The 72089-nt window shown below is 39.7% G+C and overlaps 1 protein-coding gene across 1 annotated transcript; it reads left to right on the top strand.

The window, feature by feature from the left end:
- The first annotated feature begins 2517 nt into the window (after window positions 1–2517).
- PDK1 (pyruvate dehydrogenase kinase 1) lies at window positions 2518–34425 on the top strand. Its single transcript, XM_024561514.4, has 11 exons — window positions 2518–3303; window positions 5146–5287; window positions 8812–8883; window positions 10916–11100; window positions 11405–11500; window positions 12496–12573; window positions 14043–14119; window positions 15919–16017; window positions 25585–25695; window positions 29347–29460; window positions 31446–34425. Exons 1-11 carry the CDS (start codon window positions 3090–3092, stop codon window positions 31584–31586), a joined length of 1329 nt encoding a protein of 442 aa, XP_024417282.2. The 5' UTR covers window positions 2518–3089; the 3' UTR covers window positions 31587–34425.
- The last annotated feature ends 37664 nt before the right edge of the window (window positions 34426–72089 follow it).

The following is a 72089-nucleotide window of genomic DNA, read 5'->3' on the forward strand; positions in this document are numbered from 1 at the left end:
TTATTCTCTGTATATTGGGTGGAAGCTTGTGAATATACTTTGGAGAAAAGGAAATACATGTTATAAAACAGCCGGACTGGTTTCTAGGGGAATAACCTTGCTAAAATAAATCTCAAGGTTTCTGCTGGGCCTTTGTTCTTCCACGCAAGTTAATGGTTAGCTGAGCACCTGGACACGCTCAGGTGGAAAGCAGACAGAGTTGCTCAGAGTTGTGAACAGAGGTTGAGGGAGCTGAATAATACTGAGCGTCCTGGTGTGAGAAGAATTTGGCTCTCAGGGAGAGGTCTGGAAGGAAGAAGAGGAGAGAGGAGAAAGGCGACATAAAGGAAGGCTGGAACAGAGCTGTGGAAATGGTTGAGGGACAAATTTAAGGAGATCTACTATTCAATTTCAAATTGTTTCCTCCCAGTCCTTTGGTAAAGTTGGCTTCTGGCCAAACATGTGTGAGTGGTTCTGATAAAATCCTAATAAGGAAATAATTTTTAAAAACAGCAATAATGATAAATAGGTGGTATTTATTGAGTAGCTCTAGTATGTCCTGGGCATTGTGCTAACACAGACAGCTATACCATCTATAGGTCACGTATGAGACAGATACTATCCTCCCCTTTTAGGTAAGGAGACCGAGGCTCAGAGAGGTTAAGTAACTCACTCAAGGCCGCATAGCCAGTGCATCACAGAACCAGGATTTGAAATTAGAGCCCAGGCACTTTTGATTACACTACACTGCTTCCCCACAATCCTCTCTACACTGTCCTTATAAAGCAGTTGTCTAGACTCTGACGGTAATGGACAAGAACCCCTACCTCCTCTAAGGCTGCCTATTTCACAGTACAATGGCTGTAACCAGTGAAAGTTTTTCCACGTGAGAGTCAGGTCTAGCCCTCTACTTTCCACCCACAAGCCCTTCATCTGCTGCCTGAGCCAGTAAGAACAAACCTAATTATTCTTTCACAGAGCAGGCTCTTAATATTCAAAGATATGGTATAAAATTCTACCATGTTGGACCCTACAATATATTCTTTGTAAGAGCAGGCATATCTGAAAGGGATCCTATGTGAACTGCATGTGGCTTTATTCCCAATCATGTAGAACATTACTAGTCACTAGCACATTAGTAGGCATTCAACAAACATTCATAGAATGGATGAAGGCTGGCCAGGTTGAGAAGGTACAGAGTATGGTTTGTGGGGTAGCAAACATATAAAAGAGATAGTGCTCCCCCTTCGATTACTTTGTCTGCATATCATGATCTTGTGTTCCTACTGCTTCCTCTAAAGTATTTTTATCAAAGTCTTAACCACCATATTAACAGATGCGTGAAAAAATGATTAGAGGCACCAGTTTCAGAGAATGTGTTAGTTCTGTTTCCACCCCATCCCCCCCAACCACCTACCCTTGTTTCTAGGTGGTCAATGTTCTTCAAGCTAAACCTGTGGGACTAATACACCCTAAAAAGAGACTCTCATCTCATTCTATTTATATAGAGCTCAAGATCTGACCACTATGGAGAAGTGAATTGTCATTGTATATCACAAATATATACTATGTATTTATGTCACGGCAGCCATTCCAGAGCAACCGCATTGTTCATCTTACTCCTTGAACTTTTGGAATGTTTGAACTGGGCAAAATAACCAACCTTCCTTCCTTCCTTCCGTTTATACTATTAACAGTCGCCCCAGTTTTTCCCCCTTTGCCCCCTCCCCCCCCACAATAACCTTTAAATTGGGCCAGAGCAGCACTGTTCTCCAAACAACTGTTTGTAAAGCTAACAGGAGAGCAGGCTTCCCGAGTACAAGGACTGATAATGAAAGACATTCTTTAGAATCAGTAAAAAGCCATATACAGCTGAAAAATAGCTTAGTAGTACCAGTAGAAATTCCTTCTATTCGTGTACTTCCTCTTCTTCTCAGAAAAACCCTTGCCTTCACCCCATAATCAGAATGCTATCTGGGTTTCTGCCCGAATCAGTGCTTCCAGAATATTTATTTTTTGTGATCTCAAATAAATGCTTGTTGCCTCTTACTTTGGCTTTTTATTTTCAGGTTAAAAATTATATATATATATATATATATAAACTTCACACCCATTGAAAAGTAATTTTCTTGCATCTAAGATACACTATAAAGCACTGGGGGGTGGAATACATGGGGAAGTAGCAGTGGAGAGAAGGGACAGCAGTGTTTTTCACTATAGACTATATTCTTTGTAGCTCTGTCTATGCAATTAAACCAGTATTAGAAATTGTCTAGTCTTATATTCACGATTTAGAAATCTGGAGAGGATGGAGGAGCCGAACTGTGATCCTAGAATGACAGTTACAGAGATGGGCGGTCGGAGTGCAGGGATCCTTTAAATACATTGCTGACTATGCCAAGAATGTCTGCAGATATGCTTCAGGTTGCCTGCCAAAGATCTCATGGGACTGTTGTCACTGATACTATTTAGGGCCACGCTCCCCAGTGTTCGCCATTCGTTTTCATGTAGCACTGCTTCGCAAGGGTCGTCACCTGAAACACCCTGGGTCTCGGTTTCTTCACCTGTAAATGCGGGGCTTGCATTACAGAGGAGTTTCTGGAACGCACAAGCAGCAGGACCCGCGGCGTTTGGAAGCGGAGCGCAGGCCAGTCGCTGAGCCTTCTGGCTCAGGCAGAGGAAGCAGGAAAGTGGGATTTGTCCCAAAAGGGCTTGGCGGGAGGTGCCCCTCACCGCCAGTGCGACTTAGCGGCCCCGGCCGTCGCAGGCTTTTCGGCGGCGGGCTGGAACCGGCCCCGATCGGGGGAGGAAACCCCGCGGCCTGGCCTCCGCACGCGCCCAGCGGCTTCCAGCCGCTCGACCGGCGTTAAACCCGCGGAAATTCGGCTTCGCGACGCCCCGCGCGCACCCGCCTCCCCGCGTCCCGCCCTGGAGCCCGCCCAACCGCGCCGGGGGGCGGGTTCCCGCGAGGGGGGCGGCAGCCGGGCGCTGACTGTCGCTGACAGATTCCCCGCCCCCCGGCTCGCCACGTCCCTCACGTACCGCTCGGGCGCGGAGCGCGGCGGCCACCTGGCGCGGGGCTCGGGCTGCTCCCGCGGGGCTCGCTCGGCATGAGGCTGGCGCGGCTGCTGCGCCGTGCCGCCTGGGCCGGCCCGGGCCGCGGGCAGCGCTCCGCCCGGCGCGACGCCAGCCGCAGCCTCGCCTCCGGCTCGGGCTCGGGCTCGGGCTCCGGCCCGGCTTCGGAGGGCGGCGTTCCGGGCCAAGTGGACTTCTACGCGCGCTTCTCGCCGTCGCCGCTCTCCATGAAGCAGTTCCTGGACTTCGGTGAGTGCGGCCCGGGCCTAGGGCCTTTGTGCGCGGCTCTGTCGCCTCGGCGCCCAGCTCCTCCTCAAAGTCCGCCTTCCACTCCCACCCCCCGCCCCACAGGGCTTTCGGTGTTTCCTTCCTCCCTCGAGGGCACAGCCTGATGCTCAGGTGCGTAACTGGGGGCGTGTGCCTTTTTACTGTGTGCGGTTGAAAAAGCTGAAGGGCCGCGGGGGGAGCGACCGTGCGTCTGGCAGCGCACGTGCCCAGGGCCACGCTGGTGGCCAGGCCCCTCCCCAAGACCCCGGCTCCCGGAGAGGTAGTGTGAGGACACCTCCCGGAGTCGGGTGCCGTTTCTGCAGACTGATGATAAACGCCCAGTTTTGTGTGATGATTGCAACAACGGGGCATGACGATAAGGGGAGGCAGGTTATAACTGGCCAAGTGTTCATAGAATGTTTTTCTTGGTACTGGCTTGACTGTTTCCACCAACAGCACGTTCAATTCATCAGCAGCAAAGTCAGCCTTGAGCACGTGTAAAGTGCCTGAGTACAGGACGCTGGGGTTTACCACATTTCACAGCCTACCCCATTTCACACCCGTGGACGCGTAGAGGCGACTATCCACTTTTCTCTTTCTCTGATGGGTGCTAACATTCTAGAAGGGATGTAACAAATTACAGAAGAATTTCAAAGTTAGGCTTTTAACTTTGACTTCTCATGTGGGGGCCTTGAGGGGAAAAGGGGAGACTCTAATACACTCTAATGAAGTCATAAAATGTAAGTAGAAAAAGCTGTCTGATGCATTGTGAGTGCTGTTAGGTCACTAACATCACCAGAGGGTTTGAGACCTATCGGCATGGCTGGCAACTTTATCCTAAAATTGTGGTTTACAGTGGCGGGTGTTTTTTTGTTTGTTTGTTTGGTTTTTTTTTTTTTTTTTTTTTTGCTCAAGCCCTCGGTTTTTGTTTTTACTTTAAAATGACTCTAGTGTGCATAAGGGGTGAATGTGGCCTTGTTCACAAGTATGCCACTCACTTTCAAATGTTTTCCTTTAATCCTGTAATTCCTGCTGTTGCAATCTAATTTTTGCTAACGTTGTCTCTTGCTGAAACAGTAAGATTAAATTGGTGAGTTTTAAATGCATTGCTGCAATAATCTAATTTTTTTATGGAAAATTAACTTTAAATGGAACTGCTTGCCAGAGGATGTTCTACAACTGTTCTGCTTAGCATCCTGATACAGGAGTGGAGGAATGAGCAGGCTGCTTTCCAGGAATTAGACAATTGAATGGGACTTGCTGGGGGAGACACTGGAAGAAGGTTGCTGACAGGCTTTGGTATTTTTTACTTTTTGTTTCCTGAAGGCCCTTCTGTATATTTGCTCTTTGGTTATGGGAATTAGTATAGTGTACTCGTGCACATGACAACATTTCTGTTTTGTAGACAAGCATTCACTTCTTATAAACCTGGACTTAGGAAACGTGTTCTAAATGATGGCAGCAAGTTTATATCAGGTAGGCTTTGCAGGTGCTGTTGATCAGACTCCTCACTTTGCCCAGACTTGCTCAGGTTGCCTTAGTTCTAATACAGGAGATCACAGTGAGGATGCAAGTAGTGGAGACAGGAAAGTGTCTTCATTGTTCCACAAAGTGCTTGTAATGTCAGGAATTGGAAGGTTATTCAGGGTGCCCTAGAGACTGGGTTGTCATCTCACCTTCTCTTCTTTACTTACCCTGTAATTATGGTGATGCTACCGCTCTGAGGTTTCTGGCCAGATAACTCCCCTGTGTTTCTCCCTGCTTCTTGGCTTCTGCTGCTTTATGGCTTCCACTTACTGCTGTTCCCACCGTGTCTGGTTTCAGGATCTGTGAATGCTTGTGAAAAGACCTCATTTATGTTTCTGCGGCAAGAGTTGCCTGTTAGATTGGCAAATATAATGAAAGAAATAAGTCTTCTTCCAGATAATCTTCTCAGGACGCCATCAGTTCAATTGGTACAAAGCTGGTAAGATTCCCGCGTTTGCAGTTTTAATGGAGCTGGAGACTAAACTCAAGACTAAAGCAAATCCTTTTTGACTCTTTAGTGGAATCTTAAGATAGTAGCAGCATTCCAGTCCTCCTTTTTCGGGGTGCGTCTGGGCTGATCCCCTGAATCCTGGATTCTTCCACTCCTTGGTTTTGAGAAAAGAAATCAGCTGCACAGAAATGCAGACACTAAGTTTAAGATTTGTGTTATAAAGTCTGCAGGGATGTTATAGTGATAATAGCTACCATTGTTGAAGTGAGGGGTTTACGTACAGTACCTTTAATCCTTTCCACAACCCTGCTCAGTAGACATTGTTATCTTCATTTTACAGATGAGGAAAGTGACTCCAGCAGGTTAAGTTTTTTGCATGAGTCAGTACCACTCAGATCAGAGCTGGGATTCAAACCCAGAGTTTTTGTTTCTGCTGTGCCATGCTTCAGTCAGAAAGGTGAAATGTATTAAAGGGTGCATATTTTTTATAAACTAAATTTATTTTATGGAAGTATACCTTTATAAGTCACAAAAGGTAAAATCTTTATCATTTTAAAACAATTAGAAGTTATTGGAATAGTGTAGAAACTGTGATCTCTCTTCTAAAAAATGATAGTAGAGTTATAAAGGGGTGTACACCATATGTGACCACTTACATACAGGCGTTCTTGTTAATGTTATTAATTTAATAGTTTTATTCTCTTAATCATTATACATTTCAAACAAAATAGTTGTGCCAGAGTTGTCTTTTTTTATTGATTGATTGCCTGATTTTATTTACTTATCTTAAATAATTTTTTTCTTTTTAGAGAGAGGGGAAGGGAAGGAGACAGAGAGGGAGAGAAACATCAATCTGTTGCTTCTTACACACCCCCAACTGGGGACTTGGCCCAAAACCAGGTCATGTGCTCTGACTGGGAATTAAACCAGCAACCTTTTGGTTTGCAGGCCAGCTTACAGTCCACTGAGCCATACCAGCTAGGGCTGATTACTTGATTTTAGAGAGAGAGGAAGGGGTGGGAGGAGAGATAGAGGTGGAGACAGAGAGAAAGAAGGAGGGACAGAGAGGGGGAGAGGAAAGACAGATAGACAGAGACAGACATCAATCTGTTGTTCTACTTATTTATGCATTCATTGGTTGATTCTTAATGTGCCCTGACCAGGGATCAAACCCACAACTTTGGCATATTGGGATGTATCAGGATGACAGAGTTCAGTGTTAATGGAAAAAATTTAGCTGCAAGACATTTCCCAATTATGATTCATAGAGATCCTTGCTTTCCTTTTGTAGGCATTATAGTTTGTGCAAGAAGCTGATCTAACATCAATTTTTAAAAAGATTTTATTTATTTATTTTTAGAGAGAGGGGAAGGGAAGGAGAAAGAGAGGGAGAGAAACATTAATGTGTGGTTGCCTTTCGAGTGCCCCAAACTGGGGACCTGGCCTGCAACCCAGACTTGTGCTCTGACTGGGAATCAAACCAGCGACCCTTTGGTTCGCAGGCCCATGCTCAATCCACTGAGCCACACCAGCCAGGGCCTAACATCAATTTTAAATAATAAGTGAAAGAAGTATGACTGCTATATACTGTTGACCCTTGAACAACATGGGTTGGAACTGTGTGGGTCCACTTGCATGTAGATTTTTTTCAATAAATACAGTAAATGTATTTTCCTTATGCTTTTCTTGAAAACATTTTCTTTTCTCTAGCTTACTTTACTGTAAGAGTGCAGTATATAATACATGTAACCTACAAAATATGTGTTTATTGACTATGTTATTGGTAAGGCTTCTGGTCAACCGTAGGTTATTAGTAGTTAACTTTTTGGACAGTCAAAAGTTACATGTCGCTTTGTGGCTGGGGTGCAAGGGTCCCCGGATGTCTAGATGTGGCCTAATTCCCTAGCTGTTCAAGGGCCAACTGTATATGATGATAGATGCCATGTAGTCCAAATGTGGAGCAACTACAGACATTTAAGGAAGAGACATTTGTTTAGGAACTATGATGGAATACAAAGGAGAACAGAATTTTCTCTGGAAGCTTATTCCTTTTTTTTTAAATTCATTAAAAATAGCATATGCTGCATTTAAAAAACTGATCTGTGTGTAACATGTTCTAAGTATTCAAATCCCTCTTGAATAAAGAGCACAGTTTTTCTTGCCAGTGAAGAGAAAGTTAATGGTTAAAGCAAAACAGTAGATATCAGAATCACTTGACTTTGGAATGTAGAGAGGCAAATTGCTTGTCAGCACCAGCTTTCCAAACCAACATATGGATTTACAGATTTTTTAAAAGCACTTTCATTGCCCCAGACTTCTGCTGACCTTTTACTCTTTTTTTTTTTTATCCTCACCCAAGGATTTATTTATTGATTTTAGGGAGAGAGGAAATGGGGGTGGGGGCGGGTAAGAAAGAAAGAAACATCAGTCTATTGCCTCTCGAGTGCACCCTGACCCAGGGATTGAACTGGCAACCTAGATGTGTGCCCTGACTGGGATGGAACCCACAGCCTTTTGGTGTATGGGATGATGCTCCAACCAACCCCGTCAGGGCCAGAGCTTACACTCTTGAAGGTCATTGAATGGTAGTGAAGTGTTTTTAGCTTTGGCTCAAGGTGGCATGACCTTGAGAAAGTCATTTGGCTTTCTTTATTTTCCTCCTTCCTCGACAGGTGATTTGCAACCTTGAATTTTAGATAAATTAAAACCTACCTTTTCATGACTTTCGTGTTTTTCTTCAGTCTTGTTTAAAAGAACTATGTGGTGTAGATTGTAGGCTTTCAACAAATATTTGCTGATTGGACATAAACACCTAAAATTAAGATTTAAAGTAGAGACATTTAAGTTAGACTCCTAGGCTAGGGTCGGCTGGGCTCTACATTTTACTGAGATTAAGACAAGTTAAGTCATTTGCTCATGACCACATAGTTAGTGGTGACAGACACAGTTCTCATGACAACCATTATTTATACTGTAATGTATAGTGGTAAATTTAAAGAATTTAAAAGCTATTTCAGAGTATAGAAGTTTAAAAAATAAAAGGGGTAGGAAACCACACAATCCTTCAATCAAATTTAACCTGTGCTTTTAGGAGAAAACGTGTACTTTCTACTAGTTGTACCAGGAACTTCGCTAAAATGTGATTGAGTATAAAAACCCTACTTCATCCTGGCTAGGTGGCTCAGTTGGTTGGAGCATTGTCCCATACAACAAGAGCTTGCAGATTTGATTCCTGGTCAGGTCACATACCTAGGTGGTCGGGGCACAGACAGGAGACAACTGATCACATCGGTGTTCTGCCCTCCCTCACTCCCTCCCTCTTTCTCTAAAATAAATAAAAGCATATCCTCAGGTGAGGATTAAAATAAAATCCTACTTCAACCATAATTTAATTTATAGCACTCTTCTAAATTAAAAATTACAAAATGTTAAAAATACCTTTTGAGCATTTTTACAATATTGAACTCTCAAAATGTAAAAGAACAAATTTACCCTATTCATTTGTATTTTAGGTATATCCAGAGTCTTCAGGAGCTTCTTGATTTTAAGGACAAAAGTGCCGAAGATACTAAAACTATTTATGAGTAAGTATACTATTTTGACCTTTATTCTGAACACAATTTTTGTACCCTTTAAACATCCTATAAAAATATAAACGTATTGAGCTTAAACCTGCTATTGGATCATGGCAGGGAAATTGATTCACTTTTAGTTTCCCACTACTCTAGAACACGTGGTAGTGTATTTGTCTACAGCAGCCCCCACAGGCAAGGCAAGTAACATAAATCAGTAAATCGTTCTGGGAATGAAAAATGCTTCGTATTCCTCTGACCTCCAGTTGTGGGAAAAGACTGGATCGTCGCACAGTTCAAGTGTAATGATCCACAGATATCTAGCTGTGGCCTTAATGCCACTTGGATGCAACGTGAGGACTCAGCCTGGAGGGGACACGCATCTAAAGGCAACCACCTCGGTTGCAGCTAATCATTGCCACACCGACACGCTGCCCAGGTCATCTGAGTTTTTTATGTGTGTAAAGAAAAGTCACAAGTCTACATTTTTAATGTAAAATCTTCCAATTTTGAATGATTGGAAGCTAATTAAAATTTTTAAAAAGTACTCAAGGCCTACAAAAACATGGGAATGGGTCTCTCGTTTACGACCTGTGTAAGTAAGATGATGTAAGTAATATGACCACTTTAATAACCAACATACCCGAGCTGATACCCCCAAGTAGTCCCCTCAGGCAGTTACCTGCTTATTCCAATGAATGTTGCTCAAAAGTTGGAGACCACCTCTTTTGTCGTTTATATATATTTTGACTGTCTTTAGAGGCAACGGCAACACTTCACTTTGTAAACATGGTTTTGGTCTGAAAATAACATCAAGATTTACTCTGTGCATATGTGTGCAGCACATTTTACATGAATGGTGCCATTTGATTGTTAAAGCAATTAAATTGAGATAATGTTGTCTATCTGCACAGAGAGGTTAAGTAACTTAAGGCAGCATAAAGGTCATAGAGCTGGCAAGTGGTGGGACCAGGATTTGGACACAGGTAGTCTCAAAAGGAAACATTATGTTACTTTTATGTTATATGGATTATGCTATGGAACCTTCTGGAAACAGTCATTCAGAGCAGTCAAGCAGAATAATAGTGTTTTGTGTTTTATAAAAATAGAGAGAAAGGTGAAATAAACTAATAAAGGGGTGACTAGAAATGATGAGATATTTGCTGTTTTTGAGGAGTTTTATTGTTTGTATTTTGGATTAACAGCTTGGTTTTGAAGCTAATTACAAACTAGGAATTTCAAATATGTTTTGAGCAGTGAGAGCATCATTGGAATAAGTTAATAGTACTCAAGATGATGACTTTGAATGGGAAAGCACTCATTCGAAAGTGTGAATTCTGATGAATATGTCACAAAATGGATTTTATTGCTTCATAATTAAAACGTCTTTTCTCCTTTACTTAGTTCTTTAAATTATCCATGCAAGAATGTCTTCTAATCTAAATGACAGAAATGAGAAGGCCAGATGACTTGAAAATTTTTCTTTTCACACAAGAATTGACTTTTCTTCTCCCATTTTTAAACTTAGAAGATGAGCAAAATTAGAATTCTTTCCTACTTTTCTGTTCTAAGTGTTCTTTCTCTCTTTGAACCCTAGGGAATAGTTCCAGAGCAGACAGGCTGTGTTGGCTCACTCACCTTCATTCCTTACAGAGCATATGTTCCCGAGAAGCAAGTGCTCTGTGTTCTCTTACACTGACCGCCTCGGACACCTCCCTCCTAGTGAGCGCTCAGATGGTCTTAGTTGGTAATGGTTAAAGAAGACCATAACATTTTTAGGATTATGCTTTGGTTCAGCCCTGCTTTGCAGCCTTCCAAGAATATAATTAAATGTCAAAAGCTTTATTTTGGAAGTCCTTACACCTTCACAGATTCAGTGTATTTTCTGATCTGAAATATATTTACATAAGTGTAGGAAAACGTGCACTGAGGCTCCTTTTGCTGATTAGGGATTTCTTCCCTGGTGTAGTTGGTTAAACTTCGATTTTAGTGCTAAATCGACTTGTCACAAAATTGGCCTGTTTTGAGAGACAGGTTTGTTTAGCTTTACAGATACCGTGATACGGATCAGGAACCGGCACAACGACGTTATTCCCACGATGGCTCAGGGCGTGATTGAATACAAGGAGAGCTTTGGGGTGGATCCTGTCACCAGTCAGAATGTGCAGTACTTTTTGGATCGCTTCTTCATGAGCCGAATTTCAATTAGAATGTTACTCAATCAGCACTGTAAGTGTCCGGAAAGTCAAGAAGCGAAGCTAAAAAAAGTGTGTTGGTATATTTTAAATTTATTTAGCAAACTTCCCTTTAACAAGAATGTTCAATTTTACTTTTTTTTTGCATGTTAAGAAAAGTAAATGCATTCCCATACAAAATAGGTGGGTTTTTTTTTTAATGTAAAATATTGTGTTTATGTTTAAGAATAATGTTCTATTGTTTGGTACCATTTAGAGAAACAGTTTTCAGATCTGGAAAAGGGCATTGGATATTTTGGCTTTTTTTTTTTTGTCTTTGATATTTTATTTCTTGATAGCTTTATTGTTTGGTGGGAAAAACAAAGGAAGCCCGTCTCATCGAAAACACATCGGAAGCATAAACCCAAACTGCAATGTAGTTGAAGTTATTCAAGGTAAATACTTACATTTCTCCTTTCAGAAAGCATGCAGGAATCAAAATTGTTGAGTGCTAGTTTTTGCTATTAAAACAACTATATCATGAGATAAGAATGTTAGGAGTGAATACATGGGTTTGCAAGTAACTTTACAATGTTAACTGAGCCTTGTGCATAGGATGACTATCTTGACACAGTGATTTGTTAGGCGAAGTGGAGTGATATGACGAGGGTATCTGTTTCACTTCAGAAATGTTAAGCTCCCTTCCCCCTTTCTAGTTCCCTGTCATAGGAGCCATAATTCATAATAGTTTGGTGTGCATCTTTCCATGCTTTTTTCTGTTTATACCACATAAACTCATACACGTACGTGATTGTTCGTCTTACATTGTTGTTTTTGGAAAATGGGGTTCTCTCTGTTTTTCTACAAGCTCACAGACATTATTTCATGTTCAGAACATGTGGCTGTACCGCAGGTTTTTGAATGGCTGTATAGATGTATTAGAATATATCAATCCATCCTCCTTTTGATGCACATATAGTTTATTTCCATTTTTTTCCTATTGCCAACAGTACTGCAATGAACATTTTTAGATATGTGCTGACTTTTGCTAGTATTTTAGAGAGGAATTAAAAACATTTAAAGTGCATTTAAAATTTTGACAGCCCCTGTAAGGTATGAAACAATGAATGAGAGTGTCTATTTCTTAAGCCCCACAAACTCTAAATGTTTGTTATATGTATTGTAAACAATTTCTTCAGTCTGCTATTTCTCTTTACTTTGTTTTTGGGGTTTTTTTTTTTTGTATTGTATCTGTCATTTTTCCTTTATGGCTATTAGACTTTGTCATGTCATATTTAAAAAGATCTTCCCCAAACTAAGATTTTTAAAGTATATTTTCTTCTATAGAAAACTTTAAAATTTCATTTGTCAATACTCTTGCCATCTTAATGAATGAAACAGATGTAAATTTATTTAATGATTTTGGTTTGTTTGTTTTGATTTACACTAGATGGCTATGAAAATGCTAGGCGTCTTTGTGATTTGTATTATATTAACTCTCCTGAACTACAGCTTGAAGAACTGAATGGTAAGCCTGATGTTGTCTTTTCCTCAATGATCAGTGTTACAGTTACCTAAGAAGGAATGATACGAATAACTTAGATTTGTTGTAATATAAAAGGACTTCTTCATTGGCTGTGAAAGCTGGGGGAGAGCAATCATGTGCATATGTGTAGTTAATGTAGTTGCGTTCTTTCTGAAAGATAATTTGTTTTTTTCTCCCCTGTTTACAATTTTTTTAATTGATAATATTGATGATAATAATGATTCTTTGCTTATCTTTGGTTTTCTGGTTAGAAGAAAATAGAAAAAAGTGATGCCAGGAAAATTACATTTGACTTTCATATACACTGCAGTAATGCAAGGTTTACCCTTGAAGATTTTTACTTCCTGAGTTATAAATCATTTTTTTACTGTTGAGGAAGTAGAAAGACTGGAGGTGTCGAAGAGGAAAGAAAGACACTCATTTATTTGGGAATCTGTTTATTTCTGATGGCCTTTTTTTCTGATTTAGTGCCATTTGGACAAAAAAAGGTTGAGGTGCCTTGGAAGGAGATTTATGAGTCTCACTGTTTCTCCTAGAGGTGGGGTGATTTAGAAGAAGGAAGAACATTTCCTAAGTTAACATGACCCTTTAAGAAAAATAAAGTTAAACAGGCTTTTACTAAGTTGTATTCTGGACAGCAGTGGAAGAAGGTATCCAATTGAAAATAGAATTGATTGGTGTTTTCCTAAAGAAATATTAATGTATTTGGTCCATAATGGTACCATTCGGTAAGTAAGAATCACAGTGCACAGTGGTAGTTTGGGAACCTGAACTACTGTGGGCAGTTTGTAGAAGTTCCATCCATGTTTCCAAGAAATACTTTATTCAGGGGAAAACCCAGTTTCTTGGCTGCATTAGAATTCTAGGGTATGGCGAGGCTTACTCCTTTGCTTTGCCGAAGGTGCTGTTTGACACACTAGCTGCTCACCAGGCCCACCTGGGCACCTATTAAGTGGTTGAATGTAAAATTAGCATCTCTTGATAAACTGATACTAGCTTAATTTTTTTCTTCAGATCTATATCCGTGGAAATGCCTGAAATAAAACAGAAAACCTTCCACCTGAGTGAAACATTTTAAAAAAATGGCTTTAAAAAAAAAAGAATGTATTTATGTGAGTTGAACCATAGAATTTATAGACTGTCATGCTTCTTTTTAGAGAGCAAAATTCTGACCTTAAGGTGGAGTGCCCTTTAAAAAGACTCACTGTCATAGAGAAGAATGGGACCATGGGTTGGTTAAACTGTTTCTAAGGACACATTTGTGACCGTCAGGTATTTTTCTAGGTGCGCATGGGGTTCAAACACTAATGCCCCGAGGAACTGGCATGGCACTTCTCCCCCAAAAGATGCTGTTCGCCACAGTAAATGTTTTCATCACTACACAGTATAGTCTTTAAAATGCTTTAAGCACATCTCTCTGTACTTTTATATTTTTCTCTTCTGCTCTGTAGCAAAATCACCAGGACAGCCAATACAAGTGGTTTATGTACCATCCCATCTCTATCACATGGTGTTTGAACTTTTCAAGGTTTGTAAAATAGTATTACATAACCTTTTCAGTCCTTTCCTGAGCTTAGGAATCTGCTCTGAAAGTTAAGTGCTCTACCGGGTCTTCCACAGTTTCATCAAAAGATGTCATTTCGCATTCAGCGTCATGTCATGTTCCTGGAGACCAGCCTTTTGTCAGCACTGATGGGCACCTCAGTGTGGTGGTGAGCTCAGACTTGGGAGTCAGAAAGACCTGGGTTTGAATTCCAGGTCTGCCGCTTAATTATGTGTGTGACCTTCGCCAAGTCACTCAACCTTTTTGAGCCTCAGTTTCCTCTTCTGGAAAACAAGGATAATAGTACCCAGGTTATTATGAAGATTGGGGATAACATACTAACTGTCCAGTACAAAGTCAGTACGATATAGGTACTCAATAAAGTTATATTTTTACAAAACAAAATATTTAGAAGAATGATTCCTAAACTTCCACTCTTAAAGGACTAGAGTCCTACTGTTATATGCTTTAAAACATTTTTTTTTAGAAAGTCATTTATATTAACTTACAGGGCTTTTACTGTTATATTTGTTCTTTACAACAAATTTTAAAAATTGAATAAAATTTATGCTAGTAATGTTGAGAATATTTTTTTCCCCTCAATGACACTTGCTGGTAGACAGGAAAGTGGGCAGTAAATGGTTCGGGTCCCTATGGCTAAAAGTGACATGTTTAGTCAAGCCTGTCGTCTCTCTCTTACTTTAGTCACCGAGTCTTCAGCCAGCAGTAGACTGGGAGAGAGAAGAGTTGGCTTTCACCCTGATTATGAAAAAGAAATACGTACTGAAACAAAGAAAGACTTAATAGTGTCTTAGAACAGCAAGGGTTCAAGAATGCTTTTGTTCTAAGACAGCCCAAAAATATCTAATCCTTCCAAAAATCTTTCAAAGTGATTAGATAAATGATCGGCACTTAATGGATTAAAAGTAATTTTTTCCTTGAAATTTCAGTCACATAAAGATCTTGTTCCCCATGATGCTTAATAAAAGAAATACTACCATATTATATGTGAGATTTTATGTAACGTCAGAATAATGGCTTCCATTTGGAACCTAATTTTAAATGGCCTTTGGTGGAGATGATAGAATCTCCTCCTCAGGGATACGCAGTCCTGACTGGTGTGCCAGAGTCACACTTATCTGCAAATTCAGTCCTATTTTTTGCCTTTTTTACTTTATCTAGTCTTACCAATTTCTACTCCAATGCTACATGCCATGTTATCATTTAGTGCTTATGATTAAGTTGGCAACAAGTACCCTGTATCCTTTAGAAATCGATCAAAACAATTTTGCAATGTCAATATCCTTGGTTTCAAACTAGTGGTAAATTAGATTAGTTTCTACATCATAATAGGACCATTTCTGTTAATACTATATGAAAAACATTTTTTCCATAGAGCAATTTATGACAAAATGGTTCTTAAAGAAAGAGATGAAACTTTTCATAAATAAGGTTTTTCTGTTACCTACTAAATAATAAAAGCATTTGGATAGAATTTTCTGCTTTAATGTAAATTAATTAAAAGTGTTGAGACATCTGGTTTTGCAAATATGCAGAATTTAGTTGAAATCCTTAAATCAAAATATCTCACAAGTTCTCCAAAACTGATGATAATTTTTTTAAAAAGGTAACTCTTTAAATATGGTTATAAGAATTATGATTCTTTGGCATACTTTCATCAAATTAAAATTTTTAAAATTTCAAGTAGTGCATATATAGTTGAAAATTATAATTAGTTTCTCATTTTTAAGTTGTGTTTTTAATGAAAACCTACTGTATTTCAGAATGCAATGAGAGCAACCATGGAATTCCATGCTGACAAAGGTGTTTATCCACCTATTCAAGTCCACGTCACACTGGGCAATGAGGATTTGACTGTGAGGGTAAATGCTTCTTTTTTTCCTTTTAATGATGTACAGTTATGCACATAATGTCTACAAGATATACTTTTTCGTAGGAGAAAGAAATCCAACTCCCTAATAGCTAATAAGCATGTTCCTCCATTTATCTGGCGGATTATGGAATTATCCCTTGAATTTGTTTCTATTCTGGTGCCTAATTCAGATGATTCAAGTTAAAGTAAATCCTGGGGGATTTAGCAGGATTATGAATATCCATTCTGATACCCACTTTAATACATAAAGTCTAAAATATTTGGGTATTTGCTGTGTTATGTAGATGGTACATAATTTTTCATTTTTAAGCAATGCTTTTCAGTCTACTTTTACTTTAATTATTTCATTGGCTTCTGAGAATGACTCTTTAGTTCAGAGCACAGGTAATTTTCTTCTCAATTTTGCAGATAACAAACTAAGGCAGTGGTCAGGTTGTGATTACACAGTGAATAAATGACACAAGACTTAAAATCAGGTCTGCTGACCCCAGTGCCAGGCCTTTTCCACTACGCTGTTCAGACAGCCCATTTTCTAAGAGTATGGTGATGTTTCTCTTTTTTAAACAATAATCTAAAATTTTGTTTTAAAGTAATAAATTCAGGAGGTATAATACTCAAATGTGTCAGTTCCTGGCCATTTGTGAATCATTACTCAAGACAGTCTTTTAGTTATTTCTTGTGATGTATTGCTTTATTTTTACGTAGTATTTTGATGTTATTTCTGAAATTAAAAAAAATTTAAACAGCAAATATTAGCTTTCTGTTATGGTAGCTGAAGAATCAGGTCTTTGAGAGTTCCTCCCCTCCCCTACCCAGCCATTTTCTCAATAGTTAAGTTCATACATGGAGTTCTAGGTTGAAAGTAATAATCTTGAGGACTTTGAAGGCATCTACTGTTTCTCTTTTCTTTAAGTGTATAATTCAGTGGTTTTTAGTATATTCACAGGTAGTGTAATTATATCACTGTCTAATTTCAGAACACTTTCATCACTCCCAGGAAAAACACAATGCCCATTCAGCGATTACTCCCCACTTTCCTGTCTTCCCAGTCCTTGGAAATCACTAATCTACTTTCTGTGTATGGATTTCCCTGTTCCGTGCATTTCGTAAAAATGCAGTGACTGACTGCTTCCATTTAGGATAATGTTATAGCATGAATCCATACTCTGTTTATTTTTATGGATGAATAATACTCTGTTGTGTGGATATAACACACTTTGTTTATCCGTTTATGAAGTTGATGGACATTGGGTTGTTTTCATTTTTTGGTTGTTATGAATAAAGCTGCCACTCATGTAGAAGTCTGTGTGTGAACATGGGTTTTCAGTTCTATTACTTTATACCTAGGACTTGAATTGCTTTTAGGTAACTCTGTGTTTAACTTTCAAGGAACTGCCAAACTGTTTTCCAAAATAACTGTCATTTTACTTCCCCACCAACAATGTATGAAGGTTCCCATTTTTCCACATGGTTGCCTACACTTGTTATTGTCTGTCTTTTTTATTACAGCCATTTTAATGGATATGAGTGGTATCTCATTGTGGTTTTCATTTGCATTTCCCTAATGATTGATGATGTCAAGCATCTTTTCATGTGACAACTGTCCATTTGTATAAAGAAATATCAATTAAGATCCTTTGCTCAGTTTTTAAGTGGTTTGTCTTTTTATTGTTGAGTTACAAGAATTTACTCTCTATATATATTTTCTAATGTAAACACTAGTCCCTGGTGAGCTATATGATTTGCAAATTTCCTGTTCTGTGGCTTTTTACTTTCTTGATAGTATCCTTTGAAACACAAAAGTTTTTCATTTTGAGGAATTCCAGTTTTTCTCTTCCTTTTTTTATTGCTTGTGCTTTCAGTGTCATATCTAAGAAACCATTGCCTAATCCAGTGTCACCAAAATTTATACCTGAATTTCTTCCTAAGAGTTTTATAGTTTTAGTTCTTATATTTAGGTCTTTGATCCATTTTTAATTAATTTTTATAAATGGTTTGAGGCAGGAAACTTAATTTCTTTCTTTTGCAAATAAATATCCAGTTGCCCTAGTACCATTTTTTAAAATACTATTCTTTCTTCATTAAACTTTCTTGTTAGTCTTGTCAAAAATCAGTTGTTCATAAAGGTATGGATTTATTTCTGATCTCAATTCTATTCCATTAGTCTATGTATATGTCTCTCCTTATACTTGTCTTGACTGTTAGAGCTCTGTTGTAAGTTTTGAAATAGCCAGTCTTTTTCATTTCTACTTCAAGATTGTTGTGGCTATTGTGGGTTCCATGCATTTTAATAAGAATTTTAATATTAGCACCTCATTTTCTGCAAAAAACCCCCACAAAAAACAGCTTTATTTGATGGGGACTGTGTCCCACGTGTAGATCAATTAAGTCTTCCATTCATGAACACAGTTTCATCTCACTTATTTAGTCTTTAATTTCCTTCAACAACATTCTATGATTTTCAGTGTATAAATCTTGTACTTCTTTTGTTAAATTTTTTCTTAAGTATGTTAATCTTTTGGGGGCTATTGTAAATGGAATGTTTTTTTAATTTCATTGTTGGATTGTTCATTGCCAGTGCATAGAAATATAACTGATTTTTATGTTCTGATCTTGTATTTTGCAACCTTGCTGAGCTCCTTTATGAGTTCTAAGAATTTTTTGTGGATTCCTGAGGATTTTCTATGTACAAGATCATGTTATCTACAAATACAGATCATTTTACTTCTTCCTCTGCAGTGTGGATTTTTTCCGTTGCTTCATTGGTATAGCCAGAACTTCTGGTACTGTGCTGAATCGAAGTAGTGGCAACAGACAGCCTTGTCTTTTTCCTATTTGGGAAAAGCTTTCAGTCTTTTATTTTTTAATATATTTTATTGATTATGCTATTACAGTTGTCCCAATTTTCCCCCTTTTATTCCCTCCACCCTGTACACTCCCTCCCAACCACATTCCCCTCCTTTAGTTCATGTCCATGGGTCATACATATAAGTTCTTTGGCTTCTACATTTCCTATACTATTCTTAACCTCCCCCTGTCTATTTTTGTACCTACCATTTATGCTACTTATTCTCTGTACCTTTTCCCCCTCTTTTCCCCTGCTACTCCCCTGCTAACCCTCCATGTGATCTCCATTTCTGTGATTCTGTTCCTGTTCTAGTTGTTTGCCTAGTTTGTTTTAGTTTGGGTTTTTTTAGGTTCAGTTGTTAATAGCTATGAGTTTGTTGTCATTTTGCTGTTCATATTTTTGACCTTTTTTCTTAGATAAGTCCCTTTAACATTTCATGTAATAAGGGCTGGGTGATGATGAACTCCTTTAGTTTTACCTTATCTAGGAAGCACTATATCTGCCCTTCCATTCTAAATGATACCTTTGCTGGGTAGAGTAAATTTGGATGTAGTTCCTTGCCTTTCATGACTTTGAATACCTTTTTCCAGCCCCTTCTTGCCTGCAAGGTTTCTTTTGAGAAATCAGCTGACAGCCTGATGGGAACATAATCAACAAAAGGAAAAAGCAGACAAAATATAACCAGAGACGTTGAAGTTAAGAACAATCTAACAATAGCCAGAGGGGAGTGGGGAGGAGATAGTGGGGAGAGGGTTTTACATGAGCTACTATAAAGGACACATGGACAAAACCAAGGGGGAGGGTGAAGGCGGGGGAGGGAGGTAGGTAGGTTTGGCTGGGGTGGGGTGGAGGGATGGGGAGAAAATGCAGACAACTGTAATTGAATAACAATAAAAGCTAAAAATAAAACAAAATAAAATAATTTTTATATACTTGTAGTTTCCCACATTTTGTTCTGTTACTAATTTCTAATTTCATTCCATTGTGGCCCGAAGCATAGTTTGTGTGATTTTAATCCTTTTACATTTACCAAGACTCATTTTATGGCCCAGCATTTGGTCTCTCCTGGAGAACGTTCCATGTGTACTTGAGAAAAATGTGTATTCTGCTATTGCACGGAGTGTTCTATAGATAGCTGTTAGGTCTTGTAGGTTTATAGTGTTGTTTAAATCTTCTATTTCCCTGTTCTGTCTAGTTGTCATAGGCATTATTGAAAGTGGGTCATTGAAGTCTCCAACTATTATTTTGTGTATTTTTCCCTTCAGTTCTGTCAGTTTTTTGCTTTGTGTATTTTGGAGCTCTTTTAAATGTATATATCTTTACAATTTTGTGTCTTCTTGATGTATTGACCTTTTATTTTTGTAAAATGCCCTTCTTTGTCTCTAATGACAATTTTTGTCTTAAAATGTGTTTTCTCTGATATTAATGTATCCATCCCAGCTGTCTTTTGGTTTCTGTTTTCATGGTATATCTTTTTTCAAGCTTTTATTTCCAGCCTGTTTGTGTCTTTGAATCTAAAGTATGTCTTGTGTAGACAGCATATAGATAGATGATGTTGTTTGAATCCTTCCTGTCAATGTCCGCCTTTTAATCGGAGTTATAGTTAATGTGATAACTATTAGCGTAGGATTTATTTGCTACTTTGTCATATGTACTCTTGTATCTTATGTCTCTTTTGAGTCTTTATTTCCCCATTATTGGTGCCTTTTTGTTGAAATAATGTTTTCTAATGTACCATTTTAATTTTCTTCTTGTTTCTTTGATTTCTTTGAATTATTTTTTTAGTTCTTGTCCTAGAATTATAAGTAACATCTTTATTTATACAGATTTGGTCCAGACTAATATAAACTTCATTTCAATAGTATACAGGGTGGGGGGAAATATGTTTACAGTTTGTATGGAAAATAATACAATAACTAATAAATAATAATACAAGAATAAACTGTTTCACACACTCACAACTGTAAACCTACTTTTGCCCAACCCTGTGTACATATTTCGTTCTTACATAGGTTCTTTCCCTTTCTCTTTCTATCTTTGGTCTTGTTAGTGTCATGAAACATACATCTTGCCCTGGCTGGTGTGGCTTAGTGGGTTGAGGGCCAGCCTGCAAACCAAAAGGCTGCCAGTTTGATTCCGGTCAGGGCACATACATGCCTGGGTTTAGGGCCAGGTCCCCAGTAGGGGGCGTGCGAGAGGCAACCATTGATGTATCTATTGCACATTGATGTTTCTCTCCTCTTTTTCCCTCCTTTCCCCTCTCTCTAAAAAAATAAGTAAATAAAATCTTTAAAAGAACACACATCTTTATACATTGTATGTCCATCCACACAGATTTATAATTATTTCTCTATGCAATTATCTTTTAAATATGATAGGAGAAAACATTTATAAACAAAAAGTACACTTATACAGTCCTTTATATTTAACTGTGTAGTTACTTTTCCTGGTTGTCTTTATTTCTTCATGTGGATCCAATGTACTGTTTAGTGTTCTTTCATTTCAGGCTGAAGGATCCCTTTCATATTTCTTGATAGGGCGGGTCTACCAATGATGAACTCTTTTGTTTATGTGAGAATGTCTTAATTTTTCCTTCATTTTTGAAGGATAATATTGCTGGATATAGACTTCTTGGTGGTTAGGCTTTTTCTTTCAGCACTATGAATGTTAACCCTACTTAACCTTTAGGTCCTGCTTGTACAGAACCTCAAGGTTAGTCAGAGGTGAAAGCTTAGGACCCCTTCGGTTTTTCCTGAACAGGAGCATAGCCCTAGGCATGATCCTGGCCTTCTGAATTCTCGGGACATTAATGAGCTTTTCTAAGCCCCTATAGACACCTTCCCTAACTTATTAAGCTTTTTGGTTAGCTTATTTTTTGCCTTAACGGTTGTATATTGCCTCAGGTGGTCCTCAAATTAACAATTACCTCTAATTGTTTTTGACAAATGTTTCTGATGATGCGGAGTGGGTGCGTGCAGTACTTTTTGCTTTGGGAGATCAGAATTGGGTCAGAAAATGCAGTGGCTGCCAGGCTGCTGATTTCATTCTGACTGCATATTATTGATGGGGAGTGGGAATAAGGCAAGTTAAAACACCACAAATCTCACTGTTGTTTTTCTTCACTGTTTGCTTCCAAGATTTTGGTTAATTTCTAGAGCTGAACAAAGTTGATTTTGACAACTTTTGCCTTTTTCCTGGTGCTTTGATGGAGGAGAGACTTTTGGGAACTCCTTTCTCCACTATTTTTGCTGCTATCATTCCTGCCATTCCTTGTGAGAAGACTTAATGCTTATTTCAGTTTCCATTCCTTTGTATGTGACTAGTTTTAGTTGAGAGGTTTTGTTCTGCTGGAGCCTTTTAAATCTTTTTTTTTTCCAGCTCTCTTTTGCAATATCATAATGATATGATTTGCTGTGGACCTTTCCTTACTCATTGGGCTGGGCCCTTTAGTGTTTAGAATTTCTACTGTTTCCTTGATACTTTCTACCCTGCTGTTTTGCTTTCTGATAGTCACATTTGGAGATGTTGGGATCATGAAATGATCCTCTCTTTTTTGTATATCTTTTTTCTTCTGCTTAACTTTTTATTCTACTCTGTCAGATTTTCTTGACTTTAAATTCCCAGCCCTTCTACTGACTTTATAGTTTCATTATCTTATTATAAACTTCATTTTTACTATTCTTTTTTATAGTATTCCACTTTGGTTTTATCTTTTATCACTCTGAGAATATTAATGATAGCCTTTTTTCAAAAATTAATTTATCTCTGCTGTCTGCACTGTTATCTCTGAATTTCCTTTTCTCTCTTATCTCTCTTGGCTATTCATTTAAAAGAGTGAGGCACAAATAAATATATGACTGTACCATCTGTTTGGTTCATTCACTGATGGTTTTATAAGGTTGACACTGAAAAAGATGTTGAGTAAGAGACTTTAGGAGCTTTGGGTGGGAGTCAGGGTTGGTAAATTTCCTGCCTTCAGAGCTGTCATCAAGTTAGCTGTGGTTGGTTTCCCTTGGACCTGAAATTCACATGAGCTAGCCCAGGGAGCCCAGGGTTATGAGAACAGGAAGTTAGGGATGGCAGCTCTTGGATGACATTGAGAAGTGGTGATTTCATGCACTGAATAGAAAACTTTAAAAATAATTGGCAAACTTTTTTTCCTCAGCCTTACTGTTGACATTATTCCCCACTGCATATGTCTTTCCTTTTCTTTGGCATAGGCTTATGTTCCCATGAGTCTAGATTTTTTTCTTTAATTTATCTTAATCAGAGATTTTTTGTTTAATTTTCCACATCTCTTTCCCAGTATATTTGTCATCAGAGTGCCACTCTTCTCGTCTTAAAGACACACAGACCAAACATCTGTCTCTCTCTCCCATTTTTTCCTCCCTCCTTTTCCCCAAAGAACTCAGATCCTCTGGTATACTATCATCTCTTACAACTCTCTTGGAAACTCTTTTGATCACTTTAAAAAATCTACTGGTTGCAGTTTATTGTATTTTTGGCTGCAAAGCAAAGGAGGTTACCTGTATTTACCTCTATCAGTTTTTAACTATATTCCTATGGCTTAGTTTACCCTCTTCACCTCTAGTAAGAAGACACCAATCAAAGTCACCTCTGTCCTTTCTGCTCTGCTCCCTGCTTTTCTCATACTCCCTGTGGCTAGAAGTCGCTTCTTGTTTTATAACTGCTGGGTGCTAGAAGGTTAAGGAAAACCAGGAAATGTTTATTGAATTCTACCTTTTTATCTTTATATCTATTTTAGTATGCTGCTTACTTAGTTAATATTTATGGAGCCCTCATATTTCTCACCATGTAACCAGCAAATGTGCAGCAGAGCACTAAAAAATGAATAATTAACACATTGATAGATCTCATAAAATACCCAGACCATTTTATTCATCTTACTAAAATAAAAATCTTTACAGGGCTCTGAATTCATGGCCAAGAAAAGTCCTTGTATATTTTTATACTTCAGTTATCTAATTATAGATATATTAGAGGCAAGTCTTCAAATGGTATTTCAAAGCAGATTTTTATTTTATAAGTTAAAATAGCTATGTGATTTTAATTATGTAAGAAATAGACAATAAGTTCTTGAATGACATTACTTAATCTAACATTGTTTAGTTATAACCTTGATGGGTGCCATAGGAACTTATCTCTTATTTATATCGTTAGCCTATGGTAAAATTGGCTTCCTTATACCACAGTTTCAAAAACCCATTGATGACGTTAAGAGAGGACTTACTGTCTAAACATACTATAAAGATTTTTAAAGAGTATGTAAAAATGAGAAGCCATCTAGCCTATTGACATCTTAATACGCAGCATTCAGAACTATTTTTATATCTATGCATGTCTAAACACCCATGTTTAAAGCAGATTTATTTGTATATGACAACTGTGATAATATTATAGATAGTAGAATCAATTTAGATCTTGTAACAAAGGAAAATGGTTGTGGTAGATTAGATTAGGAAGTATGTAACAGCTGGCAAAGTAGGTCCATATTAATTGTGAAGGAAAACAAAATGAAGACAGTCTGTAAAGGAATCATTGCATCCAGTCTGCCATATGAGTTGGGCTGGAAAATGATATAAGCACTGTACTTCACACACTCACCAGAAAGTTGTCTGGGAGTCTGCCGTGAAATGGCTGGTAGATGAGATTTTAAACACAATGAAGTGGTTCTGCTTTTTCCTCCCTGAAAATGTAAATTATACTGTTGCTTCCCATAATAGAAGTAATTGTGAAAAAAAATTCAGAAACTAAAGACCCAAAAGAAGAAAATTACTCATAATTCCGTAGACCAAAATATTATGTCATTACAGACTTTACAATTTAACTTTTACAAAATTAGAATATAATAAATTCTTCTTCATAACTTTTTTCTACTTAACAAGATTTTGTGCACACCTCTCATGCCAATACATACAGGTTTAGATAATATTAAATGGCTAAATAGTATTCTGTTTTAGAATGTTCATTAGTTTACTAAATAGTCCTCTATTTAGGTTATAATCAAGTTTTAGCCATTCTCTATACTACTGTGATGGATATTCTTTTCTTTTTTTAATTAATTTTTAGAAAGAGGGGAAGGGAAGGAGAGGAGAAAGAGAGAAACATCAATATGTGGTTGCCTCTTACGTGGCCCCCACTGGGGACCTGGCTGGCTACCCAGGCATGTGCCCTGATTGGCAGTTGAACTGGCGACCCTTCGGTTAGCAGCCCGCACTCAATCCACTGAGCTACACCAGCCAGGGCAGTGTGATGGATAGTCTTATACATTCTTTGCATACTCTTCTGATTTTTTTCTTTTTTAGGATAAACATTGTCAGGTCAGAGGGTTTATGCATTTTTCATCTGGTTGTCAAACTGCCCACCATAAAGAAATTATAAATTTCTACTTACATCCAAGATAGGCTTAGTTTATGCCTCATTCTGTGCAATACTGCAGTGTTAGAACGACTTCAGTCGATACACTAAGCCACCACATTGAATTGGTGTCCTGACGGAGTTTATTATGTATTATGTGTTAGAAGTCCAGCAGTGAGGGAAATATTTACACTGGCAACTTCCATTGCATGATGTTCGTGTTGAAAAGCCTCGCGCGCCAGCCAGCAGTTGGACTATGACGCTGAGTATGTGTGGGTATTTTGCTGCTGCTGGGACTTGGTCATAGTGCGTGATTCTTTCTCATCCTAGATGAGTGACCGAGGAGGTGGTGTTCCTTTGAGGAAAATCGACAGACTCTTCAACTACATGTACTCAACGGCACCCCGGCCTCATGTTGAGACGTCCCGCGCAGTGCCCCTGGTATGTGATGAAGAAATAATGAAGTGTGTTTTTGTGAATTGCCAAAAAACCCCAACAACTTGGTTACCAAATAAATTGGTTAAGCCATTGTGTAGGGTACACCACAAGGAAGAAGGGAAGCTATTAGGAAAAAATTTCCTCTAAATTAAAATAGCACTTGGTTATTTTTTCATTTGGTTGAAGAGCACAAGACAAAGAGTATTGTTTTAGAGGTATTGTTGCCAAGCCTGATAGTCATATGTCAGTAGTTTTCATGTGGGAAACTTCTTTTTGACCTACTATTTCTAATGTAAAGACTAAATTAGCAGTTTTACCGGTATCTGATCGACACTGATTTAATCTTCAGTGTTGATTTTTTTTCCCCTCAAGTATGTATAACAGAAAAATCTCATATTCCTAGACCCAGAAATAAGACTAGAGATCTGATCAATTTAATCACCAACCTGGAAATGGCTCAGATTATAGTTGTCTTGCTGATATTTTTTATTCATCCTAATAGACACCTATTTTCAGGTTTAGTAAGATTAGCTCTTGAATTGACTCCATCCTTGTTCTCCATCCCCCAGAAAGGCGCTTTGCCAAATCTCCGACCTGTAATTCTGAAAGCAGTGTTTTTCTAGGTTGGGAATCTTCTCTGGCATATACACTGGAGTTATGCTGTAACATGATAAAACAGTATAAGATGGGTCTATTTTAGATTCTTGGAAGTTACTGGAAGGACTTCATTCTAATAGTTTTACCTGTTATATAGGACAAATTCTGTAGCTACAACTATAATATGGTTCATGTCTTACAAAACTTTTTAAATGATTAATGTAGTAATAAGTTTCTCCAATGTAGATATGTGGTGCCTGGGATGGGCATCCCTGCGCTAAAGGGCAGACAAGGTCAAGTAATAAACGTGTATCTTCATAGATTCTAATTTTGCTCTGGGAGTAAGGGGAGAGAAGGGATATACTGCTTTTGTAGTAAACAAATATCATAGAATTTTTGTGGAGAGGGCATAGCATTCTAGTCCAGACTCGATCCAGACCATGTGGTTCCATTCCTGACTTAACCACATATTAGCTGTGTAGCTTTGGCAAAATTATGGACCTTTTAATGCCCCAGTTTCTCCAACTTTAAAAGTCGAGTTATTGTAAGGGCTGACTTTTACTCTGTGTAAAAATACCTTTCATAGTGCCTGTCACAAAGTCAGTGCCATGTAAGTGTTTGTTGTTTAGGGGGGAAAATTTCTGTGAGTTTTTAAAAAAGATTTTATTTATTTACTTTTAGAGAGAGGGAAAGGAAGGGAGAAAGAGAAGGCAAGAAACATCAATGTGCAGGAGATTCACCAGTTGGTTGCCTCTCGGAGGCCCCCAGCTGGGTTCTGGCCCACAACGCAGGCATGTGCCCTGACTGGGAATCGAACCAGAAATCTTTTGGTTCACAGGCTGGTGCTCGGTCCGCTGGGCCACACCAGCCAGGGCTACAATTTTTGTGAATTTCTAGGAAAACAGGAGACTTGACATGGCACAGGCTTCCCGGTGTGTCTACACAGCCTCACCGAGGGGAAGACGGTTGGGAAGCTCTTGCAGAGCTCCCTCCTGATGTCATGACCACTGTGTAGGTGGACCCAGTAAGCAAACACTGGGGCAGCTGGAGACAGACTGCCTGACATCCACAGGCGTGGTTATCTTGACTGCCTGACTGCTGAGAGCTTCCTCCATGTGGATGCCTTCTGGTGGGCATCTACACGGGTGGAACATCTTCACACTGTGAGCCTGCTCAGAGAGGACCATCCCCATTTCTGTCTTCCAGACCTCCTCATCAGCTATCCAGTTTTGTTTTCTTCAAGTCCCTGACCAGCCAGCCCATTTGCACCTGTGAATCCGTGTAGGTGCTGCATCTCAGGTTCTGCCCACGAGTAGGATTTACTTCTGTCCTGAGAGAGGCTGTAGTGAAAGGGCAGCCCATTGCTGGCTGGTGCTTGCATCCCCTGTAGACCCACTGAGCGCCAGGCCATTTTTCTTCTCTGAATTATCTGTAGGGAGAGCTCCACGAATCCACATGTGTGGTTGAGGGAGAGGCCATGATGAAGCAGATCAGGCCATGCCATCCTGAGCCTCCTGCTTGTGCTGTTTCCTTGGGTCCATTTTTGGAACTAATTAATATATACCAGTCGGGGTCCCAACAAAAAAGAGAGCACATTCAAATTATGATAATAAGGAAGGTTTATTTACAAAGAGACAAATTACAGAGCTACAAGTAGGGATAGTGCAGGGGTCTAGGGCTAGCAGCAGTGGAGCTGACACCATCTAGAATCAAAGGGAGAAGTCAGCAGAACCCACAAAGGGGAAGGTTGCAAAGCAGCTACATAGTAACAAGGGGCTCAGCCTGCCCAAGGGAAGCAGCCTCAGCTTGAATTGGAGTGAATAGTCTCGTCCTGACTCCCTCTGAACTCCTATGGTTTCCCATTGGCTGGACCCACTGGAAGCCAGTGGGCATGGGAATCCATTGACACCATTCATTCAGCTCAGCCTCTCAGGGGAGGAGAAATGTAGAGAATGGATAGTCAATTTGGAGGGGTGAACAAAAACTCTGGTTAGAAAAATCAAGTAAGTGGTGGAGATAGGTATAGTCAGAGCCTGGATTTGTTAATAGCACTTTGATTCCCAAATCCACATTAGCTCTTACCTAAAGTGTTATATGGAATGTCATTGAAAACCCGTTTGGTGATAAAAAAATTGTTTTTACATTTATCTAAATTTTGCTTTGTATTAAAGGATTGGTAGGGTTTATTCAGGTAAATAAGGTCATTCCAGACACTGGGTATAGGATGAACAAAGACACAGAAGTAAAAAAATAGCATATGTTTGAAGAATTTAAGAGCAGGAGCTTTAGTTCAGCTGGACTGAAAAGTGGGAGGCAGAGACCTGATCTTATCAGGTCTTGAAAGCTCCTTTTATAAGCTTGGGTTTTTATTTCAAGCCAGTGGGTGGGGGATGGGGCTGTGCTTTGAAAAATTTTAAGCAGAGAAGTGACCTGTAAGTGAGAATTAAGAAAGTAGAGCTGTTACAGATCTCTCCAGGTTCAGAACACAGACTGGAAATTCAGGGTATGAAGTCACGAGATGTATCTGTTAGGCTGTGACAAGGCTTTTTCTACTCTTGCTCCTAAAAGAGAGAACATGTTTTATGTGATACTGCCCAAAGCAGTATTGGGGTACTCTAGAGCAGGCCAGTGAAGCAAAGCAGTGTGCTCTTCCAGACCCCTAAAGTCATTTTATAGTAGAAAGAAAAATGAAGACTTCTAAGTGACCAGAGGGGAGTCATCTAATGTAGTTCCCAGCTAGGGTCCAGCTTGATCATAGTATTAGCAGGTTTCTTGGATACAGGCGCTGATAGCCCTAGAGTACTCGGTCTATTTTCATTAGATAAGTATTTCAAAGAAATGTTCTTCTCTGTAATGATCAGAATTATAGTTATTAATGGAAAAAAAGTTAGGTTAACGTGGGGCCTCATAAAAACTTTTATGTCTTACAAATTTAACATGAAGCACATGAGCGGACTTTGATCCATCAGTCTTTTGATGTATTGCCCAGGCCTTTGGTTCTACAGATTGAAATTGCAGTTATCTTCTGAATAGAATTTTGTTTTCCTCACACAACAGGCTGGTTTTGGCTATGGACTGCCCATCTCCCGCCTGTATGCACAGTACTTCCAAGGAGACCTGAAGCTGTATTCGCTGGAGGGCTACGGAACAGATGCAGTGATCTATATTAAGGTGGTAACTATAGTTTTCTCAAGTGAATAAGACTTCTTTTGATAAGAAGAAAAGATGCCAATATTTAACTATAATGAAAACTTCCTCTACCTCATGCTATCAAAGTAAAAGTGTATGGTTTTTTACATAGGACCTCATCTTTTTGGACAGATTATCTCCTTAACTCTGGGAAAAGAAATGCTCTTCTCTGTAATGATCAGAATTGCGGTTATTAATAGAAAAAAAAGATGGACTAAAGTGGGGACTCATAAAAAGTTTTATGTCTTACGAATTTAATTTTACATGAAGCACATGAGCGGACATTGATCCATCAGTCTTTTGATGTACTGCCCAGGCCTTTTCTTTGGGTCTGCGGATTGAAATTGCAGTTATCTTCCTTGCAGAAGCTGTACTTACAGTTCTTTGTCTGGCTTATTTAAACAAAGAAACAACCAAGCGCATAATCCTTTTTTATTTTTATACAGTCCTTTACAAATGTATTCTGACTTTGATTTGATACCGATTTTTATCTGACTTTCCTTCATGACTTTTTCCAAAATATTCATATTAGTTTTCCAAGAACCCTCCCCTTTTTTTGCCTGGCATTTTGTTTAAGTTATACCATATTAAATTATGTATTTACAATAACAGATGTAATTGCATAAACAGATTTTGGAACAAGCGCAGGTGACTCTTGGTAAGCCTATAGCTCACCAGGTGGGAGCAGAAACACTAAGCCTACTGGCCTTGGATGTTCCATGTGTCTATGCAGAAATTAGTATGTTTTACAGGGATAGAGAGCACTGAGCCCCATCAATCCACTGGACTGGTTAATCTGTTGATACCTAATTATGTAGTGATGATAGTTTCTTGTTCTGGCCACTAGATGGCACCCATTTTACAGAAAATGCTGAAGCCTTTGGAAAAAGTAAATTTATCTGAAAAGGTTAAGTTCTTTCAAGATCATAGTTCTTTTTCTTTTTCTTTCTTTCTTTTTAACCATCTCAATCTTAAGGAACTTAAAAAGGGCTACATGAAGGCAATATTTTTTATCACTAAATATAACATCTTTGATCCAGTCTATAGATCAAGTGGTGCTGGCAGTTCTGGCATATTTGAAGAGAATATATAGGTGAAAGGTTTTTAGTTCCATTTTGGAAAAAATAGATGACAGGGAGTCTTACGGAATCATTAAAATTGTCAACATCAAATACCTTCTTTAGCATTATCAGAATGAAATTTGTAGTTCAATATTTTCTACATCTTGGGGAATGCCTATGACTTACGGTTGGAACTCTACTTGAATATCCCAACTTGAAGAAGCTAATGAGTTTATTTCAAGTCCCGGTGATTTGCAGGAAGGTGAAACAGAAGAGTGAGTTAATAGGAATATGTTGGGAAGGTGAAATTAGGTGTGCCGCAGACACACATGCTGTAATCGAAACTGGCGGCTTTGGTGGCAGCAGGAAAGACACAGGATCAAACCCAGGGCCGGAAATGGTTCATGCAAAAGCCGAGATGCCTCAGACATAGTTTTATGTATATTGATAGTAATATTATATTGAATTTTTAAAAGTACAGTGACTGAAAAAAGAGTATTTATTCTAATAAATTAAAATACAGTTCATTAAATGATTGTACCATTACATATATTAAGGTACATATGTCAACTTTTTATGTTTATACTTACATGACTTTTTAAATTAATCAACTTCTGTTCTGGGTCATGCTTTATAAGAAGCATGTATTACACTTGTGTAAAATTTCAATCCCGTGGCTTCCAGAGAACTCATTCAGTCAACATGCACACCAGGCAATGCCATAGACTCAGTCAATAATACGTTTCCAGTATGTACATTATTTAAAAATGTATGGAGATGGTGTGATTAATAAAATACAAAGCCAGTAAAGTATTGTTTAATTTGTAGTAACCTTTTGCCACTGTATGTTTTGTTAAATAATGGATTCTAAAAACATGCCAGACTTAGGTCCTGCTTTTCTTTCAGGCTCTGTCAACAGAATCAATAGAAAGACTCCCAGTGTATAACAAAGCTGCCTGGAAGCATTACAACGCCAACCACGAGGCTGATGACTGGTGTGTCCCCAGCAGAGAACCAAAAGACATGACGACATTCCGCAGTGCCTAGATATACGTGGGAGCCCTAGGGAATCCGAATGTGGCTTTTGTATTAAATTTGGAAGGGATCGTGTGGAAAACTACATTATACCAAATACTTCATGTGTCCTTTTCACAACTATTTGGGTAGAATAAATGGAAAGTGAGTTCCATTTTATGCCAATTAAACCTCCAAAAGAATGAAATTGTACCTATTGGGCACTTATATTTTCACAGTTAATTGAACATATTTTTAAACAACTGTAGTTTTGGTCAACTTTCCCCTTTATGGTAGACTTTGGAAGAGTGTAAGTCTTTGGGTTTCTACAGGAAGCTGTGTGGGTTTGTAAAATACTTTTCATTTATGTCTGCTGGAAATATTTTCTTGGTAACACTGATTAGCTAGTTAACCGTTTTTCTGTTGTTTGGTGGAGTTCTGCCATCCTTTACTTAGTACTGGCAACTGTAGTAAGACAGTCTTCAATTTTACCAGTGACTGACTACAGGTAAAGCAGAAGCAGTTGTCCTGTGAGCATGGAACCAGCCACCTTAAAGCATCTACACATGCGTTGTCTTAGCCCTGAAGTTAACTTGTCATTGTAAAATTTTATTGCAAAGGATTATAATGACTAGTTCCCTATGGATCTAAGCCTAGATCATGGGCAGTCTACTTTGTGCTTGCAATTAATGTAAGGAGAAATTTTTATGGTAAAACAAACTAGCAGCTGCCAACATTCCAGAGAAGAAATTGTGGGCAAAGCAGTGAGTCCTCAAAACTGAACTATTGATTGTTGAGATTACATGGGAGAGCTTTTGAGAAACAGCTTTTCTGGGCCCTACTCCAGACACGCTGAATTAGACTCGCTTAAAACATTCCCTACTTGAGTCTGATGCATTACCTACTTAGGGAACCATTCCTTTTTTTTTTTTTTTTCCATCCTCACTCAAGGATGTGTTTGTTGATTTTTAGAGAGAAAAAAACCCAAACTGATGTGAGGGAGAAACATCCATCAGTTGCCTTGAGTAACAGAGATCTTTAGGTTTTGGTTTTCACCTATGCAAAGGTCAGTCTTCTAGACTCTAGGACAGACGCCCTGAATTTCAAGTCTGTTGCCTTTAGAAGCCTAATTTGAAGCAGGAGACAAAATAACTTCTGGAGAATAGTACATACCATAAGGATCAGAACCATAAACGCACATCTTGACAAAGAACAAATGTTTTAAAAGAAGTATCTGCACTTTGTTACCAGAAAAGAAGTCAATTTGGGCTTATCACAGCCATCTTTTGCATTTGCGTCTACAGATACTTTGGTGTAACACGTTATGGTAACTCTGTTGGGCTTTAAAACCGAGACGCGGTGCAGGTGGGAGCACCCTTGGGTGGAGACCCTTCCAGGGTGCGGCCCGGCCTGTTCCCCCGTCACTGCGCCGGCCCAGGAAGTTAGGGGTGTAGTCATGCCTCGTCCTCTTCTAAGTAACAGGGAAATACATGGAAAATAAATTTTACCAGTAAGATTTTAGATGTTGAAGAACAGCTTTACTACTTAAATGGGGGATCTTTATCTGGAAAATACGTTGAGTCGAAACACCTCATTCTCAAAAGAATTCAATAAGCTTAATATTTGTATATACATTTGTAAATTGGGAGGGTTGCTGGAGGGCAATTAGTCTAACCCTGATTCCAGAGCCGATGACGCCGGACTCGTAGCTAAAATAACCACATGCTGGAAACATCTTTTACCTAACCTATTGTTCCTTTACTGTGTTTTGTGAAAAACAATAGTATATGCTAATAGATTATTTTATTCAATGTGTGACGGTTTTTAAATTTTAAAGTACGATGTTCCGTCCTGGAGGCCAGCGATGGTTGTAACACGGCGGGATCACCAGGCCCGGGAGCGCCTTAGGCGCGGGAGTGGGGGGCGGCTGGGGGCGGAGGCGACCTTGGCCCGCACAGTTCCGGTTCCGGTTCCGGTTCCGGTTCTAGTTATCGCAGTGTCCAGATGGAGCTCGGGAACTCCTGACCCTACCCCGCCGACCTTTCCCGGCCTCCGACCCCCAGCCTTCGGGAAGGCACCTCACCTGAGACCCTCCGCCGTTCTGGAGTCTTGTCGGGGCAGCGAAACAGTAGTGCAAACGGGCGGGCGGAGGAAGAGGGTGCACGTTCGACCAGGGAGCCTCGCCCCCCGGCACACCGTTGTTCCTTGGACCTCAGGAAAAAAATTCCTACTCTACTTGTAATGGTAAAATATTTTAGAATCGTTTGAAATCAAAGTATTCACTTTCCTAGATGAAACATTTGTGCAACGGACATAATGGATGTTTTTACTTATGAAAGACTACCCCCACCCCCAAATTTAAAGGTTTCCTTCTTTATTTAAGGGCTAAGAAATCATGTTTTACAGGGAAAGTGAAATATTTTACTTCAGCTTCTTTTTAAAGTATAATGACTCTTTTACCTTGTCATTGTGGAAATGGACAGGAAATTACATACAAAAATATTTGGGGTAAAGAGTTTTGCTAGTTGGTTTTAAATCATTGAAACCTGAATCGTTTTTAGAGTTCTACATTCTTTTGCCCACCAGCATTGAATGTGATGCTATGTAGATATAAAAATATACTGACGGGTAAGAATTGATACTACATGATTTTTATAACCTGGGCATTTAATGAACGTGCCAACATTTTTTAGGAAGAATCGCAAAAATACTCTGCGCTGTACTTCAAATACTGGCTGGCTTTAGAGATCTTCCTGCTCAATAGCAATCCCTTTCTTGCACTGTGAAGTTTTTATGTTCCGATGTGGAAGTTGAAGTCTACCATATGATTTTACAAAATGTTTTGTGAATGGCAATAAACTGAAAACATGAACCAACTTTTATTTTGAACATTAAATTGGGGCAATTTAGGTTTCGGAAATATAATTATGTCTTTTAAATGAAAGTCTTGCATCATCAAGGGTCAACGTTCTGTAGACATTAAAGTTGTCAGTAGGTGGCTTGCACTAACTACATCTCACGATCTTCAGTAGAGGAAGTGTTTGGAATTTAATTTCCAGTGTACATTGTTCTAATGGAGAAAGCCAGAAGGAGAGTTTGTATGGTTTGAGTTATCCTAAATTTTCATTACCCAGACACAGATGACTGCGTGAATGAAGATCTGTTGTATGATTCTTGAAAGGTTATATTTAAGTGTTCTTTGAATAACTTTTCACAATATAAGTAATTATAGAAAAGGTCCTAATTTAATGAGCATTACCCCTCTGCTTGTACCACCTGAAAGTCATATTTAAATTCCTCTGATTGATGCGATAGGACCACAACATCCCTTCATTGTTAAAGGCAAGTCCCAGAACTGAACATCACAGGTGAAGAACTGGGGATACAAACTCTTAGTGTTACGGTCCCTCCTGGCCTTGCGAACAGCTAATCAGAGAGGAAGCCAGAAATCATTCACCTAATTTCAGTTTATGTCTGTAACGCTGTGATACGAATGCGACATTTTAACAGATGAGTGATCCGGATTGAGGTCGCTCATTTGCAAACATGGCTTTTGCTGGAGGAACTTTTTAATCATATATGTTTAACTTCTGGCCCCAATAATTAACTTTCTTACAGTGTAGCCCAATGCATTTGAAAAAATATTGTAACACAGTGTGAAGGCTTTGTGTGTGTGTCAACAAAGAACACACCACGTTTGCTTATTTCTGGCATTTTTAAACGACTGCACCTTTTGTTCCATTTTCACGTTTGGAAAGAATTGTACTTTAATAGTGTCCACTTTTTTCTAGTCTTCACATTTCTTTAGCCATCACTAACCATAGGCTTTTAACAGCAAGAAACAAGATTGCCAGTTTTTGCTACAAAACTTTAATCTTTTTCTCTTGCCTTGGAAAAGCTGTTCTATGTTGAGGAATAGGACAGCTATTTTGTACTTGGTTAAACTAGAGATTTTTGAGCATACATAACACAATTTTTTTTTCCAGTAAGATAAACCAGAGAAACTTACATTTGAGTGTTGTCTTCATTCAGGAGTTGCTTTCTGAAAGTTTAGATGCATACTTTCTATAGTTGTCACATAACTATTGTCAAACATTTTGTAGTTTTGAGTTGAAATGTTGACATCTGTTTATAATAAATTAAAAATGGTGAAAAATGCCTTTAGGAAACAGTTTGGGAGGCCAGGGCATTTTTAAGTTTAACTCAGACATGAAAGGCCACAGTAATTTTGCCATGGTTTTATGCTTCCATGTCTTCCATTATCAAACACTGGGACTTTAGTGTTTGACTTTTAGACAAAAAGATGAGCAGCACACTCAGATGGCTTTTCTAGGTCATAGAATTGAATTTCTCTTTCCCTGTGTCATTTAAGACTCACTCAGTTGATTGGATTCTATTTTTAGTTAGAAAATTCGGTGGCTCCTAGATAATTGACATTTTTGTAAACCACATTAAATGGTATCGTTTTAAATTTCTATAATGAAAAAACATGTCAGTCCCAAATCATGCGAAGTTATTGTGACTTAATTATAATAGGCAAAACTAAACGTTTTCTTGCTTCAGACCGAAGTTTTCTAAAGGGATACAGTTAATAGTGGGTGCTTTTGAGACAGCACACTAAGTCCACTTTTAATTTCCAGTCAGCAAACAGCAGCACTTGATTTCAATTCCAAGAGAAAGTTACAGAGGTGTTCTGTGTAATGCTGTCACAAATACACTCAGAGCTTCCAGAAAATGATTCTTAAGTGAAAACTGAACACAGTCAAATGGGAGATTCTCTGGCTTTTCTTAGAAGGGGGAACATTGTACCATGGTCACGAGCCTTTAACAAGGTAAAAGGCAGCTTGTACTACTACTCTTCGGTGCAAACATCTGGCCTTCTTCCTGTTAAGTGTCATATTAAACACAATCTGAAATTTTATTACTGTAAAGGAAATAAGATTTTATGTTTTCTCTAGCTTCTCTCAGAACCATTCTAAGTGAAGTGAGTATGATTTAGTGCAGTGTGCAGTGTTCGGCCGCAGGCTCTACGCCGGCCACTGCGCTCTATAAAATACAGATCACTCTAAAGAAAGTCTTCCAAACAACCCGAAGAAGTAAAAGGGAATGTTTCCGGATACTGGGTTTATAAAATGGGTATATGCTTTTCTTTTTTTTCTTTTTTCTTTTTAAAAAATATATTTATTGATTATGCTATTACAGTTGTCCCATTTCCCCCTTCACTCCACTCCATCCCGCCCACCCCCTCCCTCCCTCCCATATTCCCCCCCCCCCCCCCCCCGTTATAGTTCATGTCCATGGGTCATACTTATAAGTTCTTTGGCTTCTAAATTTCCTATACTATTTTTACCCTCCCCCTGTCTATTTTCTACCTACCATTTATGCTACTTATTCTCTGTACCTTTCCCCCCTCTCTCCCCCTCCCACTGCCCTGCTGATAACCCTTCATGTGATCTCCATTTCTATGGTTATGTTCCTGTTCTAGTTGTTTGCTTAGTTTGCTTTTGTTTTTGTTTTAGGTGTGGTTGTTAATAACTGTGAGTTTGCTGTCATTTTTACTGTTCATATTTTTTATCAAATGTTCATCACTGGAAGGCGTGATTTATCCTGCTGATTCTACCTGCAGTATTGTTCTAAAGTAAACTGAATCACCATTGTGCTAACTGAATCACCACGGATGTGCTAAACCTGGAGTTTCCTGATGATGAGTACAAGTCGCCCTAGGCATTCACTTTGTAACTTTCCAGCTGAATTATCTCTTGTCTATCTATATCTTTGCTGTCAATTCTGTAATGTATTATTTCAGGTTATGTCTATTCCACCGTGGCTCTTCCTGATTTGTCACCTCTGAAATGGGCTACTGTGTCACCGATTAGTTGTCCCTCTTGTTCTGTAGTTATCAGCTGACAGACAAATTGGTGTTTGGTGTGTTTAGGCATCCCAGCCCCAGCCCCCAGTGCCCCCTGAGAACCCTGAGCACCAGCCACACAACATCTCAGGGGTCCCAGCCCCAGCCCCCAGTGCCCCCTGAGAACCCTGAGCACCAGCCACACAACATCTCAGGGGTCCCAGCACCAGGCCCCAGTGCCCCCTGAGAACCCTGAGCACCAGCCACACGACATCTCAGGGGTCCCAGCACAAAGCCCCAGTGCCCCCTGAGAACCCTGAGCACCAGCCACACAACATCTCAGGGGTCCCAGCACCAGGCCCCAGTGACCCCTGAGAACCCTGAGCACCAGCCACACAACATCTCAGGAGTCCCAGCCCCAGCCACCTGTGCTTCTGGTGGCACCTAGGTTTTTGTTACATGTCTTCCCCTTTGTTCTGCAGCCCTGGATGGGACTGAGAAATTATTTTCTTGCCATTATTAATCTTTGGATTACTTCACAATTTCCTTTTTGCTCTTTCAGTTTTCTACCATCTGTATAATCAATTTCCTGCACTAAATCTCCTATTTGAAATACATAATTTCTGTCTTCCTTAGTATCCCTGACCAGTATAGATAGCTGTAAACATAAAAACACATTTAAAGTATTATTGCAGTAGTTTACTGAGGAAGGTTTTATTTTCTAGACCCCCATCTGTGACTCCACGTAAAACTTGTTAGGATCTTAGGGTTTTGGTAGCATAAAAATAGAATCATTTACTTTCAATCTGAAAATTGAATGAATAGATTTAGGTTGGAAGAAGGAAAAACAAACCTCTCAACACTGCATTCAGCAATGGTTTAGATTTATAATTAACGAGTCAATAGTTAATTTCCGAGTATAAAATACTTTACACTCTATAAACTTCTGAGATTAATAGTAAGATCTTTTAGTATATGATTCTTTCATTGAATGTTTTCCTCTCTCCCTTCAAAATAGCCAGGAAAACTACAAAACACCCAAACTCAACCAGAACGAACTAGATAATCCAATTAGTCCTTTAAAGAAACAGTTAAAGAAATCGAATTTATTATTTTAAAGCTGCTAAAAAAGAATCTCCAGGCCCAGATATTTTCACTGGAAATGTCTACCAAACATTTAAGGAAATTAATGTCAGTTTAACATAATCTCTTCCAGAAAATAGGAGATGAGGGCACATATTCCAACTCCTTTTATAAAACCAGTATTTCTCTGATACCAAAACTAGACAAAAACTACCAAAAGAAAAAGAAAACCCCAAACTGCAGACCAATATCTTTTAAGAATTTAGATGCAAAATCTCAAAAAATTTTAAGAAACAATCCAACAATGTATAAAAAGAAGTAAAACCATAATCAAATGGAATTTACTTAATATATGCAAGGCCAGTTCAATATTCAAGTATCAATTAATGTGATCCACCATATAAACAGGCTAATGAAGAAAAATCTTATGACAGTGTCAGCTGGTACAGGAAAAACATTTGACAAAATCCAACCACATTGAAAATAGCCAGGGGTCCCTACTTTGGAATCTGATAGTATTGTCTCCACTCTTCGGCAACTTTCCCTTCTGTGACAGTCCCCTATATAAGGATAATGCTTTTCATATCTAACTTTGTGAAGGAGTCATATTTTAAAAGAAATACATGGGTGGAAATGGTATATCAAACATTTATTGTAATTTTCCAACCCACATTTAAAAATGATTTTTTTCATGTGGAGAAAATAGTATTTTTCTAAATAAGAAATGTAGATGTAAAGTTCATAATTATTCCTCTGACGTATATACTTTAGAGGATTAAGCTAATGAGCATCATAACATTTCTGTTCCCAAGATCTACTGTTACACGTTAACATTTGAATGAATACAGTAATTGTATAGCCAGGATATCCATTTCCAGATCCAGTGCTAATGTACTTCTTGGCTAAAGCTGAAACTCTTAAGAGCAATTAACTAAATCATGAATTTATATCGTTTAGACATGGGCCTCTAGAAGTAAGTGGAATAATGTATGCAAAATGCTTAGCACGCTTCCTGCCATATAGTACGTACTCAATAAGTGACAGCCATTAGTATCAGTACTGTAAACTAGTGGTGTTATGAGGTTTTTTTTAACACTGATGCTGCGGGTACATTTTTATTTTAAATGTTAAAGCATTCTCAAGCTATTGATCAAGTTTTCAAATTCAAGGTCTTATATGATGGGAACACTTTTATGTTCTCATAAGTTTAGTCACTCACTATTCTATCAATCCAAGGGTCGATGAAAAGATTTACTGATAGTTTTCCCCTGTAGCAGACATCAGCCACTTACATGCTATATATGAGTGTCAGTAAAAACAAATGCTGTTAGCTAATGTCTTAATTAAAGCTGTTGCTACTACATAAAAGTTGTGTCAGTTTGCTACTCTGCGAGGCAGATGCTGTGACAGAGTGCTGAAGGGCAGATTTATTGAGAGGTAACTAGAACACAATTGCGAGATGACTTGGGGAGGGAACAGTATTAGGCAGGGAGAGCCACAGACCTTGATGCCCGCCTGGCCGTCTTGGCTGACAGAATGAGCGGGTCAGGAGCAAAGATGGCCCATGAGGCTGCCCATTCAGGTTCAGGACAGAAGTGGCCAGTCCCTCGCCACACAGCGAGTTGGTGAGAAAGCTGAAGCAGAGCCTGAAGGCACCAGCAGGTGGAGCTTTCCAGCTGTCTCATTCGAGAGCTAATGAGGAATTCTTTTTTTTAACTTTAATTTTTTAAATCACAATTTACATTCAATATTATTTTGTAGTAGTTTCAGGTGTACAGAACAGTGGTTAGACAATCAGATACTTTACCAGGCGTTCCCCCGATATCTCCAGCACCCACGTGGCACCATACATAGTTACTACCATATTGTTGACTGTATCTCCTCTGTTGCATTTTACATCTGCACGACTTTTGAAACTACCAGTCTAGGGGACTGGGGGAAAAGGCGAAGGGATTGAGAGGTACAGATCAGTAAATTCTTTTTTGAAGGGAAATCTGGGCAGTACATCTCCATGACTTCCTCAGGAGAAGTGCTGGAGAAGACTTAGAAAAGTAAAATTCCTTTTTGAGCTTTTTTGCTGCTCATGACTTCTTTACCTTCTTTATGGACTCCTTCGAGAAAGGTGATTTTAAAGTCATTCTTCTGTGGGACACCAATCAGCTAAAACTATGCAATTTGGAGACATTTAGGAAAAAATCATAAAAATTAAGGTAATGGATGGAGTCTTCTCAATTTTGTTTCTACCATTTTCATAAATCTTGTGCCTTGTATGACGTTCCTGTTCATACGTGTCGGTGCACAACAGTGACAGGAGTCGCTGTTTATGCTTTTTCTTGAACATAGTTTTGTGGATGTGATTTTATATTATTTACTTTCAGTAACCACTTGCTGTTAGAAAAAATACTAATTTGTTTGTTGGAATTAAACATCCAATATTTTATGATTTTCCAAAAAATATTTAATATTCTGAAACAACTGGACTGTTTGCATTGTTCAGCCACAGGAACAAAACTGAGGACTCCTGTTGCCGCTAAACTAAATAATAGAAACAGGGTACCGCTCTTCCAAAGATAGCTAATCTGCAGAATCGTCTGTAAGATGAATACTTTTTTAAATAAAAAATCAGCTATGCACAAGAATCAGTTACCAGTCAGTTACACTGAGCTGGCCACACAATAGAAGCTATTAAACTACAACTTAAGGGAAGTAGGGCCTGTGGTTCCCTGTGGTTAAACATCTTTCTTAAATGAACGAGCCCGTCTCCTAAGTCTGATTTCGTTATGTAGGGATTCACTCATTTATTCGACATTGTGGAGTGCCTACAAGGTAAGAGGCATCGAGGGTGTGCGTCTGTGAACAGGTATGTTAGAGAAGAAAAACACATGTGGCCAAATTGTATATAAATAAGTACTCAACTCCCTCAGGAATCACAGGATACAAATTAAGACCACATGAGATATAATTTTATATCCCTTAGATTAAAAATGTAACAAAGCCAAGGGTGAGAATGTGGGTCGACATGAACTCTCAGTGTATATTATGATCATGTGCAAGTTTATAACATTTTCAAAACCAGTACGCCATTTTCTTACAAAGTCATGCATTGACAAGCCCTGTAACCCATTTTTCTTTCTTTTTTTATTATTGACTTTTTAGAGAGAGAGAAGAATGGAGAGAAAGACAGAAACATTGGTTTGTTTTTCCACTTACTTATGCATCTGTTGGTTGATTCTTGTATGTGCCCTGACTGGGGATTGAACCTACAACCTTGGCATATTGGGACCATGCTCCAACTAACTGAGCTGCCCAGCCAGGGCCCTCTGTGATCTAAATTCCACTCCTAGATGCCAATTCTGGAGAAACTTACACATATACTGCTAGCAGCACATGTGGTGATAACAGAAACAACTGGAAATATTCACAAAACCTAATGTCAGGAAATCACAAAATTTTGGCATATTCTATGTATTCAGTGAAGTAGTACAAAGCAGTGAAAATCAATGAGCTACAGCCGCACACGTGGGTGTATCTTAGGAACGTAATTTTGGGTGAAAAGCAGTTCCCAGAAGACTCATACTCTATGGTACCATCTCTATAAGCTCAAAAACAAGCAAAACAAAACACTATGTTGCTTAGGCATATGTAAAACTATAGTTTGTTAAAAGTGACAGGATGGCCCTGGTTGCTGTGGCTCAGTGGATTGAGTGCCAGCCTTAGAACCAAAGGGTGGCTGGTTCGATTCCCAGTCAGGGCACATACCTAAGTTGTGGCCAGATCCCAGTGTGGGGTGCATGAGAGGCAACCACACACTGATGTTTTGCTCCCTCTCTTTCTCTCTCCCTTCCCCTCTGCCAAAAATAAATAAATAAAATCTTTTTTTTTTTAAGTGAGAGGATGATAAATGCAAACAGGAGGAAGGGGACAGTAGGTTATTGTTGAAGTTGAAGGTTTTGTGCTGGATAGTAGGTTCATGGAGACTTCTTATAGTCTGATGCATAATTTACATATATGATATATGTGTTGTTTTGTAATTTACAAATATTTTAAAATTATTTGGATGATTTAAAAGGCAATAAATTAATGCTTCATTTTGGATAGCGTATTCCTGCATAACTGCAGCACTAACAGTGGAACCCTACTTTCTGCCCTCCAGGCGAGTGTTCTTGGGAAGTTCACTTTAAAATGAGTAGAAAAGCGTGACACAACAGCATGCATTACACTTGCCCACTGAAGTATTCTTCTTCGTTCTTTTTAATTTATAAAAATAGAGATTGGATATTATAAAAAATTCAAACAACACATAAGACATTTAATAAAAATAAATTTCCCTCCTGCACTTCTCAACCTCCACAGTCCTCCTCCCTAGATATGATTACTGTCACCACACGTGGGCATTATTCCAGACACTTTCCATGCCTACGTGAACATAGGTACCCTTATATGAATACACCAAACACATGTCCTTTAATGGACAACAGTGTGGTGATTGCTGGGGGAAGGGGGTGTAAGGGGACTAAATGGTAATGGAAAAAAATACAATAAAAGTCAGATTTTAAAAATAAATAAAAAAGATAATGTCCATATAAAAAAGTAAAAACACAAAACTCTTTTGCCTGTAAATGTTCTTCAATGACTTATTCTTTTACTTAATAATATTTTTCATGTCATGGTTTTACCCATAAATCACCATGAATACTTTTAGAGGTCAGATGGTTTTCCATTGTAATGGGTAGGTCAGGATTGAACTTAAACATGATAGGTGTGTAGGTCATTGCCAGTGTAATGTAACACAAAATGAGGCTCTTTCTATGTCTGTTTTAGCTGAGGCCTTCAAGTCTGCATGTAAAACCAAAGGTGCCAACTATGCCTGCATTGTAAAGTGAGATGCTAGACCACTTCAGTAGGACTTGCAAAGGAGGTCTCTGTACACTGGTTGGGACCCTGAAGTTGTCATCCATCATCAAATATAAAATTACTGAGGTTAATAGGTTTGAAAAAGAAAAGCTAAAACCTTAGAATGAGATTTTGAAGAATGCTTAAGACAAAGCAAGGGGTTCTTTTCAGTGTACCCAAAAAAAGATGACCAAAAAGTACGACCTTCCGGTTATAAAATAAGTAGGCCATGGGAATGTAGTGTACAGCATGGGGACTATAGTTAATAATGCTGAATTGCATATTTGAAAGTTGCTAAGAGAGTAGATCTTAAAAAAAGAAGGCAGCCAAGGAGCCATTGGCCCCATGTTCAGACAATGATGGTAGCAGTACAGGAAAGGTTAAAGCACCCCATTCTTACTTTCCTTTACTTTCATAATCATATCAGATAGAAGTAGAAGTGAAATTGGTATAAGAGAACTGAAGCTAAAGGTGAGTGAAGGAAAAAAGTATAATAATGCAGCAAGAACCTCCAAGGTAGCTTATCTCCAAATCTGAAAAAGTATGTTTGAAGGAGAATGATGAATTCTCCAGTTGTGAGCTCAGGTGTGCAGATGTCTTGGATTGGATTCCCTGGAAACAGAATGAAGTGGAGAACTGCGTCAGAAAATGTACTGGGGAGAGTCCTCGGTAGATAAACCTGGCAGGAAGTGAGGGTGGCAAGACTGGGCAGAGCAGAAAGCTTTCCTGCAATGTGGTTGTCACTGAGGTTTGAGCCAATCCTGGGAGTTCTGGAACTGAGAAGGGTGGGTTGTGCCTTTCTGTTCTTGCATCTGCCAGGTGTTGGACACAGATCATCCTTCTGGGAGGGCAGTAACCTCAGGGGAAGTGGTTGAGGACTGTAAGGAGGAAATCTGGGTGAAGTGCCACAGTGTCCACTGCAAAAAATAAAGTAGTTTTCTTTTCCTTTCTAGTCCTCATTAATCTCTGTTTTAAGGCTCCAGTTTAGCATGTCTTTCACCACCTGTGCATCTCTCAGGCTCATGGGAAGTCATTTGCCTTTCCCCAAGATGCACTGGGGAAAGTAGGGATTTGTGAGGTTGTCTTGGGTTGTGTAGATACCTCATTTAGATGCTTCCACTCATTCTACTCCTCCTGGACATGAGAAAACCCTTACACCCTGCCTCTTTCCCAGGGATTAAAGGTTTTCTTAGGTCCAGAAGGAGCAGAACATCCCCATTCACTTCTGTTCTTGGATTTACAAACATATTGAGTGTTTCTTCTCTCCCTCTCTCTCCCTCTCCCTCTCTCTCCCTCTCTCTCTCTCTCCCTTTCTCTCTCTCTCCTCCTCCCTCCAGTCTGAGGAAGTTTAGGTAGCTCAGTAGACCACTGGTGGAGATGAAGGAAAGCAGGGGGCGTGACAGGATCGGGAAAAGCTGATTCTGACTGCAGATAACCATTTATCCTCATCTAATTTTTGTGACCTGAGTTCCCTCTGGGTCTTTTAAAAGCCTTTTCTTTGCTCTTCTGCTCTAACAACCTTTTCCAGGGGCAACAAATGCATTGACTAAATGAGTGGAGGGCAAAGAGTAAAGGAAATTCAGAAAAAAACCTTAGGTAACATCTCAAAATATTATTCTACCATACTTACATCCAGGAATCCTCACAGGCCCTGTGGATGAGATCAGTGAAACTGGTAATAGCCTTTCATGGTTCAGGGAGAAGGCCTGGAGAGCGGACGATCCAAGTCAGGAAGAAGTCTCTGTTTGTGTTTTACAGTAGGAAGAAGGAGGATGCTGCAGACCAGAGACTGGCCACTCCAATGTTGCACGTGGGGAAAATGTCAGACAGAACTCATTTCATTGCCTTTTTCTTTTTCTTAGTTTGTCTTGGTCAGACAAAGGTCTTGAAATAAGATACCATGTCAGGACTCCAGTAAATAATTCGACAGTTTCTGAGATGTCACTACAAGCAAGATGCAAAAATGGGGACCAGAAAATAGAGGGGTTGGTAGACTCGCAGTATGATGAACCACTATCCCCAGTGCAAACAGGGGCATGGCCAAAGTCATGTGGTCAAGGTAGGGGTGGCTATGGAACTTAAGACACATGGAGAGAGTGGACAGAACTGAGGACATGAAGCCTGGAGAAGCCCTGGGAACCCATGATAATCTGAAAGTGAGAAGGTTAGCGTCTGTCATGTGGGGCTCAAAGGAAAAATAACTAGGGAAATTTTCTGATAATTAGAATTTGTCTCAAAACCAAATAAAAACAAACAACAACAGCAAAAAACAAAAAAGAAAACCCACCCCTGTATGTTGTGAGGTAATAGGCTGTCCAGCAGCATGATGTCGTGGAGAAGATTCATTCACTCACTAATGCACAGGTTGCCTACCCTCCACTCGCACAGGGTGAGACTGGATGAAGGCTAAGAGCTCCTGCAGTTCTGAGCAGCTGTGATTCTATATTTTGAAAAATGTGAGTGCTAAACCAAAACCAAGTGAATTGCCACTTTTTACAAAAATGTTTTACATGATTTACAGAAAAACTAGTGATTCAGGAAGAGTTTTATCAAAGCCCATGGATACACTGAGAACAGAATTTATGGTTCATGACTAGAAATATTAATGGAAGCACTAATAAAAGTTATGATATGCAGTAATAAAACACCGAGGCATGGACTCGTAAATCATATTCCAACAGGATAAGGCAGGCCATTTTTCCTTCATGATTTAATACAGAATAGATTTTACACTAACTATAGCTTTCCGCAGGAGACCTATAAACCTCACTATAGGCCAAAAACTGAGGCTAAACTATGCTGTCTCAAAGATAAAATACCAAGGCATATACAGATAAGAAAAAAGTCTGACATTCTAGACCTACGGTGTGGCAATGGGTTAGTCGCCCCACTTGATAGCATAAAACCACAGGAGGGTGCCTGCTGGTTACTCCTAACCTAAGATTCAATAGGTTGACGTTCTCCCATTCAGCTTTACCAAGATTCTAGACCAAAGTCTGATGAGGAATTAAAACTTACACTAGCTTTGGTGACAGCTGTTGTTCTTGCAGCTCAACTACTTACCCCTGCCTTCTGGCATCAGAGCAGCTCTGTCCTCTCAGAACTCCTCCCCATACCCGATGGGGCTGCCAATCATGAGACCTGGCTCCCCTGCCACCACGGTGCGGCTCAGGCTGGCCAAATTTCCCCATCCAATTTGTGATGGTTAATTTTATGTGCCAACTTGCCTGGGCTAAAGTATGCCCAAATAGCTGGTAAAACGTTGTTTCTGGGTGTGTGTGTGAGGGTCTCTGAAACAGATTAGCATTGAAATTGGAAGACTGGGTGAAGAAGACTGTGAGCACCATCCAATCCGTTGAGGGCCCAAATAGATCAAAGAGGTGGAGGAAGGGCAAATTTTCTCCCTCTCTCTGTCTCTCTCTGCTTGAGCAAAGACATCCATCTTCTGCCCACAGACATCGGTGCTCCTCATTCTCGGTATTTTGGACTCAGACAGGACTGACATCATCAGCTCCCCATTCTCAGGCCTTTGGACTGGGACCAAATTATACCACCAGCTTTCCTGGCTCTCCAGCTTGCAGATTGCAGAGCGTGGGACTTCTCAGCTTCCATAACTGCATGGCCGATTCCAATAATAAATCACCGAGTGTGTGTGTGTGTGTGTGGTGGGGGGGCGGTTCTGTTTGCCTGGAGAACCTGACTAGTACACACCAGCACAGTGACTTGCCAGTGAGCCCCCTCATTTGACCCAAACAGGTCCAGAACCCCTTTTCGGGCATTACCAAGGATGCTAAGAGAAGGAGGAGGAGAAGCTTATCTCTTGAGATCACAAGCACTGGAGACTGAGTCTGGGTATGCTGGGTATGCTTGCCACCACAAGGAAAGAGCCTCCTGGGGAGAAATGTAACACGGTAATCCAAAGTATGATTGCTCACTGCTTTGGCTATAGTTCTAGTAAGGACTGAGGTCAACTGTTCTCCCCCCACCCTGCCCCAACAGCTAGTCAACCAGCTATCTTGTGGATTTACAAATCTTCTTTCTCTATCTTTATCACGTTACTGTAGTTCAGCTTTTGTTTATATTCGAGGCAGATTTAATTAATTCTCCATGCTCACTCTGCAGGAAGAATGATGTTTCTGAAATGTTCATCTAATAGTATCATACTTCTGTTTGTAACTCTTTCCTTTCAGCCTCATCTCCTGCTAGTCCCTGCCATACCTCCCTGCGTCTGGAACACATTCCTCTCGTTTCCACAGGATTAAATCTGGCTCATCTTTCAGGACTCTGCCTAAACATCCCTTTATTCGGTAAACCTGACTAGCCTCTCTAGTCTAGTCTACTCAGGTGCCCCTGCTTTGAGCTCCCGCAGTGTTCTTTACTTATCTTAGAAAAGCACTTCTGACATCTTATTTAAATTGCTTAATTGTCTGTTTTCCCTTTCTAGATTACAAGCATTGTAAGGCTCATGGGTATTGCCATTTCCCAGGGTCTAGAGCAATGACTCGCACACAGTGGGAAATATATAGATTTATTTCATATATGTGTGTGCATGTATATGTATGTGTGTGTATATGTAATATAGTATAAGTTTTCTAAAGTTTTCAGTAGCCTAAGTTAGATACATGTTACATTTTAGGGATTTTGTTTGTTTTTGGAGGTAGGGTGATAATTGTAATATTGGGGTGATGAATGAAAACTAATTTGCATACTTAAATTCTGTTAGCATATCATTATCGCCAGTCTTCGAGGGGCATTGCATGCTGGTTTTGCAGAAGACGAAGGCTGTACAAGGAGTGAAATGAAATAACTTCTCTTCCGTCTCTGGCTTGGAAAGCCATCTAGGCATTAATTTCCATTATTTTAGAGATTCGGTTTTTGATATCGAAACTGTCCCACATTATTTTTGGGGAGGTCATTCATTTATTTAAAAAATCAGTTTTTAAAAAACCAAAAAGGTAAACTAATTTAGAAAGAGATCATGATAAGTGCCTTAGGGAAGGTGCAGTAACATACTACATTGTCCATTCACATTCTTTTGCAGCTCTGAACACTTTGTAATTTGTAAAAGATTTACAAGCTCAGCTACTACATAGAGAAAAAAAAAAGACTCACTAATCCATTTCTTCAAAATACCAAAAGAGAAGAAAAAGAGAGAGGGAATCTGAAAAAGCTTCAAAGTTGCCATGGCAATCAAATCCCAGGCCCTACCACATGATTATTCAAACCATTTCGGGTGCAGGGGATTAACTGGTACGCTGGGCTGAGAACCTGGTCTGGAAGAATAGTATCTGAACCTGCACCCACCGCAGCCCCCGAGAGCACCTGTGAATTGTCACAGGCTCTGTTCTTGGCCGTTTTGCTCTTCAGTTCTCACAGTTTCAATTCAATTTTCAGATATTTTCTGCAGGACAGGTTTCACAAAGCCTTATGTTCTTTAGGGAAATACTGAAATGGAACATAAAATAGGCTGTTGTGCAAAAGCAATTGCAGCTGCTGGAGTTCATAGACACAAGCAGAGCCCAGTATAATGAATTATAAGCTTGCTTGTGTTTAAAGCAAGCACAGACATAAAAGAGGCAACAGAACACAAAATGTGCTTTTATTTAGCTTATAAAATATGCACAGTATCAAGAAAACCACAGATAGTGATTAGGAGATCTGGGAAATTCAGGTGCCAGGCCACATTTGATCCCCTTGCCTTTCCAAGTCAGGTGCAGAGAGTTAAGATAATCATATTCTTTCATCGATGGCATGTTATCATCATTTCTTTGCAGCAGGCCTCTCTCTTTCCCCCACCACAGCCCTGCTCCCTGATCCCCTTCCTCCACCACCCCATAGCTACCAAGAATAATATGCTTGGTATTTGTCCTTGAATATGTAAGCATCTTTGAAAAATACAGTAGTTTCTGTGTAAGTTGATGTTGAAAACATACATTAATAGGATTACACCACACATTTCAATTTGTTTCTTGCTTGCTTTTTTTTTAAACCAAACACTAGGTTTTTAAGCTCTGTGTCCCTGCGGTACGTAGCTCTGGTTCATTATTTCTGTCTGTAGCAGAGTATTCTGTAGCATGCCTCCACGGCATTTTAATTCTCCATTTCCACCACGATGAGCTTACATTGTCTCTAAATCTCGACCATCACGAACACCACCACGTGGGCCACCTTTGAGCATGCGTCTCCTTGGTGAGCTATGTGAGGGCTGTTTTAGGGAAGGTGAGGTGGATTGATGGGTTATTTGATATAAATATACTTACTTTCCCCAGATTGTTTTCCCAAATAACTGCACCAGTCTACCTCTAACCTTCAGCAGTAAACGAGGGCGGCTTTTCCCCACAGCCCCGCCAATATTTGGTATTACATGACTTTCTGACTTACGATTTTAATTTGCATCTCTCTAATTAATTGTGATGTTAGATCCTTTCATATAGCTGTCAGGGCTTCCTGTTTTGTCAATCTATTCATACTTTCCTTTTGGGAAACCTTGTATTCTTCCTGTTGATTTGCTAGAAGTCTTTAAATACTCTAGCTCTGCACTGTCCAATAAGGTGTCCACAGGCACGAGTGGCTATTTAACTTAGTTAAAATAAACACGTGGTTCTCAGTTACGCTAGCCCCATTTCAAGTGTTCAGTAGCCTGATATGGGTAGTGGCTACCATATTGGAGAGCCCAGGTACAGAACATTGCCATCACAGAAAGTTCTAGTGGACAGCACTGCTAAATAGATTAAACTGTTGTTAATTTTAATATTGTAAATACGTTCCCCTAGATGGTCAACTAACAACACAGCTTATTTATTGTGTCCTTTATTGAATAAAAATCCTCAATACTCACGTAGTCATACTTATTTTTTATACTTATGAGTCCTTCCTCACCCCTACATTACTGCCATTCACTTTAGAGCTTTACCTCGCACATGTAGGACTCATCCATTTATATATGATATGTACAGTTTCAACTTTATTTTTAGCTATACAGTGAAACAGTTTTCCAAATACCATCTATTGAAGAATCCATCCCTTTCCTGCTGGTTTGTGAGGCCACCTCTATCAAATAACAAGTCCCATGTAAATGGGTCTGTTTCGAGCACTCCACTCCACTCCCCTTCCCTCCCACCACTCTCGTCTCTTCCCATCCCATCCCATTCTAGCCTGTCTTATCCTGTTCTATTCCATGGTCAGTTTGTTTGACTTGTGCCACAAGTGCAATACACTGATGGCTTATTTGCTTATTTGTTTATTACTAGGAAAATAAATCCTCTCTTAAACCAGACTCTCCTGGTTATGTATTCAATATCCATTCTCTGTTTCTTTTTTATACACAGAACTCCAGTTTTGCTCAGAACAGCAATATGCCCAGTTACAAATATTCATTTTCTCAGTGTCTCTTGCAGCAGTGATTGGCCATGTGGTTCAGTAATAGGTAATGAGATGGAGGAAAAACTCCTGAAGGACAGTTTTTTCCTCCCAAATTAAAAAGATTCCATGAGAAAGCCATTCATCTCTTCTTCCCGTTTTTCTTGCCTAGAATGCAGAGATGAGACCTATAGTATTCTAAGGTGACGAGCATGGGGTCAAAGGTCTATATTAAGAACGGCAGGATGGGAAAACTATTAGTTTAGGGCCTGAGTCACTGATAGCATTGTTCAGTTGTCAACATCAGTCTTAGATGCCTCTGGCTCTGACGCCTGAATCAAATCATCCTCTGTCTGTGTAAGTACCTCCAGTAGGGTTTTCTGATAATTGTAAATATATTTCTTACTGATACAGCCATCTTTCTCCCTCCTTTTCTGAATTTACCTTATTTATACTTTTATTTATTTCACATAGACCTTAGAACAAGTTATTCAGGTTTCTTAAAAACCTTCCCCGGAATTTTGATTGGAATTGCATTAAACTTATACATTAATATGGGGAGGAGTGGGATCTTTATAACATTAAGGCATCCAATCACAGAAATGGAGTGTCCTGCCACTTACTTAGGTCTTCTTTAATGGAAGAGTTTTAACTAGTTTTAATAAATTTTCCCAGTAAAGGTCCTGTGCACTCTTTATGGGTTAATTTGTGAGGCGAGATCCAGAACATCAGCTTATTACATTTTGCCAATTCTAAGAAGCCCATCGTTTTGTTTGGCTTCGCATTTGAAAGTCTGCTTTCCATTTTACATTTGCTTTCATTTACATAATTGCAGTCTGGGCTCACTTATAGACTGCTGACCTTTAGCAGCCATAATTGGCAGTATTCCCTTCCACCCTGCCCCCTGATTTGTACATGAAGTAATGGCATGTGTAACCATAGTTGGTTTCTCATTCAAAGAAACATAACATTTTTACTTAATATTTTTAATTTGTTGCTTTTCTTTCCCTTTGGCTTCATTTGCTCACTCCACTGGAACTCCTAATGGATCAAAATCAGAACTGAGCACTGTTTGGAAATACTCATTAACTTTCCAAATTATTGCATGCACTATTTATTCTAATAATTTATAATACTATGGGTATTTTTCTATTTTTCATATACAGAACCAATCTATTTTCTTGTTTTGCTTGTATAATTTTTAGTGAAAAAATCTGACAAGTGTAATAGATAATACAACAAACTTCCATAAGCCAGCCTCCCAAATGAATCAATGCTGGCTTTTTCTATTGCTCCAATTCTTCTTCTTTTGTTTTAAATAATAAAATTAATTTTAGTTATTAATTTAACTTATTTAGTAACAAAATCATTATTACAGACAAAGTTAAAGTTACTCTCTTCCCGTGGTGTGCTCAGTTTTCACGCTCTCCTGCGGCAACCAGTCTTTTGAACTCGGAGCGCAGCCCGCCCGCACTTTGCGCCCGTTATTATCTGCAGTCGGGTCCACAGGTGATACGTGGGACCGTTTTGTAGGTTTGAAATGTTTACGTGTAGGACGTCTGTGGAACGTGCCATTTCTGTAATTTTCATCCGACATTGTTTTTTAGTTCCTGCTGTGTCCGTACATAAAAATGTAATCTACTTAGTTTAAGTTCTGGATAGTATTTTGTAAATTTCTGTATTGAGAGACAATAGGGTTGTTTCCATGAATTCATTATTACAATCAGTGCTGCAGTGAACTTTGAGACAATTTCCTTGTTCATGTTTGGATGCAACGAATTCCTTAACCACAACTTCTATTTCCTCAATAAAGGCAGTCTGTACTTTAAAAGAAAAAAATAGATAAGTTATTTTATTTTTTCCAAAAAAAATATAATTGATAAAGACTCTAAGGATAACCTTACCCCTCTTTGTATGAAATAACCACAGTGTATCAGCGCATTGTAACAAAAAGATAGTCTTTGTACTCACATTCCAGGTAAGAGCTCTTATTAGAATGTCAACTTTCTTTATTCCATTGGAAATTATTTTTTTATTTTATTTAATTAAAAAAAAAACTTCCTGTGTGCTTGTTTCCCCAAAAGCAAGTACCACCTAGTCATTTTTTCAGACACTCCCTTTGGCAAGTGTATGTGCTTAAGTCTACGATACGATGCATTGTTCAATATGTAAATCTACAGGAGCGTTTATAGTACACCCATTTCTATGGAAACAGGGTAGATTTACAAAACTGTGAACATAGTTCATAGTAATGGTAGGTTATTTAAAAAGGGTATATTCTATCATCTACAGAAGGTGTGCTGCGGTTTCCCCCCCATCATCTTTCTTTTTGAAATTTACAAATAAAAATGCATACAGGAAAAAATCAAACTGTGCCAGAGGGTAAACAGTGAAAAATAAGTCTCCTCCCTGCTCCAACCTGAGTTTCCCAGAATCTATGGCTCAGTTTATAATATGTAAGCTGTTTACATAACAGTTTGATATCAATAACAGGAATTAAATCATAGCTATGACTTAACCAATGTTTATTTAAAAAACGGTTATTTGCATCTGTTCTGGAGCGTGCTATTTATCACCCGTGTGTTAGAACATACCTAGTCTCAGCCCTGAATATCCTCTAGTTCATTTATTCTGCCAACTTCCCTTCATAATAAAATTTAATTTTATTTATTAATTTAACTTTTATTTCATTGAATAACAAAATTATTATTACAAAGTTAATGCTCTCTGTTTTTCCTTTTCCATGCTCATTTGCCCCCTGCTCTCCGTTGCCCCCGTCCCCCGGCTGTGGGGCAAGACTCTTGCATCTTTACTTTTCTTTCATTGTTACTTAAAATGACATTAAATAGCAAATAAAAAATAAAAAGTATCATGACAAGTTGAGTGACTATGGAAGAAAAAAAAGCTTTGTATTTTAGAACCAATAATGGCACTTTTAGCTGCTTTTTGAACAAAAAAGCATTTTGTTTTCAGTTTGCACTGGGCCCTGCAAGTTATGGAGCTGGCTGCACCGTTACACGGTGACTGTGCACCTGTATCATGAATGAGATGCTCGTCCAGTCCCCACAAGACCTGGCTGGCAAAGTCCTGTTCTTCCTGAGGCTGCAGAACTTGATTTTCCTGCATCCCCCTGTGTCCTAGCTGTGTGCCTGAGATCCCCGTTTCCTTATTGGGGCAAGAAGCCTTACAATAGACTTCCCTAATCTGAGACAACCAGAGTTCTTTATTCTTTGTATTAAAAGCATCGAACACAAAAAGGCACAAAATATGCTGTGATTTTTATTTCATAAATCATGTATAATCATTTTCACTCACAAAATAAGTGATGCTGATTTAAACATGCTGTATTGGTGGGGGAAAAGTTTTTTATTTCAAATAAAAATGATTTAGCTTGGAAACTGCATGAAAAACTGCAAGTGAAATATTTCTGGACTAAAATCCTCTAAAAAATCAGCAAAATGAATGAGGAATCTAGTTCTTTCATCAGATTTTTGCCCTCAGGGACTCCAGCTCTTACGTGTGTGTTCTGGGCCCACCAGAGCCTGCGAGAACACTAGGCTTCAGTGCAGGTCAGTGGTGTGACTGACAGCGCAGGCTGAGTCCGCCATGACATTTGCCTTAGCACAGATCATTACGTAGGAGAAACAAACGTGCAAGATACGATCAGGAGGGGATTGTGAACACCAGTAGGCACCTCCAAAAAGCTTGAGAAATATTGCAGATGTACAGTGTGATAGAGGCCATGAACCGTCACAGAAGATTTATTTTATTTTAATTTTTTATATTTTTAAATCCTCACTCAAGAACATTTTGTCATTGCTTTTAGAGAGAGAGAATAAGGGGTGAGAGGAGAGGGAGGGACAGAGAGAGGAAAGGAGAGAGAGAAACTTTGATGCAAAACATTGATTGGTTGCCTTTTGAATGTGCCTGACTGGGAATTGAACCCACAATCTAGGTGTATGTGCTGGGATTGGGAATCGAACCCGAAACCTCTGGGACTATGGGACGACGCTCCAAGCAACTGAGCCACACCAGCCAGGGCAGAAGACTTGTTTTATTTTTTAGATGTTTTTATTTTCCCTTAAAGAGGGGTAGGAAGGTACTGGGAATTTAAACATTTTAGTAAAGTTTAAGTTATGGGCTGTCTCTATCTAGTACATAGTGTACAGAAATTGAGAGTAACTGGAAAAGATGTCTTTGATTTACTTGTAAGTGTGTATTTAGGGTTGATGTGAGCATAAGCACTATGTCTCACTTTGGGCCTTGGCTCACTGTCCTGCTGAGAGACGCTCTGCCTGCCCACTGGCAGATGTGGTCAAAAGGGAAAATGGCTGCAAAGGAGTCACAAACAGATGGGGGACAGAAAAATATATTTATGTATATATATGTGGTTAGGCTGATAGATAGTGTGGTTCCAGAACTTCATAATCCTTTAGGAATTGAACGGGTGGCGGGTCTCTGCTCTGCTTGGTTTCTTTAGGGTGCTTTCCGTAAATACCCCGGGTCTGTGCTGGTACCACGTGGCCGTCTGCTCGAGGCCAATCACATAGGTGCTAGCCTTTTACACAGAGAAGCAACCTATTTTTGCTAGAGGTAGTAATATGCTGAAAGTAGAATCTGGAAGGGTTTAGATAACATCACAAGTAACAAATTCAGAGGAAAGAAGCGTTCTGGTTATTTGGGCGAACAATGAAAGTCAGTGCATTTGGAGATTAGATTCCCATAAAACATCCCCTGCTGCCACTGCTGCTGGGCAAGAATACAGGGCTGGATGGAGCAGCCGCGTCTTCTTGATGTTAAAAAAAAAAAAAATGGATAAGAAGCAAGATGTCTCTCTCATTATGACCTTTAGAATTTTTCATTAACTTGAAAAACTGTATGTGATGGACAACTCTTTCTTTTTTGTTGTGCAAATTGCTTAAATTGTTGGTTTAAATCTCCTACATGGTTATCTGGTGTGAAAATGGGTTATCAATTGTGTAATTAAGTAGGTGGGAGGGGAATAGTTACAGGCTGAAGCCAGGCTGGGAGTACAGGACACGAGCATCTGTACAGAACCTGGGGCAGCGGTTCTCCAAGGGGGGTCCCCAGACCAGCAGCATCCCCAGCACCCTGGGGACTTGTTAGAAATGGAGACTCTCAGCCCACACCCCCTGTCCCTGCTGACCTGCTGAATCAGAAACTCTCAGGGTGCTGCGTTTTGACAAGCCTTCCGGGTGAGTCTGATACACAAGGGAGTTTGAGAGCTTCCGGGTCAGGGAGCAGCGGGAGCTGGGCCTGGTATGCTTCACCGACACCCCCAAAGCAGCAAGGGATGCTACCCAAAGACTCTCCGCCTCTGTGTCAAGGTACTGGCTTCTTTCAGTTGTTTTGCTGAGGAGATTTAGAAAATTTAAGTGTCAAACCTTTCATCTTAGGAGATCCTCTGCTTTTACATTCAAATGAACTAAAATTTAAAGAAATTGTTCAAATAATTTACATGTTCAGGCGAGGAGCTTTGGAAGAAGGCAGCACTGAGTCAGCTGGGTTGTATGTACAAGACGAAAGTGGTGAGGAGCCTTCCATTTGTTTAACTTGAAGTTCTGTTTGGAATGTCATAATGTTTATTATAAGCAATTGGTCAAATCGTATTAAGTTGCATTAACTTGCACATTGATCTTGTTGACATCAGGGGCTGAAAAGGTGACTTTTAGCCATTGGCATGAAGATTATAATGATGATAATTTTATAAATGTTAGATCGCTACCTCACCTCACTGCATCCCTTTGGCAAATATTGGGATCACTCAAAATTAATGTCCAAAGGGTTAAAGTTGTGCCCCAGGAAGAACATACTCAAGGCTCCTACCTAGATCTGTGGAAGTGGGGCCTTGACCCTGAGCCCTGCGCTGTGGAGCGCTGTACTCAGGCCCTCCTCCAGCCTGCAGGCCTCCTTTCTAGCCCCTGGGCCCTGGAGTTTCCTGCCCAACTTGCCTTGAGCTTTCCATCCAGAGCCTAAGCAGAACTCCTCCTTCGGTCTGCCTTCCAGGGGGTAGACCACAGCTCCACTATGTGTACTGCTAGAGCCAAGGGGTCCCCCTTTGCTGGGGAGGGAAATCTAGCTTGGATTGTGAGCTGGAAGGTGGTCCACATTCACGTGTAAAAGGACAGAGCCAGGGGTGGGAAAAACATGGCCGACCTTATGTTAGGGGCCAATTCTTCACGGCCCACCTTGAGAAACTTGGAGGAGTTCAATAATTCTGAATTAAAACCTGACCTCCTAAGGCACTATGAAGAACAGAATATACTTCAATAGTTTACTAGCTTGATTTATAATTTTAAATATGAATAGTATGTGGGCCTCTATTAGCTTTCCTGCCATTCTTGCACGAGGCCTCAAGAATGTTAGGGGTAGGCTAATCACCTACAATTGATACAGAGAGATCTGATTAAGATAACTCCAATCACTGGGGAGAAACATGGAGGGGCTGTAGGAGGAGTTTGCCAAGGCAATTGTGGTCAGTCTAGGGCAGGATTGTCTGAGAAGCTGAATGCCTCCAGAGCGCACGGAAATAAAAAGGGGGGTGCTCTCTGGCTCCTGAGCTGGTTCTCTCTTAGGCTCTGGCTCATGGGCTCTTGGGCTCTTCTTCCTCGAGGATACGTGGATGATCCTGCTGCAGCTGCCTGCATTTCCCAATGGATGGTATTTTGTCTGGGAAGGAACTCCGGGCGCAGCCTAGAATTGGGCTGGCCTGGCAGAGGGTGGCAGGTTTATTCTGTGGGTGTCCTAGAGGGATCAGGCTTTGAGGCAGAAGCGTGCCATTCTTCCATAGTGTAGTTTTTGTATATTATGTAGTTTTTAGTTTGTAAACTAACCCTATAGAAACAAGATAACTAAAAACAGGGAAAATATAGAACTCAGGTGTTAAAGTTTAGCCTTAATTGATAGGCTTAAAGCTGTGCCCTGATAGGCTTAAGTAACTGCTTTCGAATAAAGACTCCTTTCCTTTATCACCAAACCTTTGCCTCTGGAGTTTTTGCCTAGAGGGCAGCGGCAGGCAGCAGGACCCCAGCTTGCTGTTCGGTAACACAGTGATTATGTCGCACCCTGTCATATGAAACTTGGATCTTCCTGTTATTGAGTTTTATGAGAGTCATCTATGAAGAAGGTTAATATCAAATACCATGACAGATTCATAGCACGGTGAACTTGGAGAGCAGCCCTGGTAAAGATGAGGTACCCAGCTGTTCTGTTTACAACGAGCACCTGCTTTAGGAAGGAGAATGGGAGCTAACCATGGACAGGCAGGAAGAGAGACTTGAAAACTATACCAGAAAAGAACTTCAAGGAATATAGCAGAGTTGGGCAGCTGGGATATAAAATCCGCTAGCACCTTGACACGAAGTGTTTAAAGAGGATAACATAGTGTAGGCTCAAAACAAACGAACAAAAAACCCCATGTGCCTGTGGCTTGAATCTCACATCTGATAGTCATTAGCTGTGTGATTTGGGGGGAAAATTTTTTAAACCTCCTCTGTGCCTTAGTTTCCCCACATATAAAGTGGGAATAATAATAGTGCCTCTCTTATTGAGGCATTGTGAGGAAAAAATAAAATGAAACATGTGGAATGTAGGGTACCTGGCACATTGTAGGCATTCAATAAATAATAAGTGCTATTATTCCAATTATTATTATTAGTCTTTACAGAAATTTTTGTGTATAGGGATAATAGGCAAAGTCTCAAATGGAAAGCAAACTCTTCAATGAATGGATTCAGCTCCAAGCCAAAGGATACACACAACCCGAACCCAAGAAGGAAAAAGCTTTAGGTTTCACAGACAAGGGAGCAATGGCTTCATGTTCCAATGTGAAGAAAGTCAAACCCCAGAATACTTGGTTCATCTGTAAAGAATTGAGTGGGGATTTTAACAACTCTTTAGCTTACTCCACATTTGTTAATGGAATACAATGTAAGTCAGTTTAACGCAATATTCGTTTTAGCCTCCCAGAGCCCTAGGTTTGCATCCTAGCTTTACCATTTACTGCCCGACCTGAACAAGTTACTTAACTTCCTTATGCCCTTGGTTTTCTTATCTGCAAAATGGAGAGAGTAGTATAACAACACTTCTAATACCACTACAGAGCGTTGCTGTGCAGATGGTGTGCAGGGGTCTACTGGAGTTAGCTCATACCATCTTGATCAAGTCCGTTGTTAAAGTTTCAGGATTTTTGCCAGCCAGTTGGTAAGCCACCAGGTAGCTTGAAATTAGCCATGGTGGGAGTATTTCTGTCACAAGATCAGCAAACGCTAGAAATCAGGCTCTTTTCCCCATGGAGAGACATTTACCAGCGCAGCACTAATTACATTCAGTAAACATTTAAAAGACTTAGCACTGTACACAGCACAAAATAAGAACTAAAATTAAGTTAAATATTTTAAATTGTTTACTGAGCTCTTAATATGTGTCTGTGTCTATTTTAGGTACTGTAAATGCAGTACCAGGAAAGGTTAGGTTGTGCGCATCTGCTCGAAGAGAGAACGACCTAGACTGCGTCTCCAGGCCGGGCACAGAGAGCCAGTGTTACTGCAGGCGGCAAAGCGGGAGCAGGGGTCACTGCGACCTTCTCCGTCTCTGCCGGCCTTCTTTATTCAATTTTATTTCCCCCAGAGTTTGCACAATTCCTGTCAGAATGGATGTTTATTGGCTAAATGATTGAACAAATCAGTTTGATCATGCAGTAATAAAATAATGTGTATGATTGGTTATATATCACATAAGAAGTGATTTTTAAAGGCTTTAACTTATTGGTTGAGTAGGCTATTGTGGGTAAACTTGGCCAAATGCCTGTTATTATCTTTTCCTTTCTCCCTAAGTCTGTACCATTGACAATAAAGCAAATAACATCAATTATTATAAAATACTTAGTTACACAGTGGGTACTGCCTTGACTGGATTATTATAATTTACTGTTGGGTGTGCCATAGATGGATAATAATGTACACAATTGATCATTTAAGACACAACAGGAAAGAAAGCTGCTTATATATGTCTGTCGGAGAGTGATTCTCATTGTACAAAAATAGTTTAAATGACAACTTAATTCCCATACGCACTATGCTGTTGTCTTTTGGCATTGCTGCTTCTGTGAGAAGGACTCTGGAAATCAAAAGAAAAGGGAAGCGGTGCCCTGTGTTGAAATATCTATCACTCTTTGCAAACAAGGATCTACTTTTCCCCTCTAATTTGACAACTTTATAAAGGCACGAAGTCGTATGTTTGGGGTAGTTTGGATGGTGCCTAAGAAAAAAACAGCATTGGATTATGGGAATATTTACGTAAATTCATCCCTGGGGTGTGGGGGTGGTCGGGTGGTGGACAATCAACTTGGAGCAATTGCTTTATGTAGGGTTTAGAATAGAGGGTTGGATTGTGTTTGCCTGCCTGTGATTTTTACCAACTACAACATAGTATTTTGCAGTGCTTCTCACACTGCAGTTTGCATAAGCATCCCCTGAAGAGCTCATTAAAATACTGATGCCTGAGCTCCACTCCCAGAGATTCTGCTTCCTTAAGTCTGAGATGGGCCCAAGAACTTGCGTTTCTAACATTCTCCCAGGTGGTGTTGATATTGTGGGTCTGTGGACCATACCTTGAGTAGCATGTTAGAGGCCAGTAGCAAAATAATGAGCCCTTTGTTTTCTGTAGGAGGACCTTCTAGGAGAAAGGCATGCACGCTAATAAGCCTTTTTACATCTCCCATGATAAACTGAAGGATTATGTCTGCAAGTTTATCCCTACAGCCTCAACCCTTGGCCCAGTATCTGAAATGGGTACACATTCAATGCATATTTGCTGAACTTCAGAAGGAAAGAGGAGAGGTGGGTGTCTTAGTTTGCTGGGGCTGCCATAACAAAGTACCACAGACTGGGTGGCTTAAACAACAGAAATTTATTTTCTCATAGTTTTGGAAGCTGGAAGTCTGAGATCAAGGTTTCAGCAAGGTTGGTTTCTTTTGAGGCTTCTCTCCTTGGCTTGTAGATGGTTGTCTTCTTTATCTCTCAGTCTGTGTCCAAATTTCCTCTTTGTACAAGGTCATCAGTGGTATTGGAGTAGAACCCTCCCCCAGTGACCTCATTTAATTTAATTACCTATTTGAAGACCCTATCTCCCAATGCAGTGACACTCTGAAGTATTGGGGGTTAGGGCTTCAGAATATAAATTTTGGGGGACACAATTCAGCTCATAACATTTGGATTGATTGCTACGTAGGCCAGTAGTTAGATTAGAACCAAAATGGATGGGTGTTTTGGGGGATTTGAGTAATAGATACTTAAAGAAAGGTGCTGATGATGCACTAGTAAGACTGGAGGTTAGTGCAGGAAGAGAACAGTTACACCTTTTTATCTGAGTGAAGAATTAATTCTTTAGGTCAGGGTGTAGTTTAATTAAGAAGAAAAAAGAACTATCAATTAAAAAAAATTCTTAAAAGAATTTTATTTATTTTTAGACAGAAGGAAAGGGAGGAAGGGAGAAAAACATCAATGTGTGGTTGCCTCTCACGTGCCCCCTACTGGGGACCTGGCCTGCAACCCAGGCATGTGCCCTGACTGGGGATTGAATGAGCGACCCTTTGGTTCACAGGCTGGCATTCAATCTACTGGGCCACACCATCCAGGGCAAAAATTTTTTAAAATAAATAAAATAATTGTTGTGAAAGTGTGCTATAGAATTCCATAAAGCTTCACAATTTGATAAATTCTGTATTTATTTCTAACATGAGTCTTTCCTTTAACAGCAAAACAAAACAAACAAAAACAACACCCATGCAATATATACTATTAACACTTATTTTGTGCTTGTTTTTGTTTGAATTTATATTTATTGAATTAAATCTAATATCTTTGATAATGCTAGTTATACACACTTAAATGGTTTATAACTGGTAAAGTGTTTTGCAATTTGAGTAATGGTCAAGAAGCTATCTGTATCAAGAATATGATAAACCAAGAGTTATGCTACTATAACAGTATTGATTTTAAATAATTTGCTTTCTGACATTATCCTGGATGGTTGCTGGTTAATGAAATAATCTTCACCAAGGCTGGTTGACCTCTGGTTACAGTCTGCAGAGTGACTATCCAATGAGGGCATAATTCCCTGTGAAGTGAGAGTAAGATGAGAGAGTAAAATAAGTATTAAACCAACATATTAATACCCAAGCTTCTATCTGCAGCTCAGCAGCAAGGGCAGGCCACTTGAGTTCAAAACTAAATCATGAAGGGTGTATACAGTTTATTTAATTGGAGAAAAATAATAATCACAGAACTGAATCACAAGGTTAATGACTCACAGATAATTACTGTTTTGTTGTTCTAGAAAGTAGAGATATAAGTGGCACATCTGGGAGCTAATAGGATATGACCTTGAAGATTTATTTGAGTCTCTCCAACTTTGGTTTATTGCTAGAAAGTAGAGATAGCATCAGCTCAGGGTGTTGGGATTTTCCGAGTTGCTCTAGCAGCAGCTGGCTCGCCGTTAATTTTGGTGCTTAGGAGACTACCAAGTCTCTAGATTTCAATCACACTTGCCATGATTCATCTTTGGGAGGAATTCGACAGGGTACTGCAAGTTCAGAAAGCAGAAGTGGAGAAAACTCTTCCAGGAACTTCCCTCAGATTCCCCAGAGTCTGCCCTTTTGGACAGGCTCCTGATTGCTGACCAGAAGTGAGATGATTTTTATCTAAAATTTATTATGTATTTAGATTTTTGCAAGAGCGGCTGCATAGGCTGGTATTCTGGTCAAACCATGGTCTTATTTGAGCATCTGGAAAGCTTGTTGCTGATGCATTTCACAGCTTCATTCAAGTATTTGGGGGGAAAAGTACAAAAAATTTAAACAAATTTTAAAAAGGCAGTTATTAACTCTAGAGGAAATAAAAAGTTATAAAAGAAAGAAAACACCATCACAGCGAAATACTTGGCTTAGTAGTGAAAAATACTTAGGTTGTCAAAACAGGGTGAATGTTGGTTAGGGACTTAACCCAGAATTAGCTAGCTAAATTGGAAGGATGGATTCAAGGGAGAGTAGAGGGTGTAAAAGTGCTCAGCTACCATAACTTGTAAAGGAAGTCCACAGATCATGGTGCCTCGCTGCAAATATGGAAGTCCTGTGATGACCACATAGAGACACTTTTGACAGTGAAGGGGACCACTGGTATTAATTATGCTGGACAACAGTGTAAACTGGAACCGATGAGCAAACAGAGTATATGGCCACCTAATTGCAGGCACATTGTGTTAAGTGTGGAGATAAGGGCCAGGTAAGATAGCTAACCAACTTGAAAGTGGCTGTCTCCAGGGAGTGGGATTGGCAGTGGGGAGAGAGTAGGACAGGAGAATGCTGATTTTTAATATGTCTTTTAGTAATATTTGATTTAAAACAATGACTACCTGTTATATTGACAAACTTAGAACAGATTAGTCTTGCCTAATGCTTTAAAATTTTTTATTGTATTTTTTCCATTACTATTTAGTCTCCTCATCCTCCCTTCCCCCTGCAATCACCACACTGTTGTCCATGTCCATGAGTCCTTTTTCCTTCTTGCTCAATCTCTCCACACCTTAACCCACCCCCCATGCCTTAGCTGTCATCCTGCTCTCTATCTATGAGTCTTTCTCTATTTTCTTTGTTAGTTCAGTTCAATAGATTCCACATATGAGTGAAATCATATGGTATTTGTCTTTCTCTCACTGGCTTATTTCATTTAGCATAATGTTCTCCAGGTCCATCCATGCTGTTGCAAAGGGCAAAATGTTCTTCTTTTTCTTGTGGCTGAGTAGTGTTCCATTGTGTAAATGTCTCACAGTTGTTTCATCCACTCATCTATTGATGGACACTTGGGCTGCTTCCGTATCTTGGTGATTGTAAATAACACTTCAGTGAACATAGGAGAGCTTATGTTCTTTCAAATTCGTGTTTTGGGTTTCTTTGGATATATTCCCAGAAGTGGGATTACTGGGCCAAAAGGCATATCCATTTTGTATTTTTTGAGGCATCTCTGTACTGCTTTCCACAGTGTCTGCACCAGTCTGCATTCCCAACAACAGTGCAAAAGGGTCTCCCTTTCTCCACATCCTCACTTGTTGTTTGTTGATTTATTGATGACAGCCGTCCTGACAGGTGTGAGGTGATGCCTCATTGTGATTTTAATTTGCATTTTTCTGATGACTAGTAACATTGAGCATCTTTTCATATGCCTATGGGCCATCTGTATGTCATCTTTGGAGAAGTGTCTATTCGGGTCCTCTGCCCATTTTTTAATTGGGTTGTTTGGTTTTTTGGTGTTGAGTTTTGTAAGTTCTTTATAGGTTTTAGATATTAATCCCTTATCAAGTGTACAGGCAAATATATTCTCCCATTCTGTGGGTTGTCTTTTTAATTTGTTGATGTTTTCCTAACAGAAAGGGAAATTAAGTTCACAATTCTACTCACAATTACTTAAAAAAGGAATAACATACCTAGGAATAAACCTAACCAAGGATGGAAAATACCTGTACTTGGAAAATTATAAGACATTGAAGAAAGAAATTGAAGAAGATACAAATAAATGGAAGCAAATACCATGTACATGGATAGGAAGAATTAATGCCATTAAAATGTCCATACTATCCAAAGCAATCTGTAGATTCAATGCAATTTCTATCAGGATGCCAATGATGTATTTCACAGAACTAGAACAAATATTTAAAAAATTTATATGGAACCACAAAAGGCCCTGCATAGGAACAGTGATCCTAAGAAAGAAGAACAAAATTGGAGGAATCACACTTCTTAATTTTAAACTGTACTATAAGGCCATAGTAATAAAAACAGCATGGTACTGAAATAAAAACAGACACATAGATCAATGGAACAGTATAGAGAGCCCAGAAATAAATCCATACCTTTATAGTCAATTAAAATTTGACAGAGGGCCCTGGCTGGTGTGGCTCAGTGGATTGAGTGCCAGCCTGTGAACCAAAGGGCTGCTGGTTTGATTCCCAGTCAGGGTGCATGCCTGGGATACGGGCCAGGTGCCTGGTGGGGGGCACATGAGAGGCAACAACACATTGATGTTTCTCTCCATCTCTTTCTCCCTCCCTTCCCCCTCTCTAAAAATAAACAAAATCTTTTTAAAAATTGACAGAGGAAGCAAGTACATACAATGGGCTAAAGATAGTTTATTCAATAAATGGTATTGGGAAAACTGGACAGATACATGCAGAAAAATGAAACTAGACTGCCTTCTTACACCACACATAAGAATAAATTAAAAATGGCTAAAAGGCTTAAATGTTAGACCTGAAACCATAAAAATCATAGAAGAAAACAGGCAGCAAAATCTCAGATATTACTTGTGGCAATATTTGATCAGATATATCTCCTCAGGCAAGGGAAACAAAAGAAAAAATAAACAAAATGGGACTATACAAACTAAGAAGTTTTGGCCTGATGCTTTTTTGATATGAACAAAAATGTTCCTTATTGTCAGTAGGAAGCTGTATGTGAGTTCTCCTGTAATCCTTACTATCTGTACTATTTATTTGATGCTTTTCCCTCTAAGGTACAATTAGATAGTAAGTACTAGGTTCTGTTTATCTCTGAAATAGGGCCTTGGCACAAAGTAGGAGCTTATTAAATATGTGTTAGTGAATAAAAGCAAGATTTGGTAATATTTTCAAAGGAAGAAGAACCTTCTAGAAACTATATTGCTATGAGTAAAGTCTGATATTTTTAAGTAGAGTTGTAACACCTAGTCAGGCTTATCCTGAGTGTGGGGTTCACCAGAAAGGGTTACTTTAGGCAAGCTGGAAAAGGGTCTTTACAAAATTTAGTTCTAGAGTGTAGAATGTAAATTTTTGATACTCTTTCAAAGATCTTTTTAAGACTGTTATCCTGAAATGATAATGATTAAACTTTCAGAAATCGTGCCTATACAGGTGCACCCTTATGGATGAAGCTTTGTTTGGTTTTCCTGCCAAGTTGATGCGTGTTAGTTGGCAACTTTCCCCAACTTTTCATACTCCAAAGAGCATTTTCTTCCTTGTCATTTGAACAAGATGAAATCTTGTTTTCAGTTCTCTCTTTCTCTAGGGGGCTTGGATCAGTAACCAGGACAGAGTATTTGCAGTAGAAACAGGGCCTACAGGTTGTGATTTTGCTGCTTATTGTTGCTCAACATATTTGTCTTCTAAATTGAAAAATTGGGGAGAAAAAGTATGGGAAAAATGGGGAGAGGAAGAAAATTGAAACTGGAGGCAAAACAAAAACCAGAAAGAAAGGAGGACAATAACACAGATGTGTCTATTAGAAACTAGGTCTTGAACTCAGCATACCTAATTCAATCTGATTGATTTTTTTAAAAGGAGAATTCTCTGCCCAAAACAAAAACAACGCATACCAAAAACACTCTCCTTAATCTGAAACCATTTTTTCTCAATGTCCAAGAAAGCATTTATGTCGGATCCGTTCTACCAGTAGAATTATTTGGTGTATTCGGGGTGGAGGTTGGGGGCCAGGGGCTTCTCCCTCGGTCACAACCTTGATCAATCACGTGTAATTGTCTCTTTATTTGTCAGTATCCTTCACTAGACCTCAGGCTCTGGGGAGGGGCCGTTCTATTTTGTCCATCATTCAGTGCACTGCACTCAGGGCTTGGCACACAGTGGACGGTCAGTCAATGTTTGCTGAATAAATGAGTAAATGAACTGTGCTGTCCCTTTTTACATATCCAACAGAGGCCACTGTCTGTAGGAACAAGGAAGTCTCACTGAAGACGACTCTGACAGTAAACTTGGGAAGGTGGCACCCCTCGCTAGAGGAAACAAGACAGTGAGTACTTTAACAGCTTGCAGGCGTTTCTCCTGGCTGAGGCAAGTTTAAGTCAGGTCTCAGGAGCAACTACAAAGGGCCCAGGGCCGATTAGACAGAGGAAAAACCTAGGATTAACTTCAGACACTGACACTTCTCTTTCTTTCCAGTGACAGCTGGCTCACTGCCTAAGCTGTGAAGCAACTCAGGGGAAATATAAATTACCGCAAGAAGCTGTACCGTATCCTTCACCTGGCAACAGGCTTAGTGAGTCTGGCTCATTTCTGAGCTGGCATGTGCTGCATGGGTCCCGTGATCTCTGTTGTTTCAGACGGTAATAGTCCTGAGAGCTTTTCATTCTCTTTGGTAGGAGTTTGGCAGCAACAATTTAGGTTAGCTGGCGTATTTAATGTGTTGGGGGAGGAGGAGGTGGCCCCCGAGGAAAGGAGTCAAAAGAAGGGCTGAGTGATGCTTTGGACCAGGGACAATGTCCTTATGTGCACCAGTTCCAGTGAAGGTGACACTCCTGGTCACCAGTAGCAGTCATGTACTGTATTACACCTGGATTGTTTTTGGTGTCGGAGGGGCAAGTGTGCTCACCCAAGTTGTTACAGGACAGTGGTGCACACCTCGCACTCTTTCTGAAGAATTAGCTTTGATTTAAAAACCACTGAGTTTTCAAAGGTAAGTCCCTGATTTTAAAGATGCACTCTGAGACAGACATTATGTGAGTATAATGTCTGCTTAGCTGTTTACAATTGCAAGTTTACTTGGATCATGATAGACAGATAGATGGACGAATTTAGGTCAAAGGACATCGGTGAAGTTACCCTTTGGATTATTCTTAAGTAGGTGGGTAGCTTTCTCACCTCCACGCACACGCGTGTGCACAGACACAAACACACACCAAGCTTTGGCAGGAATTCTACACTGGAGCACTGAAAGGAGTCGATGACACTTTCTAACTGGCCGTCCGTGCTCAGAGGTGGCCGATACAGGCCTTCGGGATTGTGTGGACTTCGGTGGGGTGGAGGGGGCTGTGCCTGGGATAACCATACAGGGGCTTTAAGGCCCTGGGAATATTCTAGGTCTTAATCTGGATGTAGAGATATAAAAGTTGGTTTTATTATTTGTTATACCTTATATAAATTGTGTATTTTCATATTTATGAAGAAATATATCATAAAAACAAATTTTGAAAAGACTCAACTACAAGGCACCAGTAGCTCTGGAATCTTGTAATAGTAGTCCACATCCTCTTTGCTCGGCACACACTTTCAAAAGTTAGAACTTTCTGCGGTCCACTTGAAGGTTGATCAAACGACACTACCTAAGTCTGCGAGACTCACAAGTCTGCTTCAGTGTGACAGCCGCAGAGTCTGCAAAGCATCCACTTTGCCCCCCTGCTCTCTGGCTCACCCTTCAGCGCCCACTGGTGGTGTTTGACAGAACTGTCTGCTGTCCTTACTGGATCACTGCCTCAGGCACCCCAGGAGCTTTCCTGAGGACCAGCTCATAGCACAGTGAGCCTCTTAGCTTCCATCAAGTCCTGCTCTGCCCTCCTTCGGCCCCTCTGACATATCACTGGTGGTGGGAAAAATACACCTCACACGTGAGTCGGAAGGCAGATGCACCCTGGCACACTGGCTGGACGTTCTTGTCTCATGAACTCAGGTGTCATTGCATCAGGTGTGTGCAGGAAAGGCAGTGGGGTGGAGTGGTTAGGAGTATCTGCTGTGAGTGGCACTAAATTTAAACTCTGGCTTTGCTGTTTACTGGTTCGGTCACCTTGGGCAAGCTCCTTGAATGTGCCTCAGTTTCTTCTCTGTAAAACAGGAATTAGTATATCTACCTCAAGGGTTATTGTGAAATTAAATTAGCATATGTTATACATAAATATATATGCTTATAAAATGTATATTATATATATAATGCTTAGCAGGAACCTACCACATGCTGCTGTGTTAGATTTTTTGCTTCTGTAGATAGAGCAGCTCCCCCACACTTGTCTCACATAAGCCCAAATGGGGCAGGTTCCAGGCTGGGGAGGAACACAGAGAGGTCCTTCCTTTTCTATGCCTTGGAGGTGTACGGAGTCGGGCTCCGTTTTGACTGCTGATGGCTGTCAAGCTTCACCTCTGTCTCTTCACCTTTCTTCCCACCTCTGGGCTGACTAATAAGAGAGCTCACACACTGCCTTTCTTGGCGAGTGCAGAAAGTTCAACCCGGATAAGCCACTTCTTAGTAGGAACTCTTAGCCCAGCCCTACCCCCTAACTACAATAAAAGCCAAATCTAGCCTCCCCTTTCTTCCCCTGTCTCAGCCCATTTTCAGGCCTGCTTGTGAGCCTGCCCTGCTCTCCAAAAAAGCCTCATCACACCCTCTTGGTGCATGTGTGTTATCACTAGTCTAGACATTAAAACCAATTTTGGTTGGGGTGGTTCCATCCTACCTCTGTGGGGTGACCACAGCGAAGACGTATGAGGCCAGGAGACAGGGGAGGACAGAGAAATCTAGCCTGCTTCTCTTTCCTTAACTCTCTTTACCCTCAACTATAGGAAACGGACTCCCCAGTCTCCAAAGTAAACCTGTTCCTGACCCATAACACTGAGGCTCTGGCCGCCAGTGGCCCCGAACTGGAGTAGGTGGGTCAGATCTTACTTGATGTTATTAACATTTCTTAAATGTATGCATAGCCCACATTTATTTTAATGTTTAATATTAGAAGTGTTTTGAATTTTTACTTAGAAGGTTGGTGATGGTTTTGGGACCAGAAATATGCCATAGGAACTTTACTCTTGTTTCTGTCAATCAGCCTGTGGTAAAATTGGTCTTGTTTTATATTGTTTCGCTTAAAAATCGCAGTTTCCAAGAACCTATCCACGACATTGAGTGAGAACTTACTGTATGAGGTTGTTGTGGAGGAGTTAGTCCTGGGGAAGTTTAGGGAGGGGCTAGCAGGTGGAGCCTGGGCAGGGATTGGTGGAGATTTGTAAAACCATGAATATCGGGGAAATTGCTTTGGCACCTGAGGAGAGGCTAGTGTGTGGTGTATCCTTCCAGAGCACAAGTCCCAAAGAGCTTCTGTTAAAGGAACTCTTGGATATGTTGACACCGAAAGTGCAAAGGATCATTTTTAAATTTAGAAATTAGCCAAAGCATAGAAAAGACGCTTGTTTCTATTCTAAGTTCTACCAATAGAAAAAGGCAAGCACCGTCCAAAGTCCTCATGATACATTTTTTTCACGAAGAAATAAAACACTTTAACTCTAAATGTTGCTAATGTTTTAAATTGTAATTTTATTTTTATTTCATTTTCCCATACACTTATACCTGACAGTAAAAGACTTTTAAATTTGAAAGATCATGGAACAATCAGAATTTTCCCACCAATCATTACGATTCGTTTGCAGTTTCACCTTGCACGGCCATTGCTGGGGTCCCTCACATCTGGGCAAAGCAAGGATTGTCTGTAAATGAAACTGAGAAACACTTGCTTCCTCTCTGTTTCCTATACCTGCCCGCCCTCTGCTGGAGGTGCCAAAGAGGAGTGAAGCTGTCCAAGACTGTCACACTACATAAGCAAGTGGTTCTCAGCCTTTTGTTCTGCCCTGCCCTGTCCTTCACTGCCACCCCCGGGGGATGAAGATTCCCAACAGAAGCAAGAATGTTCTAATTCTCAGGCAGTTGAGTTGTTATAGGCATGCTGTGGAGGAGCCTCTGGAGCCATTAAGCAATTATCATCATCTAACTAAATTCTCCAAATTTAATTTTGTGCTTGGACTGTAACCTTCTGATACAAGCCAGGTGTTGGAAGAGATACTGGCAGTTATGTAGTCCAAGCGCTAGCTAAAGCCAGTGTAACTCAAATTTTTCCTGTGTTATGAATGTGAGCTCAGAGATCATCATCTTTAAGCCTAGACTGGAGTTTTTTACTGCCAAATTTCACTTGATGTTTTCTGTTCTTGTTGAATTTCTGCAACTGTCTTCACTGCCCAGACAATTAATCCCAGAAATGTTTAGTATTAATAGCTACCTAACAGTGTCTCTTGTGACTGATATAAAGAACTATAGAGTCTTCCAGTTTCTTTCCAAAACTTCCAGATCTGCTTCCAGACTTTTTATTTAGTTCCAAGATGCTGCATTAACCTCATCTTTCACCCCCACCCCTGCACCCCACCTCCCAGGTTACATTCCCACGCAAGGCAATACAAACTATTACACAGTGGTTTAGCACAGCCAGGTCCACAGGAAATGCTGAATAAAATTTTTGTTAAATGTGTGACCAAGCTAATATATCTCATTGTCTTAATGAAGAAACCAAATTTAGTGTCACTGAGTATTAGAATAAGAATCGAGGGTCAAACATATTAGGCATCTATAAACTTATAAAAAGCAATCAACTCTCTTTGCTCCAAAGGAGTTACAGAAATTATAGAAGCTTTAGGAAAAAAAACCCTAACAATTCTTTACTGCCTATCATATATTTTTGTTGTTGTTGAAAGAATATATATGTGTTTGTTTACATAATATATAGGCATATTAGGTCAGTAAAAGGAATAGGTTTAAAAGATAAAGCCAGAAGCTATCGTCTCAAAGCTCTGAGTTTATAAATTACCTCTTTTTTGTTGGAACCCTCGGACATTGGCTGGTCATGTATTTTTAGATTCCTCTGTAATAAATTCTAACAAATACTAAAAAGAACAAGGTAAGTGTATAGTTTTATTTCCAACCTGTCAGTAGTTTCCATGGAACTTAACATTCAGGGTGGGAATGTTCAGTCTTTCCTTTCCCAAAGTCCTACGGCTGAAACACAGACCAGTGCTGTGATCACTGCAGCCTCCCCCTCCCCCTCCCCCTTCCCCCTCCCCCTCCCCCTCCCCCCTCTCCAGGCACTGACTCCCCAGGCCAGGCTGCATAGCGGGATTCTGCAGAGAGAGAGGCTTGCCTTTGTTTATGACATGCAATAAAGGTGACTGGCAAGGAGGAGCTGGGAAAGAGACCAGGCTCAAGGCCCTGATAAAACACGCGTTTTCAGGCAGTTTAGATTTAGGCATGAGTAATACAGAATTTGAGGACCTGGAAATGAATCCCCTTTAAACTATCTAACATATTAAATTCCCACAAGTCGCACACCAACCCAAGTTCGAAGACCACTAGAGAGACCTCTGGGATCCAAAGTGCATTTAAATTTACCTGTTTTTTTTTTCAAAGATTTTATTTATTTATTTTTAGAGAAGGGAAAGGAAGGAGAGAGGGAGAGAAATATGAATGCGTGGTTGCCTCTCACATGCCCTCCACTGGGGACCTGGCCCACAACCCAGGCATGTGCCCTGACTGGGAATCGAACCAGTGACCCTTTGGTTCGCAGGCTGGCACTCAAATCACCGAGCCACACCAGCCAGAATTTACCTGAATTTTTTAGGAAGCTCAGGCACACAAAACCTGGCTAGGAGGTTCACTGGGGTGTTCTGCGAGAGACCTTCACATAAACGAACCATTATGTGACAAACTGCCTTCC

This window comes from Desmodus rotundus, chromosome 2, assembly GCF_022682495.2.
Source record: "Desmodus rotundus isolate HL8 chromosome 2, HLdesRot8A.1, whole genome shotgun sequence".
Lineage (NCBI taxonomy): Eukaryota > Metazoa > Chordata > Mammalia > Chiroptera > Phyllostomidae > Desmodus > Desmodus rotundus.

Coding starts and splice junctions, on each gene's coding strand:
- PDK1 (XM_024561514.4), top strand. CDS start 3,090: ATGAGGCTGGCGCGGCTGCTGCGCCGTGCCGCCTGGGCCGGCCCGGGC. Junction 8,884..10,915: donor GATACTAAAACTATTTATGA/GTAAGTATACTA, acceptor AGGTTTGTTTAG/CTTTACAGATACCGTGATAC. Junction 14,120..15,918: donor TGGTGTTTGAACTTTTCAAG/GTTTGTAAAATA, acceptor ACTGTATTTCAG/AATGCAATGAGAGCAACCAT.